Here is a 72089-nt window from a genome sequence, read left to right on the forward strand (position 1 = left end):
GTATTATCTTGTGTTTTGGAAAGTTCAAATAGGAATTTCTATTACACGCCCACATGGATTTTTTTTTCCATTTTCGGTTCAGGAGATCTCAAATATGTGGAAATTTGCAAATAACTCGGAAGATTAAATTTGACAACGTTCCAATACTTTACCTTCTTTTGTATACATGAAACATCAATGAAAATAAAACGCATTTTTAATCCACGAGTATTTTACATCATTAGAAAGGAAACAATATGGAAAAATTAAAAATATAATCGTAGATTTTGAAGGGAAGCCGATAATTTCACTATTTTAAAAGAAGTGGCCTCCGTAAGACACCACGTGACCCAACTCGTATATTTTTTAGAAGATATTTTTTAGTCTTTATAAGGAATATTTTTCTCCCAGCTTTCCTCAGTGAAGGAGTTTGTCATAGAGGTAAGGTGATTACCACATTTGACTTTCCAAAATTTTTGTAAGTAGTTAATGTATTTATCAATAGGCGGCTTGCAAGCTAGCATTAGCCGTGGTTCTGTATGCTTTGGTTATCATCAACAAAGCTGTACGTTGTGCCGAGATCAATTTGCGTTTTTATGTACCTTATCTGCGGCAGAGCCCCAAATGCCACAGCCATAAGTGAGAACAGGTAGAAAAATGCTATCATATATCGTTCCCATAGCCAGACCACTAAGGCCCCTTGACAAAAGCGTGCATAATATGCCGTGTGCTTAGTAATATAATGAATATGGTTATTCCAGGACAGCCGATGGTCTAATAATATGCCAAAATATTTAAGTTCTTTCACCACCTTTAGACTTTTACCGTTCATCCTAAGAGTTGGAACACGTGCATATAAGTTTCGTTGTCTTGGCTTATTAAAGACAACAGCTTCACTTTTATTTGCATTAAAGCAGAGTTTATTCGTTATGCCCCATTCATATAGCATGTTCAATGCACGATTCCCTTTGTATTGCAAATCAGCACGTGACTGCCCACCGAAAAGAACGAAAACATCCGCATAGGCAATCATAGCATCCTGACCAAAGTCCTGGCAAAGAAATCTATCGAAAAGTAAGATCCAAAGTAAAGGTCCGCAAACGGAGCCTTGTGGGCACCCTCTCAATACTTTACGTTGGAAAGTAAGATGGCCCACAGAAAAAGTTGCAATTCTGTTATCGAGATAGTCTTTAATAAGTTGATATATGTTGCTTGTAAGGTCCTAAGTTGATGAAGGACCAATAGCCACCAAGCAGAGTCGAACGCTTTACTAATGTCAAGACTCAGGCCTAAAACATGTGTTGTTTTCTGATAGGCTCCAAATTTTTCCAACAACCATTTCAATCGCATCAGTGGTAGACATCTGATGCCTAAAGCCATATTGAAAGTTATTGAGTTTACCTAAGAATTCTAGGTGCCAAGAGAGGCGGTTAGTTATCAGTTTTTCCAAGATTTTACCCAGTATTGGCAATAAAGAGATAGGTCTGACATGATTTAGAAAAATATGATTTAGGTATGGGAACAATGTGTGCAATCTTCCACGACTCTGGAAAAATACCAAATTGCAGGCACATGTTATAAAGCTGAAAGAGATGTGAAGGTATGACATTCCATAATATCTTTGCGATGTCAACCGTTAGACCATCAATACCAGATGCCCTTCTTTAATTCATGAAAGGCTGAATTCTCCTCGCTATAGATGAAGGGGGGAATCCTCAGAAATGAACGGAAGGGACCAATCAGCACGCAGTCTTATGCCAGTCAGAATCATCGTCAACAGAGGCATCAACAGTGTCAAATAGGGTAGTAGTGATGGCAGCTCCTGTATTAAAAGTCGTAAGGATAGAATTCTTTTTTAATTTACCAGTGCACATTTTTGTAATATAACCCCAAGGATTATCCGACATATCCGAACGGACCACCCCCGAAAAATTTCTGGGGATTTTTCGACCCGTTCGGATACGAGCCCGGGTCCCCCAGAGCGGTAGGCNACTGTATTTCTTAATTTACTCTTTTAATGTACTGTACTGTATTTCTTAATTTACTCTTTTAATGTACTGTACTGTATTTCTTAATTTACTCTTTTAATGTACTGTACTGTATTTCTTAATTTACTCTTTTAATGTACTGTACTGTATTTCTTAATTTACTCTTTTAATGTACTGTACTGTATTTCTTAATTTACTCTTTTAATGTACTGTACTGTATTTCTTAATTTACTCTTTTAATGTACTGTACTGTATTTCTTAATTTACTCTTTTAATGTACTGTACTGTATTTCTTAATTTACTCTTTTAATGTACTGTACTGTATTTCTTAATTTACTCTTTTAATGTACTGTACTGTATTTCTTAATTTACTCTTTTAATGTACTGTACTGTATTTCTTAATTTACTCTTTTAATGTACTGTACTGTATTTCTTAATTTACTCTTTTAATGTACTGTACTGTATTTCTTAATTTACTCTTTTAATGTACTGTACTGTATTTCTTAATTTACTCTTTTAATGTACTGTACTGTATTTCTTAATTTACTCTTTTAATGTACTGTACTGTATTTCTTAATTTACTCTTTTAATGTACTGTACTGTATTTCTTAATTTACTCTTTTAATGTACTGTACTGTATTTCTTAATTTACTCTTTTAATGTACTGTACTGTATTTCTTAATTTACTCTTTTAATGTACTGTACTGTATTTCTTAATTTACTCTTTTAATGTACTGTACTGTATTTCTTAATTTACTCTTTTAATGTACTGTACTGTATTTCTTAATTTACTCTTTTAATGTACTGTACTGTATTTCTTAATTTACTCTTTTAATGTACTGTACTGTATTTCTTAATTTACTCTTTTAATGTACTGTACTGTATTTCTTAATTTACTCTTTTAATGTACTGTACTGTATTTCTTAATTTACTCTTTTAATGTACTGTACTGTATTTCTTAATTTACTCTTTTAATGTACTGTACTGTATTTCTTAATTTACTCTTTTAATGTACTGTACTGTATTTCTTAATTTACTCTTTTAATGTACTGTACTGTATTTCTTAATTTACTCTTTTAATGTACTGTACTGTATTTCTTAATTTACTCTTTTAATGTACTGTACTGTATTTCTTAATTTACTCTTTTAATGTACTGTACTGTATTTCTTAATTTACTCTTTTAATGTACTGTACTGTATTTCTTAATTTACTCTTTTAATGTACTGTACTGTATTTCTTAATTTACTCTTTTAATGTACTGTACTGTATTTCTTAATTTACTCTTTTAATGTACTGTACTGTATTTCTTAATTTACTCTTTTAATGTACTGTACTGTATTTCTTAATTTACTCTTTTAATGTACTGTACTGTATTTCTTAATTTACTCTTTTAATGTACTGTACTGTATTTCTTAATTTACTCTTTTAATGTACTGTACTGTATTTCTTAATTTACTCTTTTAATGTACTGTACTGTATTTCTTAATTTACTCTTTTAATGTACTGTACTGTATTTCTTAATTTACTCTTTTAATGTACTGTACTGTATTTCTTAATTTACTCTTTTAATGTACTGTACTGTATTTCTTAATTTACTCTTTTAATGTACTGTACTGTATTTCTTAATTTACTCTTTTAATGTACTGTACTGTATTTCTTAATTTACTCTTTTAATGTACTGTACTGTATTTCTTAATTTACTCTTTTAATGTACTGTACTGTATTTCTTAATTTACTCTTTTAATGTACTGTACTGTATTTCTTAATTTACTCTTTTAATGTACTGTACTGTATTTCTTAATTTACTCTTTTAATGTACTGTACTGTATTTCTTAATTTACTCTTTTAATGTACTGTACTGTATTTCTTAATTTACTCTTTTAATGTACTGTACTGTATTTCTTAATTTACTCTTTTAATGTACTGTACTGTATTTCTTAATTTACTCTTTTAATGTACTGTACTGTATTTCTTAATTTACTCTTTTAATGTACTGTACTGTATTTCTTAATTTACTCTTTTAATGTACTGTACTGTATTTCTTAATTTACTCTTTTAATGTACTGTACTGTATTTCTTAATTTACTCTTTTAATGTACTGTACTGTATTTCTTAATTTACTCTTTTAATGTACTGTACTGTATTTCTTAATTTACTCTTTTAATGTACTGTACTGTATTTCTTAATTTACTCTTTTAATGTACTGTACTGTATTTCTTAATTTACTCTTTTAATGTACTGTACTGTATTTCTTAATTTACTCTTTTAATGTACTGTACTGTATTTCTTAATTTACTCTTTTAATGTACTGTACTGTATTTCTTAATTTACTCTTTTAATGTACTGTACTGTATTTCTTAATTTACTCTTTTAATGTACTGTACTGTATTTCTTAATTTACTCTTTTAATGTACTGTACTGTATTTCTTAATTTACTCTTTTAATGTACTGTACTGTATTTCTTAATTTACTCTTTTAATGTACTGTACTGTATTTCTTAATTTACTCTTTTAATGTACTGTACTGTATTTCTTAATTTACTCTTTTAATGTACTGTACTGTATTTCTTAATTTACTCTTTTAATGTACTGTACTGTATTTCTTAATTTACTCTTTTAATGTACTGTACTGTATTTCTTAATTTACTCTTTTAATGTACTGTACTGTATTTCTTAATTTACTCTTTTAATGTACTGTACTGTATTTCTTAATTTACTCTTTTAATGTACTGTACTGTATTTCTTAATTTACTCTTTTAATGTACTGTACTGTATTTCTTAATTTACTCTTTTAATGTACTGTACTGTATTTCTTAATTTACTCTTTTAATGTACTGTACTGTATTCTACATGATGTTACAAAAAGTTTCAGTTCAGAAGAAATGTTTTCATTATACAGTATATATAGTACACAGTACACTCAAAAGTTGTTTTATTGTTAACTGTATAAAATAATTGGAATGCAATTTGAAAAGATTGTAGACCTAGAAGTTCCTTCTTAATTTCAAGAACGGTATTAGATGAAAGTCAAGGCCAGATATGGAAAGCTTAGGGGCAGGATGCCCCGATTAACTATATACAAACTTCCGCTTTGGGCCGAAAGTCACGTTATTTCAAATAAAAAATTTCTCATGAATGGAGTTAGATACATGATCGGCATGACTTCATTGTTAACGAGAAAAATTGAGAGCAATGTGAAGAAAAATTGCAGCCCGCAATGTGATGACGACACAATAAATAATTGCTCGTTTACATTAATTAAATTATTTGTTTTTCTTCTCCAGAACCTATCAACACTTAACAGTAAGTCATTTAACAGCTTAGCTGATAAAAAGTTTTCTCCTTATAATTTTCGGTAAATATTTTGGATTAGTTATTTAATAAAATCTTACATTATATTTTTTGAGACACCATCAAGTGTTGACACTAAACACTGGACATTTTCACATTTACTTTATTTTCTTATATACTTTACAGTCTTTAAACTAATTGTTCCAATTGCCAATACGCATTTTAGGCTGGTGCCCCTAAATTAGTTTAAAGATTGTAAAGTACATAAGAAAATAAAGTGGATGTGAAAATGTGCAGTGTCTAGTGTCAACACTTGATGGGGTCTCAAAAAATATAACATGGTTCCTTATTGGTTTACTGGTTCCTTTATAAGTGTTGAAACCATGCCATCCTTTGGGCAAGCATGGTTTCAACACAGAATATCTTATATATCATTATAGATATATTTTTAAGATGTACAAAATATTCATGTGAACAAAAATTAAAGAAAACTCTTTATATATCATCCACTACGTTTTTAATAACTTTATTTAGCTTTTTTAAATCATAGATACCTATCCTAGTAGGCTTTATTTTCTGTTGTGTGAATTTTCTCAAAATTGTCGCAGTTTGAGGAAAAAATATTATGGTAAGCTTATATATAACGCGCCCATCTGTATGGATTAGAACAACTTTCCATGTTTGATACTTAAAAAAAATTCTTAGAAATGCTGGTAAATACAAAGGATTTCATGTTGGATTCTATTGCTTGTATAAGTAGCATTTTTACTTTCCCGGCTGTTACATATAGAGGGAAAGTAACCCTTCCCAAGATTTTTACATTTTTGGACTGAGGGACTTTGAAACATCAAGAAATGCAAAAAAAAAAAAAAAAAAAAGTCTCTCTCCCAGTATGTCCGGGGAGAGTACGATTTTGTTCACCCAGTTTGAAGCTTAATGCCTTTGTTGAAAATTTCTGAAACTTTGCAAGGAGGTTTGTATATTGCTTATTGAGGATTAATGCTATTAAATTTTAGTGATAATGGTCAAGGAGATAGAGGGGGAGGGTCATGTATAATATCTCGAATGGGTCGGACTTAATGAAGATTTTATTCTTTATTAGCATTTACAACTTCTTTTATATAACTCATCTCTACTCTGAAAATTAATCCTTTTGCCAAGTTATGGTAATTAATATAAAAAGTTTTGATTAAAATCTCGTAACAGATGGCGCCACACAACTCTTGCCAGGAAAGTTACGCGACTGGTCCCTGGATTTCTAAAATTTCCTAATGCTTTTAGTCGGTCATATTGTAATTCGATATCGGAGAAAGGATCGTGAAACCTCTCAATATGCTCGTTCTTATATTTTCCCGAACTTTGACCTAGATAGAAAAATAACAAAAAAGAGGTAAAGGTCTAAAACTTTTTTCACAGCAAGCCAGATAACTGAGAGAATGACGGAGGGCGGGTCGCATAACCATTTTGTTCAATACAGTACACTGAATACACAAAAAATAAACACAGTCGACATATTTATTTCCAATACACAAACTGCAGCAAGCTCGTAATATCTTTTCTTAAAAACTTCATTCCAGATACTTACACCAAAAGCGCTCCGATATCCAGTCGCAAAAGTTGCTGAATTTTTTATTTCACTGATTTATTAAAAATTATATTACTATCAGATGCAAAAATCAGATTTTAAGTAAAAATGCCAATACTGATCCAATTATTTTAAATTTTTCTACATAGTTTATCTACAGTATATGATATTTCCATACAAATAAATGTATTTTAGTTCATTTGCGGCACAGTGCGGCGGCGGGCCGGATAAACTTACCTCGCGGGGTTGTAGTTTGTGACCCCTGATCTAGGTTAATAGATTTTAAATACGGTAATTCAATGAGTTATGCATTTTGTATTATTTTTTAATTCTTCCAAAATGAGGGTTAAATTCCCAACTCGCGTAGTCGCGGGTCACTTGGCTTTTATAAAAAGGGGTCGCCACTCGAAAAAGGTTGGGAACCGTTGGTCTAGTAGGTACATTACTTTTCACAAGGTTCTTTTCACTATGCCCCTTTCATACTTCTTAAGCATTCCTACAATTATACTTTTTCTGTAACCCAGGGTCCGGGCCACCCGTAATACTCTATCAATCTCCTTCACCCTGTCACTGACTAGGTCACAATATAAATAAGCTCTCCTTATTAATGCTTGGAAGGCTGCCAGCTTATACCGGTATGGATCCATGGCTTGGGAGCGTATATACAAAACACACCCCATTGTATATACCCTCCCAACTTTTGTATATCCAGGCTTTTTGTATATCCAACTTTTGTATATCCAGGACTTTTCATTAATTACTAAAATAAGAATCAGATTAAGTGATCGGAGTATTGACCATCTTTGCTTTTTAAATCTTAATACAAAATATTATTGTAAATTTTTATATGTTTTATTTAAAAAACAAAAATTACTTAAGTTAGAAGTTTGATCTAAGTTCATTTTTTTTTTAATTTTCAACTCAATTCAAAGCATTTTTTTTATTTTGTTGTTGTTGTAAGCAGTTTCCAGCAAAATTTAATAAATTTTTTCTATTTGTGAAAATTTCTACATAATTCAAAGTTAATTTTTAATACTGTATATATGTTACACAGCAATATTAATAAGATTTTGAAGGTTGCAGAACGTATTAAATTATTTTAAAAATGAAAAAATTATATCATTTTATTTCAAAATATTTTGTATATCTTAAAAATAATTAATTTTGTCCCGGGATTTTCAGGGATCCCAGGAAACAGTTCACTTTTTTCCTGAAATCCTGGGACAAGCAAAAGACTGAAATGAGAAACCCTAGTTTCTATTATATCTGATTTAAATTTTTAAATATGCTTTTCTGTTCTTGCATATAGTAATAACAAAAACTCTATAAAAACAAAACAGAATGGAAACAAAGACATTTATTTGCCTGAAGGTATGTGGCCTTTTACAATAAATAATTATTTTATTATTATCTGCCATAATATTATTTTTGTGGCAGATAAATTACAGTTGGTAACAAATATATATATATATTTGTTTCCTTATCATCATAATTTTTTAGGAGGATTTATGATCTGTTTTCCTGTTTTGTATCCAAGTATTAAAGTTAATAAAATGCATTCTAATATAAAACCCATATATTGTTTGTAACTCTTCTTATTGGGTCTTTACCTAAGACTAAAAAAACTTTTTATTTAGGCTAACATTTTTGAGAAGAAATCACATCTTTGGAATCACCATGCTAAAAAGGTAAAGTAAAATAAAAACAAAGTTTCAGTTAAAGATCAAATGAAGAAGTGTTGAAAATAAAAATTACTGAAGAAATTCCTCAATGTTTCTTTTACTCAACTATTTTAGCATAATGAATTTTTGTTGAAAATGAATGTCTTCACAAAAGTGCTATTTTTTAAATTTTTTTTACTAGATGAAGATCCAGTCAATCTTATTTGTAGGAATATTTGTTAAAGTTATGATTAAAAGCAAAGAAAGAGATCGGCAAAGTCGAACAGAAGTATTATTGTGTGCAAAGTAAGGATTTTGCTATTTAAAGTACAGATTTTAACCAAAGGATAATTAAAATTACATATTTATTCACATTATTAACTATAATACATTGATAGTTTAATTTTAAGATATATCTATCAAGCAAATCATTCACAATACAAAGTTTAGCAAAAGAAGATGCAAAGTTAAAAAATATGTATATATATATATATCAGCATCTGATCATCTAATGAATATTAAATATTTGTTCAGAATTACTGGTTTTATGTTTTCTCTGGATGGAAGATAGTTTCATTCTGTTTTAATTTCATAAAACATTCTACTTGAAACTAAAACAGTATCTAATAGCTTTAATTTAAAAACAAAAAACATACTGGTAATTTAAAATAATTGATATAAAAAGAAATTATTAAAAACTTTGTGAAAACAGAAAGAAATTATTAATTTTATACAAACTACAATGCAGAGATAGTAAAGAATTACCATATGTACAGTACACAGGATAAGTCATATATCCATTTATCTTAATTCTTGATGTCAAACGTTTCTTACAGAAATTCAAATAAAAGAATAGTATTTTATTTAAAATAATTTGTGTAAAAACAATTTGTTATTAATATTATGAAATGTTTTCTTCATAATATGAAACAAAGTTAATTCTTGCATTTACATTCAATACTGGAACATACCAGCATCATATGTGATGACCTTTAAAGACAATATTATGAATGAATAAATGGAATTTGAATATAAATAAGAAATTAAATTTTCAGTAAATACTCAATATTATTTCATATAATTTTACATTTAATAAACTAGCAAGTAATGTCACATCATTGACAATGATATAATAAAAAGAAATATTAATCTGAAGATTTTGAATGTCAGTGACATGCTTAGTTTCTTCAGTTTGTAATATCTGTAACAATTTAAACTTCTATTATCTATATTGTATCACTGCTTGAAAATATCCAATAAATTTTGCACTCTGTTCTCTACAAGTTTTTTAAAATTTACAATTAAAGGTAACAGACAAAAATGCTAAATATAAATGAAAATGGAATGTATAAAACCAATGCAAATTGAAACAATATACTAAAAAATTGATAAGAACAATACTGAAAACTAGAAAGTCTTGAATATACTGTATTTCAAAAAACTGGATACTTAATTATATAACACTCACCAAATAAACCATTACCAGTTCATAACCAAACAGAAAAATTCTTTCTACAAACGTTTTCATCTATATGTAATAGACATCTTGGGTATTGACGATATCGAACTAACGGCTAGTAGAATAGAATGTTTTTGAAAGTTCCGTTTAACTACATATTGTCAATACCTGAGGATGTCTATTACATATAGATGAAAATGTTCGTAGAAAGAATTTTTTTGTTTGGTTATGAACTGGTAATGGTTTATTTGGTGAGTGTTATAGAAAGTCTTGTAACCTTTCTTCATAAATCTAAAAGCAAAATTTCAGTATAACTTAATCTTAGTATTACACTGCAAAATTTTATTAAATTATTGTAACCTTATCAGATATTGTATATCATAATGGTTTACTACATAGGCATACTGCTAATATTCTTGTATTTGAATTTCTTTAGAAGCTGTTTGATGTTTAAAAGTTTATTTATCCTATATATAATGTATATCTGAACAATATATATTATGGATTAAGACATCTTTGGATATCTTAATTTTCAACTTTAGAAAACTTATTAAAATTTCAGAATTTTCAACTTTATTTTTAAAAAATTTTAAATATTTGATTAAAAATTCTAAAATTAAATATTTGAGAACAAAGCAAGTATAATTAATAAAATATTATGATATTAAATTGCATAGTATTTAAATAAAATTAACAAAGGTAGATTAATTACTGTTTTAGTTCATAATTTAGACCATATATTACTACATTTCTATTCATCTTATATTCAAGTGTGTATTATAATAATAATAATCATTATTATTATATACACTTTTATATGTAATATATAAAAGTGATATGAATTATACATAAGCAATTTAGCCCAACATGCAGAAATTAAATAATGCACTCAAATCAAAATACATATTAAAATTTGCATAAGGGCCTTTCTTGCTGTGTTTAAATATAATGAGGTATTCAATATAGTGTTCCATTTTGACTCACATTAAAATATATATATATTTATTTATTTATTTATTTGAAAGATTATCAATATTTACATTAATACTGTAATTTTGTATGCAGTTATAGTTATTATTTGAATTTAATATAGATATGAACTTATTTAAGAACACAGAAATGTAGAAATATATTTCTCTTAAACAGTTGAGTGCATTGTATCAATGTAATATAAATCTTTTTATGTACCATAACTGATAAACTGCAATTAATCTCTCTTAATGAATGACATTTGGGAAGCTGAAAGACTGAGGTAATCATCAAATACAAAATTTAAAAAAAATTCAATATAAAACGAGTGATTTAGCAACATATATAAAACAAAGATATCATTTATGTATTTGGCAATTTGTTAAAGGCAATTTATGAGGCTTGAACATGCTATCAATCTCTCATTTTAACACAACACAAAACATTTTACATGGATCATCACAACATACAGTTTTAATTTAGTTTAAATTATTTCACATCTGGTCTTAAATATCAATTGTATCATTATTATATGACTATCCATTCATAGTTTTGTGTTCTTTATAAGTTCTTATCAGTGATATTTACATTATATTTTACACATTAGTCCCTTGTGCAGCAGTTGATGTAGTGATGTGAGTTGTATTTAGAGCTTCTCCTTCTTCAGATGCTTGCTTTTGTTTTTGTCTCCTATACAAATAAGATATTTTAAATAAAACAATATAAATTATTTTAAATGATAAGAATGTTGACTTAACTATGTATTTTAAACTTACCGTCGAATGTGAAGGATTATATACAATATAACAGCATTTCCTACTAATAGAGCTACTAATATAACTGTTGGAATTATGATATCTGAAATATTAAAAAAAATGTTTATATATAACAAAATACAACAGAAATAAAAATTTTGAAAGAAATCTATTCTGTGAAACAGATGTGCCATTCTGTCAATATTAAATCATGCATTAGAATAATAGCAGAAAATTAAAATAGAACTAAGCAATATATACAATGATATAATAATAAAATTTTAGCATCTAAAACTTTAAAAAAAATAAAAATAGTTATTGTTGTATTGTTATGGTATTTATGTATTTGTTTTGAAGTGTCAAATAATAAACTAAGTCATCTATACCACACAAATCAGAAAATGACAACAGGGTGATAAAATGGATGTTATTAAACAACTTTTCAAGATTTAAATCAACTTTAATTCTCACTGAAGTACTTTCAGTACTTGAATTAAAGTTATTTATATCTTAAAAAGTTGTTTAATAACACTTGTTTTTAACTCATCATTTTCTGATAAATATTAAAAATTTTTGAAATAAACTATCAATATTTCTGTTTTCTTTAAGATATTTGCTATATATGTATGTATGTAAAATGTTAAGAATTTGAAATTTATACATAGAAATTTTTTTAAATGATCTCTCTAAAAAATTCTTTTGAATCTGGCCTGTCACAACATATTCAAATCAAAGAAAAAATTTTCTATTTGCATTGTACTGTCATTTCTTTTGTCAAATCAAATATATTCATGTAATTATATTTTCTCTCCATCTCAGTTAAATGTAAATAAAATTACAATATACCATATTTCTGTGAAAGTATGTTCTTGTATGTTCTTATATGTACCAACTTGTTTTGGTTTGAACACTGTGCCACTGTGTCAATCAGTGGCACATTCAAGATTTAATCTTGGGGAAGTCAACTTGAATAGATAAAAAAAACTTTTAAAATGAATTCAATAAAATTTCCACCTTACATGACCACTAATTCATAAGTAATATAGAAATAGAACACACAACTCAATATAAAAAAAAAAAAAATGAATTTTAATAAGGAAAATATTTTTGGAAATTTACTACAATTTTTTTTCCGTTGGGCATTGCCAGGATCTCTTGGCCTACCCTCTGGATGCACCACTGGTGACAATGTAAAAAAAATGTAAATGTTCTGTTAAAGTAACTATTCGGTGACATTTTTGTGGTAACTATTATTAAGAATAAGAAATGGGGGGAAAAAACTTACTATTTTTAAAGAAAACATCCATAATAAGTATTTTAAGCACTTCATAGGATATATATAGTAACAATTTTTATCCATAAGAGCATGCTCTTGTATGCACAGAAATACAGTAATTATAAAAACAAAACAATGAAAATAATAATTATTAAATGTAAACATTAATAAAATTAATGTTACTATGTCAATAACTTTTGTTCATTTAGTGAAAACAGTTATGTGAAAAGTGAAAAACTTTTTGATGTATTTCATAATGAAAAAAAATATAAATTTTTTACAAATTTTGTTTTATTTAGTCTTTCATATATTTCAAAATTTTTAAAGTTTGTTTTGTTCATACAAAATCATTAAAATTTGCAAACTAAATTTAATATTCATTAGTTACATTAAATATGTAAAATTTATTCTCAACTGAAATCGAAATGTATGCCTATTCTTAATTATCTCATTAAGCATCATATACATGGCTATGTAGCCAGCCTCAATTTTGTGAATTTCAGACAGATATGTTGACACAGAAAGAGATAATTTCTCTTTATATATTATTCACATTAGTGTCATACCAATGTGAATAACATACAATAAATTATGAGTCCAGCACATAAATCAAACTTTGATTCCTTATAGTAATAGGCTGATGCTTTACCATGTGAATATCTAGTTGACTAAATATATTAAAACCACTTTTATTTTATTTTAAAATTTAATGTCTTAATGAATTGCCAAAATAATCTGCCTAATAATAAGTAAAGATTAGACATCATCTCTGCATTTCTCATCATTTGGAAATTGCATAATTTATTTTGATAGATTATTACTTTAGTTATTTCAATAGTATGTTACTACCACATAATGCCAAAATTTGTGTTCCTTTTCACTGTCACTCTTTTAATTTAATAAATGATCCTTTCATACATTTATTCTTAACTAAAAGATCTTTTAACAGAACTTAGAAAACTTTCAACTAGTCTTTGTTGAAAGTTTTCTGTCTAGATTTTTAATTTAGATTAAATATAGATGCTATATACTTAATAAAAAAATTAAAAACTCTTAAAACTTCATTATTTTTTATTGTTGTTATAAAGAAAAATCATTATAAATAAGTTATAACGTTTAATCTGAATTTCTGACAGGAACACATTGTCTGATAAAGCAGTTTTAATACAGGCAGATAAGCAAACCAATGACAGTTCATCTCATTTGAGACTGGTTATGTCATTGGTTTGCCTACAGATAATGCAACAAATTATTCTAATTTGTTTCATTATCTGTATGTATTTTGTAAGTAATTAAAGAAATGTTCCTGTCAACTTTTCATTCCAGCCAAAGTGTCTTATAAGATTATTTTGATATTCCATATTCATCAATTCATGTTGTTTATATTTCATAATTCTTTCTTATTTTATTTCATTAACTATTGTTAAATTTATATTTAAACTTATTATTTTATTAAAATGAATCCAATGTTCAAAAAATATCTTTACAAATTCAATTAATAAAATGAAATAAATAAAGTATAAAAAATCAAGTTCAATATGAAAGATACTATTAATCAATAAGAATCATATTCATATAAAATCCAAAAAAAATAAAGTACTACATTAAGTTATCAAGTAAACTGTTCAATAACAAACAATATTCTGTTTATATATTTTTTATTACAACTTTAATAAATTAACTTATTAAAATATTTATAATTTTTTTTATTTAATTAGAAAAAGTATTGATTTAAAGAAGAAGAATAAAATTAAACAAGTGGTAACAGAATTCAGTAGTTTACTTGATAATGTATAATTAAATATGAAAGAGACTAAACACAAAACTAACTCCATTTATTAAACTAAATATTTATTAAGTTAACTGCTTCTTTGATGTGATATAAACCCCAAAGAAGCAGTTAATAGATAATAACTACATTAGAATGATCTGGAAATATAAAATATTTTATTTAATACACTTCAGGTTATACATCCATCTAGTAGCAGTTTTCAATTTATAAAATCATCCTGGAAGTTATGTCAATTTTTGAGTGTTTTTGAAAAATTTGTTATGGAAAAAGAACATAAGAAAGATTCTCAAATATAAAATCCAATCAACAAGTACATTATAACTTAAAAATACATTCATAAAAACTTAAAATCTAGTTTTAGAATTTAATGACAAAAATTTGCTTTATTGGAGCTCTAGTAAAGCAGAAATTTTGTGGTTGTTTTTTTTTTTTAAGAAATTAGGGTGTGTTCATTATTTAAAAGTATAAATATTTTTTTTATAAGTTACAGGTTTATATGATTTCAATAGTTAAAACATTGGGAAGCTATTGAATATGAACAATCTGAAGGTGAATATTCTTATATGTAGGATAAGTTAAATTTTATATTTAATCTAGAATTTTTTATTTTTATTGAAATATTTATGAAATTATAATAACTGTAATGTTTCCATTTTATGGGGTGTTGCTTTTTGTAGTTGTTATGTATGTAAACCGCCAGGGGATGACCGCTACCGGGAATTGCCCCTTGACCTACTTAGGTCACCCCACACCTCCGACCTCGTGTATCTTCTTTGTCTCAACGAGTCGTCATTTAGCTGTTGTAACCCTTAGACCTGGACACGATGAAACGCTGTTTACTCATAGTTACATTTATGTTAATAAAGTTAGTTATATATGTTTACGAGTTATCGTTATTTTCACGAACATAACAGTAGTTAATCAATATTCTAGTTTGTAAACTTTAAATCTTATTATATATCAATATCAGAATTGTGATGTATTCGAAATATCAATAACTCTACACCTTCTATACTTTTCCAGCAATGTTTTAATCAAAACAAACATTTTTTACCCTGTTCAGAGTCTGCCTCAGATTAGAAAACATATACATTACAAAATTAAATAAAAGAACTGAGTTCTAATGGCAGAATTATAACAGCCTATTTTAAATCTACAACATTTGAAAATGAACGATTTACGTATTTCAAAATTTGACATATTAAAATGAAAATATAAAATAACATAAATTACACATGCTAATTGCTGAAAATTTGGGATATCCCACATACAACACAATTTCTGATATCACTCTAACACAGTTTGAGAATTTGAAAAATTCTCCATACAAAATTTCACAACTTTTAAATGCAAACTCCATTATTTTCTGGATTTTTTCAAGCACATAATGTGGGATGATTCAAAGCTTCTTTCTTATTGGCCAGGCTTAACTTAGGCCACTTTTCTGGCTATTGTTTTCCATTTGGCAGTATTGGAAAGATAATCAAGCTATATATTTGGAATTTTTTGGGGTGAAAAGAACATTTGTACTGTTGAAAAATGCCTTGTCATTACAAGAAGAAATCAAACAGATGTTCCTACAATCCAAAAACAATGATTGACATTGTATAATTTATTGTTGTATTTATCTTAATTTAGTAGTCTAGACTTAGATCAACATGCCCATGTCAAATGTGACAGCTTTGTTTCCTATGCTAACTTGTATTTTGAAGCACAAGCTTGTTACAGCAAACTTGCCAAAGATGGTTGTGGGCTGGACTAATTTAACTAAGCAATATATGTTGAGGTAAAATTATTTTCTTAGTGTTCCAATTGTACACAGAATTTAAGGAATAAAATTCATTATTGTACAATATCTTTGTAACCAATGAATGAATTCAATAAAATTTTCAGAGACAATTTTACATGTTAACTGTTGCTTGGAATTAATTGCTTCCAAAAGTGTATTAAAGTCAATGGCACTTTCAGGAACTATTGGAATTATTTGATTTGGGTTAAATCAAGCACCAAGGAGACTTGCAAAACAGATCCCAGTCCAAAAATCACCACCATAATCTCTTCTCAGCTATCTTCATTATGTAGGAAATCTTATTTTCTTTTAGAACAATATCTAAAATCATTGGTGACATCTATGCTGTTTATGTAATAAATGTGCAAAGACAATGGTTGTGTTTTGTGTCTGGAATTACTCCACCCTCTCCTATATTTATTTCAAAATCAACAAATTCATTATAAAATTAAAGATTGAATAAAATTATAAATCTTATCAAAAGTTGCTTCAAAATAATTTGTTACTTGTCAGTTAATATCTTTCATAGGAATGTCTTTTAATACTACTGTATTTATGTACCTGCTGACAAATGTAATAATACTGAAGATTGATGATGCAATAATCATACATACATAGATTTTTATACATTAACTAATAAAAATTATAGATTAAGAGTTAAATTTATATTTTAAATTTATATATTTAAAATGTAAAATTGATATACAGTTGACCCCCCATAACACTGTTGATAATTCCGTTTTATATGAATTCCTTGTTGTACAGTCACTTAGATTTTACAAATACGTGTGCCGGGCTGTGAATGGCTCACGTATTTGTAAAATCTAAGTGACTTGTACAACATGAAATTCATATAAAACGGAATAATCAACAGTGTTATAGGGGGGTCGACTGTATATATATCAATTTATATTTTCTGCATTACTTAAGAGAACAAAAAAAAAACATGCATTTAACAATAATTTCTCCTTTTTTTAATTACTTTTTCCACTCTGTAAACACTAAGCAGATTTATTTTTCAGGCCAATTGTAGGTTTGGTCCTGGATTTCCAGAGCAGTAGCTTAGTACCTTAACTGCCTTGGCCAATTGGCCATCCAAATATATGTTTTGTTTTATTCATGCCTCCTAGGTTACATGCTTCTTAATTACAGAGAATATTAAATGCTAACTATTTTTTAAGTCATAAAATTTTTTAGAATAAATGCTTTTCAATGAAAGTACTATAGTGCTACTAGAATATTTAATTGTTGATTTTATAAAAGTTAAAAGATAACCATAATAAAATATATGTAATGTTTTATTTTATAATAAAATATTTTCAAACACTTTTTCCAACATTCTACATAATAACAAATAATACAGGAACCAAACAGTGGCTTCAGTTTTTTAATCTTTCCCTTTAAAGTTGATGGAATGATGATGGAAAGTAACTAGGCATTCAGAATTCACAATAATTTCTACATTTCTAATGCAATGATGATGAAAATTATTTGACATGTACTTTATTAAGTGGAAATAAGGATGCATACCGTAAAATTCAATGTAGGCTAACTTCCTCAAACAACCAGGGATGGTATTTACAGCCTTCTACAGAAAGTTGTGTAGAACATTGGTGATAATGTCACAAATCTGTGCCTCCAATTCTTCCAGTGTTTGAGGTTTTGTTCAGCACATCTCTTCCTTTGCTTAGCTCTAGAGGAAAGTCACAGGATGTGAGGTCTGGATCATGATGTGGATGTGATGTATGGCCACTTCTCTGTGCATCCACAACTAAACCTGCAGTCATTAGCTTCGAGTGACAATTCTTGATTGTTTCTGGATGGATTGTGGACTGATGTCCCTTCACTATATGCCACAGTGAAGATCTACCAAGCTGTTTTGACTACAGCGTCCATGAAGATCCTTACAAATATCTGACTCAAGTTGATTCTTTGACTTAAGAAATGTTCTTAAGTTGGTTTGTAGAAAAGCACGCCTTCACACTCAAATTATACACTATTTACAGTTTATTTACAAACCAAAATGTACATTACACGAGTTAGAAACATTGTATATGCAAGATGATGAAATGTAGTACATTAAATCAACAGGTTGTCCTCTTCTGGAATTACTAAGTTCTGGGGCCTAGTCGCCTGATGGAGTCGGCTCAAGTGCGTGGTCTGTTCCCATCTCTACACTACCCATCCCAGAGGATTCTCTAAGAGGAGAGACACTCTAAGCTCTGCAGGCTATCTAAGTGTTGGAGACTACCACATCCAGTTTCTTGCCATGCTCTCCGCCTCTTTCCGTCGTCCCGTTATTTAAGGACTTGTTTGGTGGAAACTTCTGACCAATCATAATCCTTCCTTCCATCTGAAGCTTTCCAAGATGTCGACAGTCCTCTGCCAACATCTGCTTTTTTTTTTTATATTTTCTTTTTTTTTTTTCTTTAATAGTTTAGCATATGGTAAACGGTCTTTCACCCAACCGCCCATGAGACCAATAAACAGAGCGACACTCCCTTTGTTCTCCCTCCTGTTTACAAATAAACAATGCAGATGGGGGTAATTTACAAGGCCATGTGACTTTTGACCTTACTCTGTTAACAGACAACCTTTACAGCCACCATCTCTGCACAACACTCACTGATTTTCCACATCTCATAACATGCAGTAATCTGTGCTCACTCCTGAACAGATAAACAGTTGGCCATCTTTTTTTGCCACTGCACAAGTGGCTTCTCTTGGTCACTGCCTACATCACTAATACAGGAATTACAAAATTCCATTGATGTAGATGCATACACAAATTTTATTATGAAAACAATAGTGGGTTTCTCAATGCATAGTTTTTTCCACCCACTCTCTACAGTATATTTTGTAATCTAAATGATGTACATTAAACTTAAGTAATATATATATATATTAGTGTTGTAACGAATAGTATATTCGGCCTCAGGCCAAATACCGAATACTCGGCCAGGAGCATGGCCGAATAGCCGAATATTCGGCCAAACTATTCGGCTGGATTATCGCATGTACGAAAATTGGCGCACAAACCACATTATGGCAAGGACCCCGCTCTCTATTGGCCCGCTGTCACTATGTTTCGCTAATCGCGTTAATTCTTGACAGTTGAAGCGGACAGGCATGAGCATCATGGCAGTATGTGATAAGTGATGATATCAAATGTGGATAGCAATGAAATGTCCTACACGTGTAAATAACGGAGAAAGAACAGAGAAGGACCGCAAAGTGAAAATGTGAAAATAAATATGAAATTGAGTCGATAACATAATTGAACGAGTCGAAGCAGCTTATTGGCGCGAAATTCGCGGCCGTCAATGCCAAATAATTGTTGTCATAGACTTCGAAAAGCTAAATGCTTGTAATGAAAGTCACTTAGCGTGCACGGGCGAAAGCCTGGGGCCGTTCGGGCTATCAAGCTGTCTTGAATCTGTGAAATCATAACTGTGACTTATATCGACGTCCTATCTGTCTCTTTTCTCCGTTATCANCCTATTTCTATTTGTAAAACGAGGGGTACCTAGCGGGTTATCCGAGTCTCACAACTCACAACATACCAGGAAAAGAGTTAACTTCCTTTCTGCATGCTGTGTTGATTTATTTCTTTTTTCTCTCTTCTTTCTGCTTTTTCTTCTTCTCTCCTTTTCCTTCACTTCTCTCTCATTTGTTCTCCTTCACTTTCTCTCCCTTTCTTCTTCACCTTTTTGTCTTTCTCCTTCACTGTCTCCAATTTTGTCATTCCCTTTTATTTTATTCTTTGTTTTAACCAATCATACTTTGGTTCCAGAGGAAGTTGAGGTAATTTGTGTTAAGCACAATTGGTCATCCTTTAGTCCTTCTGTCTTATCTATTAAGAATTATATGCATCCACATGACATGGATAGAGTAGCATCTGTCATTATTAAAACTGGTATTATTAAAAACTTAGAAAAGGGATTCCTAAAATTGGAAAAATAGGCAAAATTCCTTTACAACGGTGTTGCATTCAAACACACATCTTTGAGATGTGGGTCTTGTCTGATAGCTAACAATTGTCTGATGAATTCAAACACAAAAAGGGGGGATATAAAATACATATATATCCCCCCTTTATATAATCAGTTAATTGTGTTTTAAGCTATATATATAGCTTAAAACACAATTAATGATTAAAATTAAAATTATAATGTTAACAATAATTCAAAGATTATATATATATATATATACAGGTCTACAATAATAATGAAAATTTTGGGGAAATGGTGGGTCTCACAATACCTCGGAAATCACAGAACAGTACATTGTGTCAATACTAATTGTATTAATGTTTGCTATAATATATAATATAAATTTAGTACCAGAAACTGTATTATCTAATCCATTTACTTTTCTAATTCTATGGCTTCCATTATATTTAATATTCTTTTGTTATTTTCAGAAGTCTTCATTTACTGATAAAATTTGTATTCAGTGAAAATATTTATCATTGAAATAATCAAAAATTTCAAACTAACATTGATTAACATATTTTGTAATAAATCTAATAAAATAAAAATTGGTTCTTTCAAATGTAAATAAATATACTTAATTCTCAAATTTGTATGAAATATGAAATCACTTTTGAAACTGATACTAATGTTTATTGTAATAATAATAAGAGAATTAGATCAAATTGCACTTAGTCTAGGATATACTAATGGCATGATTTTACTTTTTGCTGGTAACTTTTTAAGTTTGTTAAATATTTCACCATTTATCATCAAAGAATAGAATCAAGAATTCTGTAAATTTTAACTATGAAATTATGATATTGGAATAGAAACATATCATAGTATGTGTAAATTCATAATTATCAATTTTATATAAAATAAATTTATTATTTAAATAATTAAATGAATGTTTTTGTATTTCATATAGATATATACAGGTGTCCCCTGCATGTATATCAGTGCAATTTAATTAGTTTCAAGAAAGCATCATAAAAAATAAAATTTGATAAAAGTCAGTTTATTTCATGAAAAAGTAAAATAGATGTGTTCCCAAAATAAAAAATATCTTTACATATTTTTTATAAATTTTAGATATACTAATTGGAAAAATAAGTATATCTGTAACTAACAATTTAATTGAATTATAAATTGAGTCTAGATCATTAAATTCTTTAAAGGCTCTGGGTTGGCAGATTGACAATTTTCAATGCAAAGAAATGATCATAAAATTGAAAACTATTGTAATAAAAGACTAACTTGTAAGAAATAAAATATTATAGTGGTTGAATTATGATCTATCTGCATGTATAATGATTCTTTTATAGATGCAAGTGCATGGTGATTTAACTCAGTATTTTGATTCTTTTAAATTACTTTATGTATTTTCACTATAATGTGAGATTATATATAGATATATCCTTACTATAAACAAAATATTTGTTTACTTTTCATTTGTTATTTCATTTACTGTACTTTGTTTTCATTTACTTACACACACAAGATAAAACTGTTTTCTGGAATAGAGACTAGGAATAAGAAAATTAAAAGCAATTTATATTGGCTTGTTTCAATTTCTTTTTTATTTAATGTTTAGAGTATTTCATCATAAAATCTTTAATTTCAAAAATAAGTTTGAGTAAATAGAATAATTTTCTCATTGTGATATAATAACTAAATATTCTAAGCATGTTGATATCATTTAATCAAGTATGAATATGTTCTTTATCAATAATTTCTGTAGGATTATGGTACCATTATTATATCAAGGACATAGGAACAGGCCTGACCATGGCCAAACCACTTTTTGTTGATCTGAACACAATTATGAACACAATTCTAATTTCAAATCATTCAGTAGCATGCAAAACTGTAAGACCAAACAAATAGCCTTTTCCATAAAGGAAAGTCTATTGATTTGGTCAGACAAACAGAGAAAGTGTTAGCCCTAAGGTATTGCTTCCTCCTTCCCCTGCAACACATTTCTACCCAGAGAGATTTAGAAATTAGAAAATTTTTGAAATAATAGGTGATCATTGAAAGTGAAATCTTTGTAAAGAAACTAGTAGATCATGGCAGTGGACCATCACTTTCTATTATGGGGCTGAAGCATCTTTCCCTCCATCCAATGGCCTTGTATATATAAGTTAAATGCATGATAGCAACATAAAATTATTCATAACATTTCATATTTTAAAAAATTATATAAATATTACATATAATTCATGTTAAAATCTTTAATATAATTCATTTACCAAATGAAAAAGTAATTTTTTTCTTTTTTTGCTTACAACTTAAAGATGCAATAAAATGGCATCTTTCAGTTCTTATTAAATCCATACAATTAATTATATAAAATTAAAAAATATATATTATTCATGTAAGATGTAAATATCAATATAATTTTAAATTTCTGTAAGATTTCATATACAACTGGTATTGTGTTATATTGAATTTTTTAAATAATAATTCATAGTAACAAAATCTCTTATTATTATATTTTAAGGTTTAGTTTGTTCCAAACATAGATTAATCTTAAACAAAGTAAATAATACTTATAAATGCATAATTATTTTTTAACCTAAAGTAACATTAGAAAACAGTATTATAATAATTGACAACTGAATTTTCCATTTACATAGTAACAGAAATAAAAAATTTAACTTTTTGTAAATTATATACTTTAGTTTATTATAGAAAAATAATGTAATTAATTAGAAAATATAGATTGGTATCTCATATTTTATGCAACTAGCACATAGAAGAAATAAAATTGACTTATCAATGGTTAAAATTTATATTGATATATTTTGATTTTTGAATCATTTTGGCTTTATTTGTTATCCTAACTGAAAATATATAATTACAAATTAATAACAATAAATTTTAATTGTCTTAATTTTTATTGTTATTAAAATCATATTACAGAAGAGTTAATACTCTAAACAGAACAAAATGGAGAAATCAGATGTGATATGTAGATCTTCCTAAACAGGACAAATACTAAGAAAAATAAGAATGAATAAATATAATAAAAAAATTCTTTATGTTGGAAAAATATTTTATTAATTTAAATATTTGTGAATTTGGAAATAGCCCTTGTGTGTTGTATTGTTTTAGACTGTATTAACCAACCAATATTACTCTTTACAAAAGATATTGTATCTAAAACATTAATTTGTAAACTATGGCAAACATTCCAAAAAATATGAAAATGTGATTAAAAACCTATATATTGTTAGGTTATTTTATTAATTTGTAAAATTAATACTTTGTTTTTGTTTTCATTTACTGCACTTTGTTTTCATTTACTTAGTTTCATTATTTTTTGTTATTGTGAAAATAATGTAAAGAAATTCTTACTTTTCTTATCTTCTAGTAATTAAGATATATAAATAAATAGAAATGTTATGTACAAAGAAGCTAATGCTGCATTTCTATTTTCACAAAATTAATTAAACTTTCTTTTCATATTTTTGGTAAATTGTTTGTGTAACCTCCAAACCTCTTGGAAACTAACTTTGTCATTTTGTTGTTATTCTTTAATAGATTACACTTAATAGTGAAATATAATTTTATAAAACCATGAAGCATAGAGAATAACAATTAAAATTATCAAATGAACACAAAGCAATTAGTTTTCAGCCATAAAAGTTTACAAAACTTGGCATCACGTTTACATGGAGTTGCTTAGTTGTATTCACTCTTAACTGTTAAATGTCTTAAGCTAAAGGTAGATATTTGACCAAAAAATTTCTTATGTTTAATTAATTAACTCTTGGTTATCTGAAATAAGCTGCAGTTTGATTTAAATTTTAGTTATTAAAGGAATCAGCTGCATTAGACTTTTTAGACAGTGAACAAATGATATATAGTTTTAATGAAAATCAATTGATATTAGTAACCAAGAGAAAGATAATTTTCAGGTATTNAAATTAATATAATTACTACAGTATCATAAATTACCAAATATGCCATTTTCTATAGTATCGGGGTCGCGGGTCACTTGGCTTTTATAAAAAGGGGTTGCCACCCGAAAAAGGTTGGGAACCGTTGTTTTAGACAGTGAACAAATGATATATAGTTTTAATGAAAATCAATTGATATTAGTAACCAAGAGAAAGATAATTTTCAGGTATTCCTTTTAAGAACTGACTTCTCAAATTAAAATATATTCTACTGTAGAATAATGATTTAAAATTGTAAAATACTGTTAGTAATAAATTTACACATTTTGACAAAGATACCCAAAGCTATGGACACTATGCATTATAAGAAAAACTGCTTTGTATTTCCATAATTAAAAAACCGTTCCAAAATAAATTGTGTAAAAATTTTTAAATAAATAAAAAGATCACATTCCACACAAACTTAGCACACATTTTCTAGTTAAAAATGGATTAAAAGATACTGCAAAACTGGACAATTTATTATAAGAACATTTATTTTTATAATAACTTGGTTTCTCTTAACTGGATTACAGATATTAAAGGATTATGGATTAAAAGCACTTTTATTGTAATCACATCCNGCACACATTTTCTAGTTAAAAATGGATTAAAAGATACTGCAAAACTGGACAATTTATTATAAGAACATTTATTTTTATAATAACTTGGTTTCTCTTAACTGGATTACAGATATTAAAGGATTATGGATTAAAAGCACTTTTATTGTAATCACATCCAGTTTTGCAGTATCTTTTAAAACTGGATTTTTGTACTGTAAAAGTAAGCAAAATTTTACAATTCTGCAAATTTTTATAGAAAGAAAATTTATTTTTATTTAGGAAAAGTTTATAATTTTATACTGATACTAGCTTGTTACCCTCTTAATAATTCAAAATAAAAGATTAGCATTAGTCACAGGCACTTAGTATATTGTAAACAGAATATTAAATTTAATAAATTTACAAATAGTGAGTTAATCCTTTTACGAATAATGTTCTCATGATTCCATTAAACAGATTAGAAAATTTAGTTTCTGTTAGAAGGATATATTAGGTCTATATCACTAGCAAGAATCTCAAATAAATATATATAATTACATATATAGATTATGATTATATCATTATAATGAATGATATAAGTAATTACCTTCTAGAAATGTATCACTAGATACTACTGGTTCCACCAAAGCTTCATTCTCTGTTGTATTTGTAGGCAGTAAAAGATTTTCTGAAAAATCTGTAAGATTATGAGTTTCTCCCAATTCTTCTAAAGCTATAATTTTCAAAAATATTCCAATTTTAAATTATATATTTCTTAAAATACTTTAATAAATAAAATAAAATTTTTAAAATGTTCTTACACAGACAAGCTGGCAGGCTACTGTTCCAACGATTTTGTTCTGTGCATTGCAGAGTACGACTGGACTCTAATGTATCATTGAAGAGATAACCCCTACAACAATTATAGATAGCCACACTTCCGTTTCGATATACCAAGTGACCGTTAAGTGGGGCAGGTAAAGTAGCACATCCTTGTACTGTAAAATAAGGCAAAGTTTATACGTTATGGGTGCTCATTAAAAAAAAAAAAAATCAATAAACTTACATTTGAAGTAAAACAAAAATCCACTAGCGGGAGTAAACGAAGACGAAAATAGCTGCATGGAAATCTCGTTCGTTTCGGATTCGATAGCCTTCAACGTTTCAAGAGATTCTCCGCATCCAGTAAACAGTTTGTTGCTTCCTTCCATTATCGAAATAGAAGAATCGTGACAGACATAACGCCCGTAGTATTGACTGGGCAACGACATGGATAAGTGGAGAACCGAAACTAATACAGTTTGTCCCTCTCCACCTTCTACATTCCAATTGCAGGCGGACAACTGAGGGTAATATAAGGGATAACCGGGAGACATGATGTATCCCTCGGTGGCCGTTATATGCGTGTTGCAATACCTGTGTAACCACGATTCTGAAAAAAAAATATCTCGAAATACTTTTCACGATTTTTTTTTGCGTTTATATCTTATCAAATAGCTTTAAAAAGTTCGTAATTACTTAGAAAAATTTAAGCTATATTGTAATTTAATATAGATTATTTGTGTTTTCATAAATTATTAAATGATGCGACTATAGTGTAACTATTCGTCTTCAGTATTGAGTTTAATTAAAGGCATACGATTATGGATGCGTATAAAGCAGTCTCTAAATAATAATGAATATATTCTTATTAATGAGAAAGTTCGATTATTTACGTATAAAATAAATTTACGTTCCGGACAAGATTTGGATCATCCAAACTGAATAAATTAAGATAAAGGTTTAGATAACGAACCGAAATAATAAAATAAAATGTGAAGAAATCTGCAAAAATTGTATACTTTTTTACAACTATATTCCTAAACAATTTTGTAGAAGTTTGAAATAAAACGAAACATTTTTCATTTGTTTAAGGTTTTTTTAGAACTGATTAAAAACGTAATTTAATAACTTAATCGAATTCTAATCATTTCATATAAATTTGTTTTCCTTTAAATTATGTAATGGCAATCAATTACTTAATATGAAAAATATAGCAAAAAAATTCTTTAGTAACTTTATTACTTAATTGGAAGTTATTATTCAATTAAATAATAGAATAATTTTTCTTAAAATTAGATTACTGAAATTATGTTTGTTTGAAAAGAGTAATAACCTTCTTTAAATATTAAGAAATATATTTTTAAATGTCTTTTCAACTCGTTTTAGTATTGAAACTTTATTTATTAAAAATATATAATTAAAAAATTAGTTTTTTTCTCTTAACCTAAATAGCATTTAAGAAGCAAACTTTCATTAAAATCGATTTATAAAATGCTATTTTAAAAAAATAAGTAATTTATAAGTTATGAATAAAGAAAAAATAAATTATACAGATTTATTTTTTCTTTATTCATATCTTATTCATAACTTTTATAAATTACTTATTTTTATATTTTTATAATATATATATATGCTATATACTATATATAATTTATTTATTTACTTACTTATATTATTCTTCTTATTATATATTATTTCTTATTATATATACATCTTAAAGTATCTCCAATATAAAAAGAACAAACCACATTTTTTTAATTAATTTTTGCAAGTAGAAAGAATAAAATTTTTAATTACGCCTCAACAAATATTTAATTATGACCTAATAAGATATTCCAAGTATCTGCATTCAAAATTGAATAGAAAAATATCTCATGAATGACTCTTTAAACTAATGTGGTTTAACTTAAATTGAATAAAGAGAACAACCATTCAATACATTAAATCAACATAAATCAATCCAGACATTTACTATTTTTGGCATGTCTATTTTTGGACATCATTACTCAATTAGGCCTACTGTAATGATGTAATTGAAACTATGTAAAAATTTATATGTAATTTATTCCTCATTAATTTGTATTTATATAAAATTAGATGTATTTTTAATGGAAATTAAAGAAAATAAAATTAATATAATTACTACAGTATCATAAATTACCAAATTTTGAGGACAACATGTGATCATATTAAATGTCTTTACTTGTGCGATAAATGCTGATAAAGATGTAAAACGTTCATTTTGCACTGCTACCAATGACAATATCTCCCTTCGGCCTACACAAAAAAATTAATGTTCCACGAATTTATAAATAAAAAAAAGTATTTTTTATTACAAAAGAACAAACTTCAATCCGTTGTATTGGAAAAAAGGACAAGTGTACTCTTAAAGACAGCTGTCAAAGCGCCTCTCGAGAGGAGGAAATGAAAGTATTGGCAAAGTGACACATCGTACAATACAATAGAGCTGGAACTTACCCCCATCCACCGCATAACCTAAAAGGGACCAAACAATGGCAACCAACATAAAAAGAAGGACTGTGCCATCGAAATATGAGATTTTCAATTCATTGTATATCTCTGTGGTGAACCTGTTTACAGTTCCGTTTTGTAAAATGAACTAATTTGAAGTTTTATGACCACAAAAATCTGGTTGTTAATGTTAAGAATAAATACAAATTTATATTTAGGTCTAACACGCCAAATTTAAGCGATGTGACTGAGAGTAACATAGTAGTTTGATTGGACTGTGTCCTTGCACGTGCATCGAACGGATATGAAACGATGAATATGACCTTAACTGGGTTCCGCGTTCTCCTTAGCCCACAGTTACAATCGAACGATGCCATCCAATCATCGAGTTCCTTTATGTCAAGGACTGGAGCATAAGAATTCCTTTCCTTTTTGACAACGACTAGAGCAATTTTGTTTGACAACACAAACAAACCAGAAAAGCACTTACCTCTGACGCAATCATAAAGTATAACCATTGCCCCTTGAGCTTTGCATTTTCTATCTTTCATATCTTCGACGAAATTGTACGTGCACTCGTTCAATCCCGAACACCTGGGAAAACAAGGAAGAAAAGGAGAAAACCATTAGTTCGAGGATTCTGTAAAAACTTAGTTCTAGCTTGGATCGAATATAGTAACAACACAAGTCCAATTAGAAGGTAGTGTGCGGAAACAGATTGAAACTACCAACGTTCGATACTTTAACAGAGAGAAGAAATTCTTTTTTTAAAATTAATTCCACACTTTTTCTCTCGTGAATTTAATTTATTTGCAAAACCGTAGCTTCATCTATTCTACAAGTTGTCTTGTAAGTCTGATTATGCAAAAGCACCATAAAAAAAAACAAACAAAAAATCTCTGAATGGATTCCATACATTACTATTTGAATTTAAGATTATAAAAGAACGGCACTTTTAGAATAAAAATGAATGTGTTAAAAAAAATGAGCCGTATGCTTGGCTACAAAAAAAATAACACATAAGATAGAAAACATTAATATTTGGAGCCGCTCTTATATATATATTTATAGGAACCTCTTGTGTATCGACTGCCAACAATAAGTTATGGACGGACGAAGAGAGAAAACACTCCATATTGTAATTTTATCATTAACGAAATAAATTCGAGAGAACACATTCAGAAAGACGATTTATGAGATTTGTGCCGTGATTATTCCCCTGTTTAATTTTAATATGCGGGAGTGTCATTCGAGATAAACTCCAGCAATAACAAATGCAAATACGTGAAGCCGAGGGAGTGTGTCATTAATATCAAAAAATTTCATTTTCTCTTCTGTAAGGCGAAGGTTAAACTTCTCGACCTTCTCTCTCTACCCGACACCTTTTATTAAAAATGAACCCGGATCAGTATTTTTTTTTTCCTTTATGTTATCCATTATGCGACACGTTTTGGCATTCTGTCGTTAATTACGCAAACGTATTTACTTATTCTCTATCGGAAACTTTGATTAATTTTCTTAATTTCCTCAGGAAGGAAGTAGAAGTAAGTTTTAATTAAACTATCGCTTGTTTACTAGGTCATCTTAATCCCCGTGTGGCTCTTTGGCAATGACCTAATTCTGTCATCGCTCGTTACACTTCAAAACGTAACATTACGAGATTAGTTAACACCATATTTTAAACATTATTACATATATTTTTGAGATTGTTTCACACAAGTTAAATCATAAATGTCGTAGAATACGACTCAGTCATAGCGAACGTGGGCAATGGACGAGTCAGCCTATCTGGTGTCCTCCGAGCCAAGAACCGGATAATTGAGTGGTTTAGAAAATGCAATAAAGAAAAGCTACGGTATTATTTTTATAATGTCAGCGATGGACGAGTAGATACGGTAAATAGGATTCCCGTTAACGTATGTCGTGACACGGATAAGCGGATTAAAGGTGAAACGAGCGATAGGAAGAGAAACAAGCGAGTGGGTGATGTAATTTTTAGTAATTTTGTGTCCCATATTCGAATTAAACGGTCTTTTATCTAATCTTCCGATAAATTACCAGAGCGCCGTTATTTTACGTCATTTTATAACAGTATTGTTGTGGTCATGTGATTCCGCAGACCAATTACGAAGCATTTCCGATCAACCGTTAGATTTACGAGGGAACGATGACACATTCGCCATTCTGCTCGTCTTCTTTTACTGCACTTATGATCCGATAGATAAATAAACTGCCCATTTTTATTGATACCGACGCCAGCGTGACACTGGCTTTATTTTAAGATTCGATCATTTCTAGAAAAAGTATTCGATCGAGAAAACACTCCTTACATTTTTCCCTTTTTTTCCTTTCCCGAATATCCTTTAACTCGTTAAAATTTCATCGACTCCAGTCTAATAATAAATTTATTACAACATAAAAATTCGATCTACAAATAAAGTCTGACTCATAAAATTGGTAGAATCGCTTTTTTAAAATTTATTTATGCAAAATAAAGTTTAGAAAGGGGGAGAAAAATTATTCGGTTAACTAAAATTTGGAATTTTAAAGTATAACTAAAATTCAAAAATCATAGCTTACTATTGAATTATTCCATCTTCGCTGCGGTTTGATAGTATAAAAATAAAATATTTAAAACGAATTTGTGTGGGCAGTTTGTAGACATCAAAACATTACGGTTAAAGAAAATTGTTTAAGTATTATAACATAATTAAATAACCCATAAACTAGCAATTTACGTTAATTTAATTGAGAATTAATAATTAAAACTCATATAATTAAGATTGAAGACCATAAAATTTATGAAAAACGTTAAAATATAAACATACATAATATTTTATAAGAAAATATGTTATTTTTACTTTTTTAAAACCTGGAGCATAATTTACATTGATTCAAAGGTTACTTTTAAGTCTCTTAAGCATAATTTCGAATATATATAATCCAATAAATTTTTTTCTTAGTATTCGATCTGTACAACCTTTCTTCAAAACAACAAGTTTGAAACAAATGTATTGGTTAATTTAAATCACGTCATGTTGTTGCAGATGTTGAATAGCGCGCAGACTACTCAGCTTTAATTGAAGCATAAATAACAATTGCTAATTTGGTGCGTAACCAATATACAATGCCACAAAATGGCCATTTTGTATTCGATTTGCGTTTCTCTTCCGTTCACGGAACCTCATAATTTGTGTTAATTATACGTGTTAATGTCAGAATCGCAAGTTCGTAAGAATACAAAAGCGTAGAGAAAATCGTATCGAGGTGAAAGAAATCGGGACGAACCAGGTGCAATAGCAACCGAGGCGGGGCCGATCTAAACGTGACGCCAAATCACGATGTCTATACAATAACAGTAGCGTAACGCCCTAAAATGTTACGTTAAAAGCGAATGGAAATCGGCTTCTGGTAAATCGTGCGAAACAAACGTTTAACAAAATTTTTCCCACGTTCGGCTCGGTTACAACTAAAAATAATCTCTCAGCAGCCATCTTGAACAGAAATAAATGGTGAAATACATAGCTTACATAACTTCTATTAAAGAACAAATGTTTGTTATTCTGCTTGTAAGACACAAACGTTAGCCATTTTGTAAAAAGGCTGAAATATTAATTATTCTGTTATTAGGAACAAACAGTGAAATATTAACCATTCTGTTATTAAGAACAAACAGTGAAATATTAATCCATTCTGTTTACATACAATTATGTAAATATCAGAAATAATAGATTAAAGTAATTTAATACGAGTTCTAATCTTTAGACAAATTAATACAAAGATCTTTGACTAAACTGCATATTTAATTTTAAAAATAGCTTATTTGATTAGGTAAAAAAGTATTTTTAATTATAGAGTAGCTTATTATAGATATTAATTAGTGTAATCTTAGAAAAAATAGTTATTTATATTCTCAGGAGATTTTACTTAGAATAAAAATTAAATTCGATTATAACTTTAAAATTTCAAATAATCAGTCAATAACTAAAATTTTATGAATTAATTGTTCTTGCATATGTCAGTCTATTCGGCAAAAATAAAATAAGTAAATAAATATAAAATTAAAATATTCGAAAGCAAATGAAGCAATATGCACATAAATGAGATGATTCACAATATACATAAAAGCATGTGAAGTAAAGATAAAATAGCACGAAACAAAAATATAGTATAAACATATTGTTGTTGTGTGTACATCATTAAAAATATATAACAATAAATGTAATATGTATACTATAATACACAATATATTCACAACCTTGCGTCTATACAGCACAACACTCAGACACTGCAGTGTATCCGATAAACAACAAACACATAAATAATACAGCAAAACCAATATATAAATAAAGCAGGCGCATAATACGCAAGATTAAAGAGCAACAAATAAGTTACAAGTTAATTAATATTAGAACCAGATAATATACTATAATATTACATAATTTTATTATCGTAGATAAAAATCTGATAAAAATCGATACATTTGCTAGAAAATATAACACCATTTTTTCTGTAAGTGCTTCAATGACAAGTTTCTTGAATTGGATACGTGCAAAAATGCAACAATTTTTGATTCGAGAATCGTTTATCACATGCTTTTTCATCTGCATCGAAAAAGATCCCAATACATTTTTCGTTTTGTTTATAAGATATTTCCAAGTAAGATATATCGTGATAAAACTGGATTTATTCTTATGGAAGAATGAGTAGATGCCAGTTGACAACTGGATGACCGCCCAGAATGATTTAGCCATCATGTTAGTGACAAACAAAAATATATATTTATGAAAGAAAAGAATAACTCAAAGCTTAAAATATTTGGATGAAATTCGACTCCGATATTATGTGATCTAGTTGCAAAGAAGCAGTTTGTTTTATGACTACCAACATATAAATAAGAGTTGTTTATACGGGCGATAAATGCTTTTTCTCTTATATAATCTGATACAAAAAGTGAAATATTACTGTTGAAAATATAAGAAAATATATTTCACTGTCTATAAAACTTTAAAATATGTATTACTTTATTCTGTTTTGTTTTTTTACTAAATAAAAATAATCTTTTTGGTTTATGAACAAAAATTATCCAGAATATTTTGACAAAATAAATCGAAACATCATATTTAACAGATAACTCGTAAAGATGCAATTTACTCAATAGTCGAATTTTCTTACTACCATTTCAAATGGGTGTTAGTCTCGTCTGGGTATCTTCGGTCACGTACAGAATGTGCCCAGACGAGTATCTGTTTCCTAGGTCACGTACGAAACAGCTCAACCTTGCACTACTCTATAGTCTCGATATGCATACCTGCAATATGCAACGGTTTATTCACACTTAAACAGATTCAATTTTGCGACAGCAGATTCAACTATAAAATATCTTTCCACTATTAAATTTTAAGAGGTTTTACTTACATTCTTATAAATTGAAAGTTTTTCCTTGATTGAAATTCTTTCAAAAATGGTACAACATAAAAGCCGTGTATATCGATGTTCATATTTTATTGTGATTAAACTAAAAACATGGGGTTTTTTAAAAAAATTTAATATAATACTTTTTGTTTGATATGTGTTATGTATATTTATTTACGCTTATTAGAATAAAGACAATATAATACACATTTTACATTGTCTTTATTGTACAACATACAATATAAGCTATATTAATAATACTGTGTTTGGTGTGTTAATTATGTATATTGTTCGCTTGAAGTGTTGAATATATGTAAATTGCGTGCATCCTATTCGTATTTATTTCTACAGGTACAGTACTGTACATACTTTAATCTAAATAAAACTTAAACGTGCATTATTTCAATTAAATTTGGTTTACATTCATTTAAATTATAATTTTTTATTTTTCTGTATGAAAATTGTATGCCATAAAAGCACTGTATCTACGTTTCCATTTTATTAAGATTAAAAAAATGAAAATAGAATTTTGTAAAAATTGTAACTATATGTTTTGTTTGTATTTGTTGTGTGTCTAGTTTCTGTTTATTGTTTAATGTGTTGTTTCTATTGTAAATATTTATTGTTAATTACTTATGTTTATTTACCATGCTATACTTTTTAATCATAACGTGTTTATGTTTGTCATATATTGTATTTGTTTGATATTTTATTAATCAAAATTAAAACTGAAAAAAAATAAATGTGTTAAAGTGACTACAGTTATGTTAAATTTATATAAGCCGGGTCAATAGCCTACATCCCATAAGAATGCGTTTTATCTGTTAGTTGCAAAAATATTAAAGGTAATACAAAGCTCATGAATTTTTCAAGAAGTAAGTCTACTTAAGGTTAACTTTTCTTTTCTCATATTTCATTCCCTAAAGAAAACCGTTCGATATTGTTAGAACATTCAGTGCTTTTTTTTGTATATAACAGAGATTCATAAAAGCATTTAAAAAATAGATAAATAAAATCAAAATGCCAGACGACGACCTTAATCTGGGTTAAAGGTCAAAAGAGTGCAATTTATTAGAAAAGTACCGAGACAAAAATGACATATTCTAAGTGGGATCTTTAACACCTGTTTCGACACGACTGAGCTAAATCGAGTCGAACTTTGACCCTTCTCATCCATCAGAGAAGCCGCACCTCGAACAATTTTATCTTAGTAAAGCACGGAATATGAGATTTTACAAACGTGATCTCGAAAGTAAACGTTTTTTCCCGGAGAGGAAGTAGGTCTTTAGCACATCCGTCGAAGCTGCTTTCACGTTTTGATAAACAAATTAAGCTTTATCACGTTGATTCGACATCAAACTAAATTCTCTATAATTAAGGAAACAACACTAAATGACCGCCCCTACAAAAGGAAACAGCAATTATAATAAAATAAATACAATAGGATAAAGTAGAAACGCATTAATAAAGATGTAGTTTACTACTTCCTTCTCAGTTTCACGTTAAAAAAATAAACAAAAAAAAAAGAAAGTGGTGGAAAGCATAAATTTAACGCCGACACTTCAAACGAGCTGGCAAATTAGAACAGATGATGTTACATATGATTTATTAACACACACTACGTCAATTCTCTTCCCCTTTTTCTTCGTCCGACTCGCTTCTTTCCATTAGTGTTTTTTTGTCGTTACTTCCCACATCCTTTGAAATATTAAAGTAAAAAAATTTTGAAAAATAGACAACAAAAATCGAGATTGATAAAAATTTGTCTCGATTATCAAGTAAAGAAGACAAGAAATAATATATAATTATATAACGTATATATACACACACGTTATATAATATATAACGTGTGTGTATATATAACAATAACAAAAAATTCATGTTTAATGGAATAGTATGTATACTGTAGAGTAGGTGTTTAGAGCTATCTGTAGAAAGAACTACTGGGCAAATCTCAACCAAATTTGGGATACATACTGTCCAGAATATGCGGTTTCGATTTTCGAAAGTTTTATTTAAAAATTCTACTACTAGGGCAAAATTTGGCGTTGCTGGCCTCTAATTGTATATATCAAGTACGTTTTCTAACGAATTTCGGTAGTTTCGAAACAAAGTATAATAATTTTATTTTAATTACAGATGTGCAATGTGAATTGACGATAAGAAGAATGTAACAATACACCATCAGGCAGAATGAGCACCATGATGTTCACCTGCCAAACAATTATGAAGAACGTTCCGTACCTTCTACATCCGAAATCCATTAGAAAACATACCAGATATGTACAGTACAATCTGCCACTAGCGCAAAATTACGCCCTAATGGCAGAATTTTTAAATAAAACTTTCGAAAATCGAAACCGCATATTCTGGACAGTATGTATGCCAAATTTGGTTGAGATTTGCCTAGTAGTTCTTTCTACAGATAGCTCTAAACATCTACTCTACAGTATATATACTATTCCACTAAACATGAATTTTTTGTTTATAGGCTACATATTACATAACGTATATATATATAATATAGATATAAGCACACGAAGGAGACATCAGCGTCATATTCTTCCCTAGCGGTTGAATTGTAAAGTGATATTTTTTCTCGAAAATCGAAACAACACATTCATGACTGTGTGTATACGAAATATTGAGATTTACCCAATAGTTCTTTCTACACAGAGCTCTGAACGACCTACTTTTTAAAAAATGATTACCGTGTATATTGAGAACTGGCATAAAATTTACAAAAATGTAGAAAGTGAAAACTTAAATTTTGTCGTTTTTTGAATGTATAAAAACTTCAATGGTCTATAAACTGGCCAGATTGATGGCTGTCATGAATAAGACTTTTAATGAGTCACGCAAAACGAAAAACAGCAACACATTACTGAATCACGTGAATCATCATATTTTTATTCATATGTAACCACTGATAAATGAAGTCGATAACTTTAACGGTCGTTATGAAATTGACTCGCAAACGTCGGTTTCCATTTTGTAAAATGTGTCTTAATAATAAAAATTTGACAGCACAACCACAAATAAAGACAAAAATTAGAAATGACAGGAAAAAAGTTTATAAACTAATTTAATAACACGAATTTGTCGAAAAGACTTCGGTTTTAATATATTCTATTCGATATGACGTGAGGGATATCGCCATAGAAATCAACCATAATTGGAAAATTGGTATGCGTAGACGTTTAATTTGCTAATGGCAAGATGTCTGCCAGTTAATAAACTTCAAACAATCCCATTATAATAAGATATAATTTCGCACAGATTAAAATTTAAACGCTGATATTCCGTTCCTAAAGCAATTTAACAAGGACTATACTTTTCAAATAAATAGTCGAACTTCCAATAACGTCCACCTCTACACAGCGGCCATTTTTTTCAGGAGCATTTTTTTTTTAACTAAAAATGCATATAAATTTTTTGTTCCAATTAATGGTTGTTGTTCAGAGGTTTGATCGTATTTTTATTCTGAAATCATCTTTCTTACATCGTGAAAAATAACTTAATAATGTTTCTCTTAAATAGGAGGAGGTAATTTTCAACGCTATTTAATTAATAGAATAAATAAATGTAATGAATCTGATCTTATGTATAACATCAAAACAACTGATTCCATCAATGAAATAAGAGAAGGGACGTGGAAAAACTCACTGAAATATAGAAAACACGCCATGCAAGTTTAATGAAGATGAAAAATTGAACGGAAGTAGGCCACTTCCCCTCTAACCATTTGTACTGAATTGCAGTATTTCTGATTTGTTATATATATAGTATAACAGATATACTGAAAAATCGAAAATTATTTTATTTATTTTGATTATTTTAAGAAAACTTTAATTCATTTATCATATATAAAAGTTTTTACATGATAAACACAATTGTAATTAATAGTAAAATTAATTTTTAGTGAATTACATAATCAAAACTTTGAATTTATATTTTGAATGATTTTACTATAAAAAGTTTTATGATATATTCTAAAATGTCTGGGTTTAAATTTTTACAAAATTAATTGAAATAAAATAGGTCAAGTCCGGAAGAATGCCAACAAAAAAATATACCCCATTTTTTAAATTAACAGATTTTTTCCTTTCTGCACACAGGAAAATCCACTGCTTCAACTGATACAGATTATAAACTTTATAAACTCTAACTCAAAATCTAAATATGCTACAGAGTAAATTCTAAACAGTGTTTAGAGTTACACACCAGCATTCTCATCTGAACTTAGTTAAATGCTAACTCTAAATTCAAATGAGAACGTTGGTATACAAAGTACAAAATGTTAAAATGTTGATACAGTATGTAACTCTAAACAATGTTTTTAGAGTTACATAACATTTTAACATTTTGTAGTTTGTATAAAAATTAATTTAATAGCTTAATTCGAACAAAAATATCTATCCAAATATCTCTCAATAGATTACTTTTGGATTTTCTTTATAAAATTAACAATTCAAAATCTAAATATTCTAAGTAACAGCGAAGGAAAGGGATGTCGAATTTTTTAATAAAATAAATTTTAATTGAAGCAGCATATCTTCTGATCACATGTGGAAACAAACTTCTTATATATACTTTAAAAACTATTTCCAATTATCAATAAGCACATTTAATATGATAAGATATCATTTATAGAGTTTTAGTGGTTTTAAATAGGCTCGAGTTTATTCCATTCAATCAAAATCTTGAATTGGAAACATTTACTTCTTAAATTCAAATTTATTAGAATTTAAATTCATCCAAATATTATTGAACAACGTCCAAAGATCGCTCTCTGCAGAACGACGAAAGAAAGAAAATAAAAAAAAAAAAAGCAAGAGATAAAAAGGCATTCATGGCAAAATCCTATCAATACGAAATCTTTAAATGCCATCAATCAAATATATTTTTATTCAATCATAGAGATCGTCGACCAAAATTTATTGAATTATTAAATATAGTCGCTGAAGTAGTACATCAATGGATCAATAAACGTATATTTATATTCATCCATTTCTTAAATCGAATCTTAAATATACTAATTTTGTATTAATAAATAGTTAAAATTCCTGTTTTTCAGCTATCTTACGAAAGAGATAACAATTTTTTGCAACATAACAACTATTAGAAATCATTTCAATTTGAAATATGTTAGAAAACATAATAGCTTCTCTTTACCTAATCTATTTCTAGATACGTCATTATAGAAATATGTTCTAACATAAAACTTATTTTTTGAATTCGAAATAAGAAACTAAAATCTTCTCTCGAAGTAAGTGTTAATCAATTTACTATAAATTTAGTTGCGTATGCTACACACACAATTTATTTAAAATATTACAATATTAGCTTAATGTTATAGATCTTTACATTATTTAATCATAATCCTGGACTTGCCATAGTCATTTATAGAGTAGAGAAAATTGTTAGAAATAAAAACTACTCTAAAATCTGAAAAATGTAACTTCGTAGCTAATATAAGTCATTGATAAATACAATTGAACTGAATAACTAAGGTAAATAATTGTTTTAACAAGTTATTTATGATCCTTGTTTGTCTAAGAATTTAATATTAACTTAATGGATTAGATTGATGAGATAGGGCAACGCAACACATGAACTATCTGCCAAGGATGGATGCCTCTCGGGAGGGCTTTCTTTGGGAAAACTGGACCTTATTTACGAGGGCTGTTCGGAAAGTTCGCGGCCTCACATAGAAAAACAAAGAAAATAATGTTAAAACTTTTTTTATTTTTCATCGTAATCTCCTCTGTTAGCAATGCACTTATTCCAGCAATGTTCTAGCTTTTTTATGCCATCACAATAGGTCGATTTGTCAAGGTGTGCAATATACTCGTTCACTTCAGAGATGACTTCGTCATTTGAGTGGAATCTCTTTCCAGCCAAGAATTTTTTTAGGTTTGGAAAAAGGTGGAAGTCACTGGGGGCCAAATCAGGTGAGTACGGTGGATGTGGAACTAATTGGAAGCGAAGTTCGTTTATCTTTTGTTCAGTGATTCTGGCGGAATGTGCAGGTGCATTATCGTGGTGGAACAGAACTTTTTTCTTCTTCAAGTGTGGCCTCTTTTCTTCGATTTCTTTCTTCAGTTTTTCCAAAAGTTCACAGTAATAGACAGCATTAATGGTCTTTCCTCTTTCTAGGTAGTCAATAAAGATGATGCCTTTAGCATCCCAAAAAACCGAGGCCATCACTTTACCCGCTGATGGAACTGTCTTTGCCTTCTTTGGTGGTGGCGAACTGTGGTGTTTCCATTGCTTCGACTGTTCTTTTGTTTCAGGAGTGTAGTAATGGATCCACGTTTCGTCAGTAGTCACAAACCGACGCAAGAAATCCTGTGGGTTTTTCTGGTAGAAGTCCAAACACTCCTTTGACATCAAAGTGCGAACACGTTTTTGCTCGGCGGTCAGCAGATGCGGCACCCACCTTGCTGAGACCTTCGTCATACCCAAATCTTCGGTTAGGATGTGGTGCACTCGGTCGACAGAGATGCCTGTTGTCTCAGCTATCTCACGCGTTTTCAAACGGCGATCTGCTAATACCAAATCGTGAACTTTGTCGATGTTTTCTTCAGTGACAGCAGTTGACGGCCGTCCGCTGCGAGGGTCATCTTCCACACTTTCTCTGCCAGATTTAAAAAGGGCTGTCCATTTTTTCACAGTGGTGTACGAAGGAGCAGACTCTCCTAAAACTTCATCCATGTCAGCTTTGATTTGAGATGGGGTCAACCCTTTTTTCGTCAGGTATTTTATGACCGCACGAGTCTCCGTCTTCTCCATTTTTGACAAAGCATGTGCACACTGACTATCTGCTAAGCTGTCGTGGCAAAACTTTTTGACAAATCAAGCGGAAATTGGTATCGTATCTTTAGCAAAGATGGCTGAATTATTCCCGCCAAAAATTAAATTGATCGCAGCGCCGCATATAGGCAAGGCCGCGAACTTTCCGAACAGCCCTCGTAGACGTTAGACAAGTGGAAAATCCCAGGAAACTCCACCTTGTACGCAAATCCACCAGTGGTTTGAATGGTTTTATATACTCATCTACTAGTGGGCGTTAAACTTGAGTAATATATCTTATTCCATTTAATATATTTACAAAAATATTCGTAATAGCGTACACTTTCTACTAAGTTCGTAAAAAATTCAATATATTATATAGATTTATTATATTGTAAGTCATATTTTTCAACATCCAAAACAAATTTTAAACTTTCTTTATGTGTATCAAATTAATCTTTAGTTATCAATTCGCATTAAAATATCAACTTAAAAAATTTTGAACCGTGTTATTAAACGACATCCTAATTTAAATACATTATAATATCCTACTTTCAAATCTTATCAACACAACTCCAAAAAGAATAAAGTTTAGCAGTAATTAGCATTTCAGCAATAAAAGTTTAAAAAAGAAAATCCAACTTCAGAATATTTAATACTTCTTGATATTGTGTAAGTGCAGTTGATTTAGAAAGAAAAAAAATCTCTAATTTATTTAAACTGTGCTCTTACGTGTTGCGTTATCTTGAGTAAAAGTGGCAAAGCATGAATCTCGAGTGGCATCAACTCCATTAATTTATCTACCTGTAAAAATTCAATCATCGCTTTGGCTTATAGCTAATTATCTAAGATATGATAAACAACTCGATTTCCTTTTAACGAATAATTTTTCATAAAATTACTCAAGAAGAAAATTAGCATGCAGTGATTAAATTAGCTATCACGACAGGTATTAAAAATTTAAATGTATTGACTGATTGCCTAGTTTATCGCTAGAATTGAATTGAATTAAATAAACTGGGAATAAGATAATCAGGTGAAAAAACGCTTAAATCGACTTTTTTTTCGTCTTTTAAAGTGTGGCTATTTTGAGAAAGATATGGGAAAAGATATACTTAACCTAACCAGATTCTCAAAGAGAAAATAAAGATGAGAGCTTTGGGTATAAGTTGGAAGGTAGCCAATTCTTTGTACTCGAATTGTACGTCGTGAGTACCATTTTACTTTATAAAAATATCTAAATATAGTGTCGATGAAATCGGCAAAAGTGCAAACTTCGAAAATGGGATGGAAGCATTCATCGAAACAAAACTTGTCGTTTTTTACTTTCTGATTTTTCCAACTTCAGTTAGAATCTTTCGAAAGTGTTTTAAAGGATTTATCTAATGCTACTTCTGGGATCAGAGACGATCTCAAAATTCACTTAAAAGTAAAGATCAGATGACCCGGAAGGTACAGTACACGAGATACCTATGAAACTATGTAACAAAACAACAAAAACTTTTATTTTTAAAGCTTTATATGTTTTAAAGTGACTTATTTTTCTGCTTTCATAAAACGAATAAGGCTTAAATTTAACGATTTTATAAAATTGTTATTTAAAATATTTAAGTTAATTCCACGAAATTTTAATATTCATGAAACTTGGAAAAGTAATTACTGGATCTTTAATTAAAATGTTTATATTCTTTCCTATTTTAAATCATTAATATATCAATATTTTATTCTGATGTTCTGCAAAATTTAAAATATTATTTAACTTATTAATGTGTTTTTATTTTTTTAAGAATATATTTTTAACCGGTACAAATTTATTTCGTATTAATTCGAACGTAAATATGAAAGAAAGAGAAAATTTTCTCACAGTTAAAGCTCTTAATTAACAATATAAATCTAGCTTACCTTCTATTAATCTGGATTCTGATGTCTTCTGTACATATATTATCGGATAGATTAAAGTCCATGCAGGTAATATTTTCACTGAATACATCAGTAGTAAAGGAAGCGTTGTGTATAGCTAGGAAGCTTCTAGGAGCACATTCTAGATGTAAATCTTCATTTTCGCATACTATCCTCCTATATAACTCTATAAAATATTTTGGAATTAGTTTAATCGATAATAGCTTAGTTTTATTATTATAATCAACGTTTAATTTGAATGTTTAAATATAATCCCATATTAAAATCTTATAAAGATGGAGAAATCTAAGCAAACCAACGGTTGAAAGACATATAAAATTCTTTAATATTACGTAAAGCTGCCATTTTGTTACATAATAGTAAAACAAAATTTTGAAAGTTTCATATTTTTTGTGACTATCGAGTTATTAAGTTAAATTTGGTCTGGTTCTTTTCAAATCTGCACATAAGACAGGGCACAAAACAAGGAATTATTCATAATTTAATTGAGAAACATCGTACAAATTCGAAATTTATTATGTCTGTCCTTCTGTACGAACTATTTTAAAGAGAAAGACGGACAGACAAAAATGATTTTAAAAAACACTTGAGTGAGTTATTCAAAAATCGAAGTACAGTACATCATTAAAACACGATTATAACACTAGAAAATAAATCATTTGTGCAATCTTCCGCCCTTATTTTTGCTAATAATCTGCATCATTAACCGTTATTGAATAAATTCTCACAGAAATGAATTTCCAGTTCATATTTTTTATCTGCTTCACGTTTACTGTATATATAGAATATACAGGAAATCAACAGGAAATTTATTGTATACGTTTCGAAAACATCACTAATTTGTAAAAGAGATAATAAATTCATATCAACTCTATTATTTACACATGGATAAAAATATTCAAAGCATCCTTTCAAAGCAACAAAACATTTCCTTTACCACTTGACACGATTATAATGTATAGTCCATCCCAAGGGTACAAGATACAGGTTTAAAGTTATAAAATCGATTTACACTTTGACAATCCAATTCCTCCCATAGATTTATCCCTATTCAACTTATAAAATCACGATTTATTGTATATGATAAAAGCTCGCAATCGAAAAAATTCTATATATATATATATATATGTAAAAGAATTTTAAAAAATTTCCTTTTTACAATATCCTGTTTTATTTTTTATTTTAAAAACCAAAACAAAAATGCATTTTTTTTTATCGCATTTATTTCAAGAATTGATATCTTTGGGATTACTAATTTTGCTGGAATGAATTAGCAAAATCTAATCGTTTTATTGTTTTAAGTAAAAAAAAAAAACACGTAAAATTTTATTTTGGAATTTGCGTATAACTCATTTTTCCTATTTAAATTCCATTGAAATTATCTCAATAAGTTGGAATGAAACGTAACTTTCTGCACAATCAATAACAAAGGGTCAGCAACAAGCAGACCTCTGGAAGTCAGGCAGAATTGTATTAGAAATACAATTTGAGTCCTCTGATCACGTGTACGCCTGTCAAATCTTCATTAACTTATCTTTACCCCCTTTTTCCGACCCTTTCCCACCTTTCCAAGTTCTCTGCACCTCAATTTCCTCCACCCAAATGTGGATCTTCTGTAAAATTAGTTGTTACCCTTGATCTATAACATGCGTGCCTTTATTAACACAAAATTTAACTGAAAAATCTTCAAAAACATGTTAACATTAGTTATAGAGATTAGATTATATATAATTCTATATAATAAACGCCAAAAATCCAAATTATCTTGACAAATTCAGAGTTCAGTCACCTCGTGATATTGAAAACAATATCGCCTGAAAGCAATTTGAAACATTCATTTCGTATTTAAAATAATATAAATCAGTTAAATTTTAATTATAGAAACATAAAAGTTATGGCCTTATATAGAATATCCTGTTTAGCAAAAGGAAGAATGAGCTGTTATTTTATAAAGTTCTATAGTAATTCAGCTGAAAGTATACTTAAATAGTTAATCAAACAGAAGTAGCACTCGAAATCGAGTGATTATCTTGGGAACAATAGAAGAGAGTCACCGACGAACAGTTTTTTTCTAGTTGAAAATGGTTTATTGACTCATGACAGCTTAACCAGAACAAAACCCAATAAAGTCATAATAAAACATCACTTAAATGACGTTAAAACGTTTTAAAAGGAATGAAAAAACTAATGATTTTCTCCTCTTTTTTACTGTGATTGAAGTGGAAAATGTGTTTAGATGCGTTAAAATTTTAAAGCAATTTAACTAATTAATTGCTAACTAAATTACATTGTTTTCAGGAGTTTGTTTTACAGTTTTAATCTTTAAAAAAACCAAACAAAAAAATAAATATTTCGGGTGTTTTACACTATTTTTACTGTAAAAACTTAATATATAGCTTATTTATTATAAAAGATTAGCACAAAAAAACTTACGTTAATCACCATTAGGATAAAATAATAAATGAATTTTATATACATTTTTAAAATTAAAAAAAAAAAACAAACATTAACATAATTACACGCATAAGCTTTTTTAACTTTTTGAAGGTTATAATTAAAATAAATTCGTTAATGACTAAGTAATTAAAATAGATATTATCACAATTTTAAATTATTCATTGTCGCAATAAATCAAAATTAATTATTTTATAATATTTATAATTAAGAAAAAGTTGGGTGATGATGATATAACATTATAAACGCTAATTTTGAATTTTTAAATCGGGATGTTGCTATTTACAAAGCCGCATTTTTCGTTTACAAAGCATGATTTATAGAAGCATTTTCTTTATTTTTTTCCATAAAAATTGTATTATATTATCCCCATTAAATAAGATAACGTTATTAATGATAAAACTTCTTTAATTACCATTAATAATTTCGTAAATGTTAACACTAACATGTTAATGACATTACTTTTTTTGTTTTTTATTCTTTTGATAAGCGGAACAATTTACTATAAATTTCTTTTATGTCTAGCAATTAAGACATAAAAGAAATTTCGAAATATAAAAATTTTTCATAAAATTTATTATTTTGAAAGAATTTTTTAATATAAATTTTCATAAAATATAATCCAGAGTAAAGGTAATTTAAGAGGAATTTTGAACGTTGCGTATAAGGACGAATTGTTACGAACAAAGTTAATATAGAAAATAATAATTTTTTCGTTCTCTTGAGGAAAAACACGCGATATAACTCATTATAGATCGATAACACATATGAAAAGTGCTTTACAATAAAGCTAATTCTTGCATGAAACTTTTATAAATACAATTATTGCGTTTTTTTCTGATTTTTTCTCCTATTTTTAGCTAATTTTTAACTCGATCATCCATTAGTTAAAACGAATGACATTCCAATATCTTGGTAGAAAGAGATAGGAAGAGAAATGATCAATCGAAGACGAGATGAACAGGAGTACAGGATTGATTTTTTTTCGGATAGGTTCCTCTTCTAATCTTTTGATGAATGCTCGAAATCGCCGTAACAAAGATATCTAGTGTGACTGTCGAACGACTTTTTTTTTTGTAGTATATACTATATATACAGTATATATTAGAGAAGTCGAGTCGAGAGAACTTTTATCTTGTTACAAAAATCGATCTTATTGAGTGATAAAAAGCAGTTTTAATATAAAAAATAATTTTTTTTTCATTCAGTTATTTCGGATATATTAAAACGAATATTATAAATACACAAATTTAAACATATAAATAATAAACATAATGTAAAGAAGATATATAGAATATGGCTCGTACATTACTATCCCTGTTATAACATATAAATAATATCCATACAAGCACATAAGAAATATGTAAATTGGAATATATATATATAACAAATGCGCAATACATATACAACACTACAATCTGTTGTAGTGTTTTCCTACAACAGAACGCAACACAAGTCATAGCAAACACACCACGCCAAATGCAGAAAAACACTACACAGGTTATAAGATACATAACATAAATCGCAGCTAAAAACAAACAAAATTACAATTATAACATCACAATACCCGAATCATAGCATATACCACAGAACATGAGCGTGCTTAAGACAAAATTATAAACAGAATATAATAACTGAAGTATTTTAGGCTGCAACAAGAATTTGAAAATTAATATATAAAATATGTAAACAACAGCGTGAAAAATAATTAAATCTCGTCCAAGACACCTTCAAACGAGTACATAAAATGGAATTTCGCTATCGATTTTTTCACAAAAAACAATACTTTGTAACATAAACGAGAAAACGAAAAAACAAAAACACAAAAAAAAATTCTAATTATGCTTAAACATGTCATTAATAAAATGTAAAGACAATCATCAAGGTCGTTACACCTGCAAAGAAATAAAAAATAAAAGTTAACAAGATTAGTATCAGTTACAATATCCTGTCAGCGAGTGCATTACATAAAAAATAAATAGAAATGTTTAAGTTTTCTATTTTTAGAAAATTATATAATACGTTCTATTTTTATGACTTCGCATTTGTACTTAACGGTAAATATAGTAAAGTGCTATCGTACTCTTTCGAATTGTTCGGATTCTCAGAATTTAAGAATTAACGCAAGAAATGACGTGAAATATTGTCACGTGATCGAGACACCTGCCCCTCAGTCGACAGGTGAGACACGGTGTAGGCGTCCCTTACAATATAAATAAGTTGATGCAGGTGTAAACTATAGATCCGTTGTTTTTGGATGCGATTTTCGAAAGAAAATAAATACATTTTCGATGTTTTTAAACTGAAAAATCTTTAAATACAATCTCTAAATTCTAAAAAATTTGATATGTGATATTAATGAGATATTTTTACATTTTTATCGATTTGGCAAAAGAAAAAAAAAACGTCTTTCAAAGTAATTGGAATGATTTAAAAATTGCAAATACGCCGAAAAAAACTTGCTTACCTCACAGAGGAAAATTTAATAATGTGAATAACTGATGTAATATTGGATAACTCTGAATATATACGCGAAATTAGAAGTTTTTAGTATAAAAAGGGGGTGAAACTTTGAAATTCTCTTCGATCACAGTGTTGACAATCATAGTAAGGTGTGACTGATGACCTAGCAGGTGCACATATTATGTTAATGAACCTTACACAGATCATCGATGCATCACGTTAATAGGAGGAGTAGAATCCACCCCTCTCAAAGCTATATTTGTAGCTTCTACTTTTATATCTTTTCCTAGAAAGTTACTCGATGTAATGATAACACTTCACATGTCAGTAAAGTCTCCCGGATTTACAGAGCAACCTGTTACTTTATACCTCTATCATTAATGTGTTTCTTCCGAAACAAAAAGTGAAAAGCATCAAACTGTATGAAAAAATCTTAAAAATTCATCTTCAGTAATATATAAAATGTGAGTGGTATCGCGTCGCGACGCGTCACTGTTTGATTATATTACACGCAAATACGATTATTATTATTATTTCACTATTAGAAGTATCTATTTTCGCATAGTTTTATATTTAACACAACAGGAAAGTAGATTAATCGGTAATGATAATTATACGACACGAGCGAAGCGGGCTACGCGACGCGATTAAGCGCGAGTAACTGCGATTTAAAATAATTCAAAATTGTTAAAATTTTATAATAACTTTTTTTAAAAAATAGAAGAAATTTATATTTTTAACACAGGAACACTCAGTTTTAAAATTAAACATCCTTTTGTTTGTTCTTGACAAGAGCTTAAATAACAAATTGCCTAAATACATTCGTTATGTATAGTCTTATATTACTTAATATATCGATATTATCATTATATCCGCTGCACGTAAATTTAAAGCTAGTATTTTATACCTTCCGTTATATAATATTTTTTTCTGACCTAGAATGATTGAAGTTTAATTAAACTAATTAATTGTAGCGAGAGTATCGCCTACACTTTTTTCCCAAACGTCACGTACGAGGAAGTGTTACAAGTGACATTTTCGGACGTTATACTTTAAATATATACTTCCATTCGATATTAAATAGGGAAAATATTATCAATAAATTCTTCTATATCATAGTTTTTCATTAAAAACATTCCGGTATGCTTTTATTTTTCGTGTAGAGTACGTGTTTATCTCAAAGTTAAGAGGCTTGGTTTCCTCTTTAAACATTTTTTGATAAATTTACAACTAGTTTATATTTTTAAAACCTATATTTCCGTTATAAATGACTCGAATTTTACATATAAAACTAAAGATAGGGATTAATTTCCCTGGCTAAAAAAAAATCCACTATTAATAGTTAATATCGATCATTCTACATTATGGTCACTCCTATGTGTTTGCAGTTGAGTGGAGTGGGGTTGTAACTCGTGTCGACATAAAAATACCTCGAAAACAGATGATAAATGATACTTAAACGCATATTTTTAGCTTTATTCTTGGTATTTAAAGTGTCAATTTAATAGGTTTAAGTGCCGAATATTATCTTGAAGCATTTGAATTTTTTACTTATTTTTTTCTCTTTATAAATTAATAAAATTTTAAGAATTTTAATTAGAATTATTCAAATGTAAACAATACATGANGTGTATCAAATTAATCTTTAGTTATCAATTCGCATTAAAATATCAACTTAAAAAATTTTGAACCGTGTTATTAAACGACATCCTAATTTAAATACATTATAATATCCTACTTTCAAATCTTATCAACACAACTCCAAAAAGAATAAAGTTTAGCAGTAATTAGCATTTCAGCAATAAAAGTTTAAAAAAGAAAATCCAACTTCAGAATATTTAATACTTCTTGATATTGTGTAAGTGCAGTTGATTTAGAAAGAAAAAAAATCTCTAATTTATTTAAACTGTGCTCTTACGTGTTGCGTTATCTTGAGTAAAAGTGGCAAAGCATGAATCTCGAGTGGCATCAACTCCATTAATTTATCTACCTGTAAAAATTCAATCATCGCTTTGGCTTATAGCTAATTATCTAAGATATGATAAACAACTCGATTTCCTTTTAACGAATAATTTTTCATAAAATTACTCAAGAAGAAAATTAGCATGCAGTGATTAAATTAGCTATCACGACAGGTATTAAAAATTTAAATGTATTGACTGATTGCCTAGTTTATCGCTAGAATTGAATTGAATTAAATAAACTGGGAATAAGATAATCAGGTGAAAAAACGCTTAAATCGACTTTTTTTTCGTCTTTTAAAGTGTGGCTATTTTGAGAAAGATATGGGAAAAGATATACTTAACCTAACCAGATTCTCAAAGAGAAAATAAAGATGAGAGCTTTGGGTATAAGTTGGAAGGTAGCCAATTCTTTGTACTCGAATTGTACGTCGTGAGTACCATTTTACTTTATAAAAATATCTAAATATAGTGTCGATGAAATCGGCAAAAGTGCAAACTTCGAAAATGGGATGGAAGCATTCATCGAAACAAAACTTGTCGTTTTTTACTTTCTGATTTTTCCAACTTCAGTTAGAATCTTTCGAAAGTGTTTTAAAGGATTTATCTAATGCTACTTCTGGGATCAGAGACGATCTCAAAATTCACTTAAAAGTAAAGATCAGATGACCCGGAAGGTACAGTACACGAGATACCTATGAAACTATGTAACAAAACAACAAAAACTTTTATTTTTAAAGCTTTATATGTTTTAAAGTGACTTATTTTTCTGCTTTCATAAAACGAATAAGGCTTAAATTTAACGATTTTATAAAATTGTTATTTAAAATATTTTAAATTTTAAAACTAAAAAGTAATATCTCAAAACTAAACAATTTGTCAATTTAATAAATTTGACCTTTTAATAAAATGGATCGCTAAATCCGACCAAACAATGTTTTGATGTCCTTCTAACTTTATCGATTCGGTTAAAGCTGGCATTGCAAGTATAAATAACAATTTTCTATTCAGATTAAAATCAAAACAAGATGGCAAACGAGTTAATTCTAACCACTTTTAACCTTCAAAAACAAGAAGATTTTGTGTTAAATGTGAATAAAAGATCTCTCTCTATGTTTATAGCGCTCTTTATACCCAGGATATATGTAAATATAGTCTGTACTGTACATAAACTCATACTTATTTGTGTAAATGTAAACTATGACGTTCAAAAAAACATCAAAAAAATAAAAATTAAAGTTTAAATTCTTTAAAAAAAACTGAACGAATTAAATTTTAGAAAGAAGTTGTAAAGTCCACGCGTGGAATGTAAATCACAAGTCGAGCCCTTCTTAGAAGAATCGATTTTTTTTTATATTATATGAGATGCTTACCTTTAGTGCTTACTCCAAGAAAGAAAAAGAAGAGATAGCTATGCACGATGCTGTAATGACGACTTCTCCACCTCATGTTCTGTACGATCCACAACAAACCACAATCATATTTGGTCTCGACTAACGCTTGTCTCGCTACCTTATGCACTGGCTCACCCGGGAATGTATCTTCATACACGAACAGCGACATCTCGCGGACAAAGTTAGAACTAGTCGCATTTTTTTTTACTAATTTTTGTGGAATTTCAAATTAAATTTTCTTTTTTATATATAAAATTAATGAAATAATTCGGGAATAGAATATTAATTAAATCTTAAAAGATATACTTTTAACATTATAAAAATGTAACGTTTTTAATACAATAATGCGTTGATCGAAAGCGATGCGACGCGTTTCNGCTTTATATGTTTTAAAGTGACTTATTTTTCTGCTTTCATAAAACGAATAAGGCTTAAATTTAACGATTTTATAAAATTGTTATTTAAAATATTTAAGTTAATTCCACGAAATTTTAATATTCATGAAACTTGGAAAAGTAATTACTGGATCTTTAATTAAAATGTTTATATTCTTTCCTATTTTAAATCATTAATATATCAATATTTTATTCTGATGTTCTGCAAAATTTAAAATATTATTTAACTTATTCATGTGTTTTTATTTTTTTAAGAATATATTTTTAACCGGTACAAATTTATTTCGTATTAATTCGAACGTAAATATGAAAGAAAGAGAAAATTTTCTCACAGTTAAAGCTCTTAATTAACAATATAAATCTAGCTTACCTTCTATTAATCTGGATTCTGATGTCTTCTGTACATATATTATCGGATAGATTAAAGTCCATGCAGGTAATATTTTCACTGAATACATCAGTAGTAAAGGAAGCGTTGTGTATAGCTAGGAAGCTTCTAGGAGCACATTCTAGATGTAAATCTTCATTTTCGCATACTATCCTCCTATATAACTCTATAAAATATTTTGGAATTAGTTTAATCGATAATAGCTTAGTTTTATTATTATAATCAACGTTTAATTTGAATGTTTAAATATAATCCCATATTAAAATCTTATAAAGATGGAGAAATCTAAGCAAACCAACGGTTGAAAGACATATAAAATTCTTTAATATTACGTAAAGCTGCCATTTTGTTACATAATAGTAAAACAAAATTTTGAAAGTTTCATATTTTTTGTGACTATCGAGTTATTAAGTTAAATTTGGTCTGGTTCTTTTCAAATCTGCACATAAGACAGGGCACAAAACAAGGAATTATTCATAATTTAATTGAGAAACATCGTACAAATTCGAAATTTATTATGTCTGTCCTTCTGTACGAACTATTTTAAAGAGAAAGACGGACAGACAAAAATGATTTTAAAAAACACTTGAGTGAGTTATTCAAAAATCGAAGTACAGTACATCATTAAAACACGATTATAACACTAGAAAATAAATCATTTGTGCAATCTTCCGCCCTTATTTTTGCTAATAATCTGCATCATTAACCGTTATTGAATAAATTCTCACAGAAATGAATTTCCAGTTCATATTTTTTATCTGCTTCACGTTTACTGTATATATAGAATATACAGGAAATCAACAGGAAATTTATTGTATACGTTTCGAAAACATCACTAATTTGTAAAAGAGATAATAAATTCATATCAACTCTATTATTTACACATGGATAAAAATATTCAAAGCATCCTTTCAAAGCAACAAAACATTTCCTTTACCACTTGACACGATTATAATGTATAGTCCATCCCAAGGGTACAAGATACAGGTTTAAAGTTATAAAATCGATTTACACTTTGACAATCCAATTCCTCCCATAGATTTATCCCTATTCAACTTATAAAATCACGATTTATTGTATATGATAAAAGCTCGCAATCGAAAAAATTCTATATATATATATATATATGTAAAAGAATTTTAAAAAATTTCCTTTTTACAATATCCTGTTTTATTTTTTATTTTAAAAACCAAAACAAAAATGCATTTTTTTTTATCGCATTTATTTCAAGAATTGATATCTTTGGGATTACTAATTTTGCTGGAATGAATTAGCAAAATCTAATCGTTTTATTGTTTTAAGTAAAAAAAAAAAACACGTAAAATTTTATTTTGGAATTTGCGTATAACTCATTTTTCCTATTTAAATTCCATTGAAATTATCTCAATAAGTTGGAATGAAACGTAACTTTCTGCACAATCAATAACAAAGGGTCAGCAACAAGCAGACCTCTGGAAGTCAGGCAGAATTGTATTAGAAATACAATTTGAGTCCTCTGATACGTGTACGCCTGTCAAATCTTCATTAACTTATCTTTACCCCCTTTTTCCGACCCTTTCCCACCTTTCCAAGTTCTCTGCACCTCAATTTCCTCCACCCAAATGTGGATCTTCTGTAAAATTAGTTGTTACCCTTGATCTATAACATGCGTGCCTTTATTAACACAAAATTTAACTGAAAAATCTTCAAAAACATGTTAACATTAGTTATAGAGATTAGATTATATATAATTCTATATAATAAACGCCAAAAATCCAAATTATCTTGACAAATTCAGAGTTCAGTCACCTCGTGATATTGAAAACAATATCGCCTGAAAGCAATTTGAAACATTCATTTCGTATTTAAAATAATATAAATCAGTTAAATTTTAATTATAGAAACATAAAAGTTATGGCCTTATATAGAATATCCTGTTTAGCAAAAGGAAGAATGAGCTGTTATTTTATAAAGTTCTATAGTAATTCAGCTGAAAGTATACTTAAATAGTTAATCAAACAGAAGTAGCACTCGAAATCGAGTGATTATCTTGGGAACAATAGAAGAGTCACCGACGAACAGTTTTTTTCTAGTTGAAAATGGTTTATTGACTCATGACAGCTTAACCAGAACAAAACCCAATAAAGTCATAATAAAACATCACTTAAATGACGTTAAAACGTTTTAAAAGGAATGAAAAAACTAATGATTTTCTCCTCTTTTTTACTGTGATTGAAGTGGAAAATGTGTTTAGATGCGTTAAAATTTTAAAGCAATTTAACTAATTAATTGCTAACTAAATTACATTGTTTTCAGGAGTTTGTTTTACAGTTTTAATCTTTAAAAAAACCAAACAAAAAAATAAATATTTCGGGTGTTTTACACTATTTTTACTGTAAAAACTTAATATATAGCTTATTTATTATAAAAGATTAGCACAAAAAAACTTACGTTAATCACCATTAGGATAAAATAATAAATGAATTTTATATACATTTTTAAAATTAAAAAAAAAAAACAAACATTAACATAATTACACGCATAAGCTTTTTTAACTTTTTGAAGGTTATAATTAAAATAAATTCGTTAATGACTAAGTAATTAAAATAGATATTATCACAATTTTAAATTATTCATTGTCGCAATAAATCAAAATTAATTATTTTATAATATTTATAATTAAGAAAAAGTTGGGTGATGATGATATAACATTATAAACGCTAATTTTGAATTTTTAAATCGGGATGTTGCTATTTATAAAGCCGCATTTTTCGTTTACAAAGCATGATTTATAGAAGCATTTTCTTTATTTTTTTCCATAAAAATTGTATTATATTATCCCCATTAAATAAGATAACGTTATTAATGATAAAACTTCTTTAATTACCATTAATAATTTCGTAAATGTTAACACTAACATGTTAATGACATTACTTTTTTTGTTTTTTATTCTTTTGATAAGCGGAACAATTTACTATAAATTTCTTTTATGTCTAGCAATTAAGACATAAAAGAAATTTCGAAATATAAAAATTTTTCATAAAATTTATTATTTTGAAAGAATTTTTTAATATAAATTTTCATAAAATATAATCCAGAGTAAAGGTAATTTAAGAGGAATTTTGAACGTTGCGTATAAGGACGAATTGTTACGAACAAAGTTAATATAGAAAATAATAATTTTTTCGTTCTCTTGAGGAAAAACACGCGATATAACTCATTATAGATCGATAACACATATGAAAAGTGCTTTACAATAAAGCTAATTCTTGCATGAAACTTTTATAAATACAATTATTGCGTTTTTTTCTGATTTTTTCTCCTATTTTTAGCTAATTTTTAACTCGATCATCCATTAGTTAAAACGAATGACATTCCAATATCTTGGTAGAAAGAGATAGGAAGAGAAATGATCAATCGAAGACGAGATGAACAGGAGTACAGGATTGATTTTTTTTCGGATAGGTTCCTCTTCTAATCTTTTGATGAATGCTCGAAATCGCCGTAACAAAGATATCTAGTGTGACTGTCGAACGACTTTTTTTTTTGTAGTATATACTATATATACAGTATATATTAGAGAAGTCGAGTCGAGAGAACTTTTATCTTGTTACAAAAATCGATCTTATTGAGTGATAAAAAGCAGTTTTAATATAAAAAATAATTTTTTTTTCATTCAGTTATTTCGGATATATTAAAACGAATATTATAAATACACAAATTTAAACATATAAATAATAAACATAATGTAAAGAAGATATATAGAATATGGCTCGTACATTACTATCCCTGTTATAACATATAAATAATATCCATACAAGCACATAAGAAATATGTAAATTGGAATATATATATATAACAAATGCGCAATACATATACAACACTACAATCTGTTGTAGTGTTTTCCTACAACAGAACGCAACACAAGTCATAGCAAAAACACCACGCCAAATGCAGAAAAACACTACACAGGTTATAAGATACATAACATAAATCGCAGCTAAAAACAAACAAAATTACAATTATAACATCACAATACCCGAATCATAGCATATACCACAGAACATGAGCGTGCTTAAGACAAAATTATAAACAGAATATAATAACTGAAGTATTTTAGGCTGCAACAAGAATTTGAAAATTAATATATAAAATATGTAAACAACAGCGTGAAAAATAATTAAATCTCGTCCAAGACACCTTCAAACGAGTACATAAAATGGAATTTCGCTATCGATTTTTTCACAAAAAACAATACTTTGTAACATAAACGAGAAAACGAAAAAACAAAAATACAAAAAAAATTCTAATTATGCTTAAACATGTCATTAATAAAATGTAAAGACAATCATCAAGGTCGTTACACCTGCAAAGAAATAAAAAATAAAAGTTAACAAGATTAGTATCAGTTACAATATCCTGTCAGCGAGTGCATTACATAAAAAATAAATAGAAATGTTTAAGTTTTCTATTTTTAGAAAATTATATAATACGTTCTATTTTTATGACTTCGCATTTGTACTTAACGGTAAATATAGTAAAGTGCTATCGTACTCTTTCGAATTGTTCGGATTCTCAGAATTTAAGAATTAACGCAAGAAATGACGTGAAATATTGTCACGTGATCGAGACACCTGCCCCTCAGTCGACAGGTGAGACACGGTGTAGGCGTCCCTTACAATATAAATAAGTTGATGCAGGTGTAAACTATAGATCCGTTGTTTTTGGATGCGATTTTCGAAAGAAAATAAATACATTTTCGATGTTTTTAAACTGAAAAATCTTTAAATACAATCTCTAAATTCTAAAAAATTTGATATGTGATATTAATGAGATATTTTTACATTTTTATCGATTTGGCAAAAGAAAAAAAAAACGTCTTTCAAAGTAATTGGAATGATTTAAAAATTGCAAATACGCCGAAAAAAACTTGCTTACCTCACAGAGGAAAATTTAATAATGTGAATAACTGATGTAATATTGGATAACTCTGAATATATACGCGAAATTAGAAGTTTTTAGTATAAAAAGGGGGTGAAACTTTGAAATTCTCTTCGATCACAGTGTTGACAATCATAGTAAGGTGTGACTGATGACCTAGCAGGTGCACATATTATGTTAATGAACCTTACACAGATCATCGATGCATCACGTTAATAGGAGGAGTAGAATCCACCCCTCTCAAAGCTATATTTGTAGCTTCTACTTTTATATCTTTTCCTAGAAAGTTACTCGATGTAATGATAACACTTCACATGTCAGTAAAGTCTCCCGGATTTACAGAGCAACCTGTTACTTTATACCTCTATCATTAATGTGTTTCTTCCGAAACAAAAAGTGAAAAGCATCAAACTGTATGAAAAAATCTTAAAAATTCATCTTCAGTAATATATAAAATGTGAGTGGTATCGCGTCGCGACGCGTCACTGTTTGATTATATTACACGCAAATACGATTATTATTATTATTTCACTATTAGAAGTATCTATTTTCGCATAGTTTTATATTTAACACAACAGGAAAGTAGATTAATCGGTAATGATAATTATACGACACGAGCGAAGCGGGCTACGCGACGCGATTAAGCGCGAGTAACTGCGATTTAAAATAATTCAAAATTGTTAAAATTTTATAATAACTTTTTTTAAAAAATAGAAGAAATTTATATTTTTAACACAGGAACACTCAGTTTTAAAATTAAACATCCTTTTGTTTGTTCTTGACAAGAGCTTAAATAACAAATTGCCTAAATACATTCGTTATGTATAGTCTTATATTACTTAATATATCGATATTATCATTATATCCGCTGCACGTAAATTTAAAGCTAGTATTTTATACCTTCCGTTATATAATATTTTTTTCTGACCTAGAATGATTGAAGTTTAATTAAACTAATTAATTGTAGCGAGAGTATCGCCTACACTTTTTTCCCAAACATCACGTACGAGGAAGTGTTACAAGTGACATTTTCGGACGTTATACTTTAAATATATACTTCCATTCGATATTAAATAGGGAAAATATTATCAATAAATTCTTCTATATCATAGTTTTTCATTAAAAACATTCCAGTATGCTTTTATTTTTCGTGTAGAGTACGTGTTTATCTCAAAGTTAAGAGGCTTGGTTTCCTCTTTAAACATTTTTTGATAAATTTACAACTAGTTTATATTTTTAAAACCTATATTTCCGTTATAAATGACTCGAATTTTACATATAAAACTAAAGATAGGGATTAATTTCCCTGGCTAAAAAAAAATCCACTATTAATAGTTAATATCGATCATTCTACATTATGGTCACTCCTATGTGTTTGCAGTTGAGTGGAGTGGGGTTGTAACTCGTGTCGACATAAAAATACCTCGAAAACAGATGATAAATGATACTTAAACGCATATTTTTAGCTTTATTCTTGGTATTTAAAGTGTCAATTTAATAGGTTTAAGTGCCGAATATTATCTTGAAGCATTTGAATTTTTTACTTATTTTTTTCTCTTTATAAATTAATAAAATTTTAAGAATTTTAATTAGAATTATTCAAATGTAAACAATACATGATGCAACAATGAATCATAAAGGCGTCGGAGATCACGGATTATTTACAATCCTGTCAATGTTAATGATGTTGATCTTTCATGATTTTGAAAACATTGCCGCTTTTTACTAGCATCAACATTCTCTCTTGTTTTTAATATTAAAAAAAAAATTAAAAATTATTTAAAATATTTTAAATTTTAAAACTAAAAAGTAATATCTCAAAACTAAACAATTTGTCAATTTAATAAATTTGACCTTTTAATAAAATGGATCGCTAAATCCGACCAAACAATGTTTTGATGTCCTTCTAACTTTATCGATTCGGTTAAAGCTGGCATTGCAAGTATAAATAACAATTTTCTATTCAGATTAAAATCAAAACAAGATGGCAAACGAGTTAATTCTAACCACTTTTAACCTTCAAAAACAAGAAGATTTTGTGTTAAATGTGAATAAAAGATCTCTCTCTATGTTTATAGCGCTCTTTATACCCAGGATATATGTAAATATAGTCTGTACTGTACATAAACTCATACTTATTTGTGTAAATGTAAACTATGACGTTCAAAAAAACATCAAAAAAATAAAAATTAAAGTTTAAATTCTTTAAAAAAAACTGAACGAATTAAATTTTAGAAAGAAGTTGTAAAGTCCACGCGTGGAATGTAAATCACAAGTCGAGCCCTTCTTAGAAGAATCGATTTTTTTTTATATTATATGAGATGCTTACCTTTAGTGCTTACTCCAAGAAAGAAAAAGAAGAGATAGCTATGCACGATGCTGTAATGACGACTTCTCCACCTCATGTTCTGTACGATCCACAACAAACCACAATCATATTTGGTCTCGACTAACGCTTGTCTCGCTACCTTATGCACTGGCTCACCCGGGAATGTATCTTCATACACGAACAGCGACATCTCGCGGACAAAGTTAGAACTAGTCGCATTTTTTTTTACTAATTTTTGTGGAATTTCAAATTAAATTTTCTTTTTTATATATAAAATTAATGAAATAATTCGGGAATAGAATATTAATTAAATCTTAAAAGATATACTTTTAACATTATAAAAATGTAACGTTTTTAATACAATAATGCGTTGATCGAAAGCGATGCGACGCGTTTCTCTCGAAATTACGAAACGAATGCGTCACAAAGCGTGCAACTGTAGAACACACCGCTCAAATAATCCATTTATTTTCTTGTTTTTATTATGTTTTTTGACGAACAATCTTTAATTTTTGATGATTAAAAAATCGTTTTTGATATTAAAGAAAAGTACTGTAATTGAAATTTAATATTTTGTATTTAATAAAAATAAAAATCCATTTCCCCCATGCTAGGCGACTCGACTGTTAATTTTAAAAGCTGTAAAATTATAATTTGTGTAGAGTAGAATATATTTTCGTCAATATTAAAACATTTTATGCTTATATGTAAAAAAAAGTTTAGGTAATTTAATGATAAACTATCAGTATCGTCTATTCGCATCGCTTGACGCATCGAAGCGAAGCGACAACGCGCGACGCAAAACATGAGATATGTACTGTTCGGTTAATAGGCCTATATATATAGGCTATATATATATATAATTTTTATCGATTTCTTAAATTTTTTAATGCTTTAAACTAAAAAGAATTTAATTTAATTTTGATCTACTTCAAAATGGAAGTTAAAATGGCGCTGTATCGACCGTTAAACAAACGCAGTTGTTGTCATAGTTTCTTCATCGATTTTGAAATTTTAATTTGATGTCGGCCGTTGTTTTTATTTTATAACAAATTAATTTACTTATCCAACTCCATTTACAAACTATTATTTTACTTATCGCTTCAGCAGTTTAAATAGAATCATGGTAATTTCATAATCTAATTTATGAGGCTTATTTAAAATCTTAACTAGTACATTATCCGGTGAAGTATTTATACTGGATACTTTAATAAAAATTGAAAAAAATTTAGTAATAATTTTACATAATTAAATTTATTTACATAATATTCTTAATGAACTTAAATGCGCTATTAAAGTAAATTAGTTTATAACAGTTCAACTGCTTATTTGTACAGAATTAAATGCTTGTTTGTAATAAGAATTTATAAAAAAATACTTAAAATTATTCTGTAAGTATATAGATATTAATAGCTTCTATCGGTTTTCGATGTGGAATAAATTTATTACTTTTTATTTTTTCAAAAAAAAGCAATTTTCGATCGATAAAATAATATTTTCTTTATATAATTCTCAGTTTTTAAATGCATAATTTAAATTAATTATTTTTTAAATAATTAAGCAAGTAAAATCCTAGAAATGAATACATTATTTTACTATTTAAAAACTTTTGAAACATTTTAATTGCTTTGAAAANACGATCACGTACCTTGTTTTAAATTACATGATTTTCTATATCTTAGAAAAGAACCTAATTATGTAAGATGCTAAAGGTTGAATAAATCTTCTTAGTACATAAATTAAATCAAATAATTATTCAGATTAAATAACATTAACAATAACAAAAAGTTTAATTGATTATCTTTTTCTAGTTTTTTGTTTCGCTCTAATGATAGAAGTTTACAGTTTTAGCACAAGATGCGTGATGTGTAGCGGGCGATACTAATCATTATTTAAATTTATTTTCTGCCAAAACCATTTTATTCTTACTATCATTAATTAATTCTAAAATGCATTTAAGATGAAAATAATTGCATTGATTTGGAATTATAATTTTTAGATTTTTTTTCATTTTTGTACTTTTTGTTATAGGTTAATGAACTCTAACGATCTTATTCAGAACTTCAAGAGTTATAAGTTAACCAATTATCATTCACTTTATTTTTAATATGTGAGCGCTTTAGTTAACTTCTAAAGAAAAGGGGGGAAAGCTTTCGCTTTGCGCGTATCGTGTCGCGTTGCTTCGCGCGTATCACAAATATAAAAATTCTTTATATTATTCTATACTTCTATCAAAATTACTTTAACTATAAAATTTTATCATCATTTATGAACTCTTTATTCACGAATATATATTATTACAGATGATATTACAATTTTCTCAAGCTTTCTCTGATGTTTTCATGGCGGTTGTCTATAACATGTAAAAAAATCGAATAAAAAGTGATTGTTAAAGCTATAGTTATTTATATTTATAATTAGAAAATATTTTGGCACAGACTTAGCTATTTTGGACAATAGAAAAGTACATTAATTCAAAATGCAGTAGACGACAAAACCAAATCGATTAATAGATCGCGACAAATCGGCGCCAGTAGGTTCCACTATTTGAAATTATATTATAAGTTGCTTACACCTACAGAAACCGAAAATAAAATATCAAATAAATTACTTAAATTACCATTAAATTTGCCAAGAAATTAATGAAATTTTTTCCTAGTTTCTTCATACATTAAAGCATCGCAACTTATGGGAACTGATTTAGTTTTTAATTAATATTATGATATAGAAAGTGGATTTTATCATACGAATTATTTTTAATTATTCGAGTAATAGATATGTCAAAATATGCCTAGTGGTTAAAACTAGATTTGATTAATTGCGTTAAATGTTTACATAAGTTATCCTAGAACGGAATGAGCTATGTTTGAAGGTAAATAGACCACACCTTAATCATTTAGTGGCATACATTTAGGCGTTTCTTTATTAAAAGTTTCATCAAAAACTTGTTGCTATGTAAAGTACTGTACGTCAAACATTATTTGAACAGTTTTAATAATGTATAGTTACAAGAAATTTACTTCTGTATCAATCACAGATAAAAATGACAGATAATTTAAATTTTTTAGCAATCTCCTATCGAGTTTCATCACTGTTCTATTTTATACGAAAAGAATTTGCACGCAATTTGTTAATTTTATTCTACGCAATTTCGTGTTTTTTTCTTCTTCTTTGTAAGTAACGAAATAAATAAACTTAAAAAATATGGTTAAAATGTTAAACTTCCCTTTAAATTTAATTGAAAATTGAAAAAATAATATTTATTTAGTCGTTTTTGATTAATTTTTATACAGTTTTCCTTATTGGTTTTTATATGTGGTTATATAACTTTCAGACTTTGTTTCAGTTAGCGAGTTTGATGTAGCAAAGTTTACAAGATGAAAGTGTTTGTCACCAAAAAATCAACAAGCATTGTTAGCAAAGAATGCCTATTGTGCCAGATGTGACACCACCCACTCCATTGTGGATTTCCACTTGATGTTCTAAATAGATAAGTTAGTGTACATAAAAAACTTCATAAAACAAACCAAAGAAGTCTGATAAAATGAACCCTTCTCTAAAAAATAATAAAACATCTAAATTGCCGCAGTAAACATAAAATTCATTACTTACGAATTTTTTTTATTAAAACAAATAACTAACTCATCAGATATTAATGTCATAAATTGTTTAAAATTCAGATTTTAATTAAAAATAAAATTTAGCAATTTTTAAAATATTTTACACTGTTTAAAGTACAGTAATTTATTAAAGAAACAAAATTTATTTTTCTAGTAAGTCACTGTAAATTTTTTTGTTAACTTAAAGTTTGTTTTAGCGTATAATATAGAACGAAAAGACAAATCGCTTTTCGAAAAAAAAACTTGGAGAAGATTATCAGCAACCACCCTATAATTACATAATAAAAGGTTTTCAGGAGAGGAAAAAAGCACAGTTATTTTGCTGTCAACAAAACTAGGAAAATGAACCCGCTGATAATAAAATAATTGGTTAAGAAAAATCTTTTTTTGAGATGTTATTTGGTAAAACTCAGAACAATAGCCGAGTAGAAAGAAAAATTCATCACGATTACTTAAAGATCACCTAAAAAGAAAAATTACATGTTTCAAGTTTACAAGATAATTAATCAATGCTTTTAACTTCCTCTTAAAATTTTAATATTGCGTTCGGTTTTATTTACAAAATCGTTTTTTTTTAATAAAATAATAAAATTATATTGATTTATCTAACGATCACGTACCTTGTTTTAAATTACATGATTNTAAATTTTCATAAAATATAATCCAGAGTAAAGGTAATTTAAGAGGAATTTTGAACGTTGCGTATAAGGACGAATTGTTACGAACAAAGTTAATATAGAAAATAATAATTTTTTCGTTCTCTTGAGGAAAAACACGCGATATAACTCATTATAGATCGATAACACATATGAAAAGTGCTTTACAATAAAGCTAATTCTTGCATGAAACTTTTATAAATACAATTATTGCGTTTTTTTCTGATTTTTTCTCCTATTTTTAGCTAATTTTTAACTCGATCATCCATTAGTTAAAACGAATGACATTCCAATATCTTGGTAGAAAGAGATAGGAAGAGAAATGATCAATCGAAGACGAGATGAACAGGAGTACAGGATTGATTTTTTTTCGGATAGGTTCCTCTTCTAATCTTTTGATGAATGCTCGAAATCGCCGTAACAAAGATATCTAGTGTGACTGTCGAACGACTTTTTTTTTTTTTGTAGTATATACTATATATACAGTATATATTAGAGAAGTCGAGTCGAGAGAACTTTTAGCTTGTTACAAAAATCGATCTTATTGAGTGATAAAAAGCAGTTTTAATATAAAAAATAATTTTTTTTCATTCAGTTATTTCGGATATATTAAAACGAATATTATAAATACACAAATTTAAACATATAAATAATAAACATAATGTAAAGAAGATATATAGAATATGGCTCGTACATTACTATCCCTGTTATAACATATAAATAATATCCATACAAGCACATAAGAAATATGTAAATTGGAATATATATATATAACAAATGCGCAATACATATACAACACTACAATCTGTTGTAGTGTTTTCCTACAACAGAACGCAACACAAGTCATAGCAAACACACCACGCCAAATGCAGAAAAACACTACACAGGTTATAAGATACATAACATAAATCGCAGCTAAAAACAAACAAAATTACAATTATAACATCACAATACCCGAATCATAGCATATACCACAGAACATGAGCGTGCTTAAGACAAAATTATAAACAGAATATAATAACTGAAGTATTTTAGGCTGCAACAAGAATTTGAAAATTAATATATAAAATATGTAAACAACAGCGTGAAAAATAATTAAATCTCGTCCAAGACACCTTCAAACGAGTACATAAAATGGAATTTCGCTATCGATTTTTTCACAAAAAACAATACTTTGTAACATAAACGAGAAAACGAAAAAACAAAAATACAAAAAAAATTCTAATTATGCTTAAACATGTCATTAATAAAATGTAAAGACAATCATCAAGGTCGTTACACCTGCAAAGAAATAAAAAATAAAAGTTAACAAGATTAGTATCAGTTACAATATCCTGTCAGCGAGTGCATTACATAAAAAATAAATAGAAATGTTTAAGTTTTCTATTTTTAGAAAATTATATAATACGTTCTATTTTTATGACTTCGCATTTGTACTTAACGGTAAATATAGTAAAGTGCTATCGTACTCTTTCGAATTGTTCGGATTCTCAGAATTTAAGAATTAACGCAAGAAATGACGTGAAATATTGTCACGTGATCGAGACACCTGCCCCTCAGTCGACAGGTGAGACACGGTGTAGGCGTCCCTTACAATATAAATAAGTTGATGCAGGTGTAAACTATAGATCCGTTGTTTTTGGATGCGATTTTCGAAAGAAAATAAATACATTTTCGATGTTTTTAAACTGAAAAATCTTTAAATACAATCTCTAAATTCTAAAAAATTTGATATGTGATATTAATGAGATATTTTTACATTTTTATCGATTTGGCAAAAGAAAAAAAAAACGTCTTTCAAAGTAATTGGAATGATTTAAAAATTGCAAATACGCCGAAAAAAACTTGCTTACCTCACAGAGGAAAATTTAATAATGTGAATAACTGATGTAATATTGGATAACTCTGAATATATACGCGAAATTAGAAGTTTTTAGTATAAAAAGGGGGTGAAACTTTGAAATTCTCTTCGATCACAGTGTTGACAATCATAGTAAGGTGTGACTGATGACCTAGCAGGTGCACATATTATGTTAATGAACCTTACACAGATCATCGATGCATCACGTTAATAGGAGGAGTAGAATCCACCCCTCTCAAAGCTATATTTGTAGCTTCTACTTTTATATCTTTTCCTAGAAAGTTACTCGATGTAATGATAACACTTCACATGTCAGTAAAGTCTCCCGGATTTACAGAGCAACCTGTTACTTTATACCTCTATCATTAATGTGTTTCTTCCGAAACAAAAAGTGAAAAGCATCAAACTGTATGAAAAAATCTTAAAAATTCATCTTCAGTAATATATAAAATGTGAGTGGTATCGCGTCGCGACGCGTCACTGTTTGATTATATTACACGCAAATACGATTATTATTATTATTTCACTATTAGAAGTATCTATTTTCGCATAGTTTTATATTTAACACAACAGGAAAGTAGATTAATCGGTAATGATAATTATACGACACGAGCGAAGCGGGCTACGCGACGCGATTAAGCGCGAGTAACTGCGATTTAAAATAATTCAAAATTGTTAAAATTTTATAATAACTTTTTTTAAAAAATAGAAGAAATTTATATTTTTAACACAGGAACACTCAGTTTTAAAATTAAACATCCTTTTGTTTGTTCTTGACAAGAGCTTAAATAACAAATTGCCTAAATACATTCGTTATGTATAGTCTTATATTACTTAATATATCGATATTATCATTATATCCGCTGCACGTAAATTTAAAGCTAGTATTTTATACCTTCCGTTATATAATATTTTTTTCTGACCTAGAATGATTGAAGTTTAATTAAACTAATTAATTGTAGCGAGAGTATCGCCTACACTTTTTTCCCAAACATCACGTACGAGGAAGTGTTACAAGTGACATTTTCGGACGTTATACTTTAAATATATACTTCCATTCGATATTAAATAGGGAAAATATTATCAATAAATTCTTCTATATCATAGTTTTTCATTAAAAACATTCCAGTATGCTTTTATTTTTCGTGTAGAGTACGTGTTTATCTCAAAGTTAAGAGGCTTGGTTTCCTCTTTAAACATTTTTTGATAAATTTACAACTAGTTTATATTTTTAAAACCTATATTTCCGTTATAAATGACTCGAATTTTACATATAAAACTAAAGATAGGGATTAATTTCCCTGGCTAAAAAAAAATCCACTATTAATAGTTAATATCGATCATTCTACATTATGGTCACTCCTATGTGTTTGCAGTTGAGTGGAGTGGGGTTGTAACTCGTGTCGACATAAAAATACCTCGAAAACAGATGATAAATGATACTTAAACGCATATTTTTAGCTTTATTCTTGGTATTTAAAGTGTCAATTTAATAGGTTTAAGTGCCGAATATTATCTTGAAGCATTTGAATTTTTTACTTATTTTTTTCTCTTTATAAATTAATAAAATTTTAAGAATTTTAATTAGAATTATTCAAATGTAAACAATACATGATGCAACAATGAATCATAAAGGCGTCGGAGATCACGGATTATTTACAATCCTGTCAATGTTAATGATGTTGATCTTTCATGATTTTGAAAACATTGCCGCTTTTTACTAGCATCAACATTCTCTCTTGTTTTTAATATTAAAAAAAAAATTAAAAATTATTTAAAATATTTTAAATTTTAAAACTAAAAAGTAATATCTCAAAACTAAACAATTTGTCAATTTAATAAATTTGACCTTTTAATAAAATGGATCGCTAAATCCGACCAAACAATGTTTTGATGTCCTTCTAACTTTATCGATTCGGTTAAAGCTGGCATTGCAAGTATAAATAACAATTTTCTATTCAGATTAAAATCAAAACAAGATGGCAAACGAGTTAATTCTAACCACTTTTAACCTTCAAAAACAAGAAGATTTTGTGTTAAATGTGAATAAAAGATCTCTCTCTATGTTTATAGCGCTCTTTATACCCAGGATATATGTAAATATAGTCTGTACTGTACATAAACTCATACTTATTTGTGTAAATGTAAACTATGACGTTCAAAAAAACATCAAAAAAATAAAAATTAAAGTTTAAATTCTTTAAAAAAAACTGAACGAATTAAATTTTAGAAAGAAGTTGTAAAGTCCACGCGTGGAATGTAAATCACAAGTCGAGCCCTTCTTAGAAGAATCGATTTTTTTTTATATTATATGAGATGCTTACCTTTAGTGCTTACTCCAAGAAAGAAAAAGAAGAGATAGCTATGCACGATGCTGTAATGACGACTTCTCCACCTCATGTTCTGTACGATCCACAACAAACCACAATCATATTTGGTCTCGACTAACGCTTGTCTCGCTACCTTATGCACTGGCTCACCCGGGAATGTATCTTCATACACGAACAGCGACATCTCGCGGACAAAGTTAGAACTAGTCGCATTTTTTTTTACTAATTTTTGTGGAATTTCAAATTAAATTTTCTTTTTTATATATAAAATTAATGAAATAATTCGGGAATAGAATATTAATTAAATCTTAAAAGATATACTTTTAACATTATAAAAATGTAACGTTTTTAATACAATAATGCGTTGATCGAAAGCGATGCGACGCGTTTCTCTCGAAATTACGAAACGAATGCGTCACAAAGCGTGCAACTGTAGAACACACCGCTCAAATAATCCATTTATTTTCTTGTTTTTATTATGTTTTTTGACGAACAATCTTTAATTTTTGATGATTAAAAAATCGTTTTTGATATTAAAGAAAAGTACTGTAATTGAAATTTAATATTTTGTATTTAATAAAAATAAAAATCCATTTCCCCCATGCTAGGCGACTCGACTGTTAATTTTAAAAGCTGTAAAATTATAATTTGTGTAGAGTAGAATATATTTTCGTCAATATTAAAACATTTTATGCTTATATGTAAAAAAAAGTTTAGGTAATTTAATGATAAACTATCAGTATCGTCTATTCGCATCGCTTGACGCATCGAAGCGAAGCGACAACGCGCGACGCAAAACATGAGATATGTACTGTTCGGTTAATAGGCCTATATATATAGGCTATATATATATATAATTTTTATCGATTTCTTAAATTTTTTAATGCTTTAAACTAAAAAGAATTTAATTTAATTTTGATCTACTTCAAAATGGAAGTTAAAATGGCGCTGTATCGACCGTTAAACAAACGCAGTTGTTGTCATAGTTTCTTCATCGATTTTGAAATTTTAATTTGATGTCGGCCGTTGTTTTTATTTTATAACAAATTAATTTACTTATCCAATTCCATTTACAAACTATTATTTTACTTATCGCTTCAGCAGTTTAAATAGAATCATGGTAATTTCATAATCTAATTTATGAGGCTTATTTAAAATCTTAACTAGTACATTATCCGGTGAAGTATTTATACTGGATACTTTAATAAAAATTGAAAAAAATTTAGTAATAATTTTACATAATTAAATTTATTTACATAATACTCTTAATGAACTTAAATGCGCTATTAAAGTAAATTAGTTTATAACAGTTCAACTGCTTATTTGTACAGAATTAAATGCTTGTTTGTAATAAGAATTTATAAAAAAATACTTAAAATTATTCTGTAAGTATATAGATATTAATAGCTTCTATCGGTTTTCGATGTGGAATAAATTTATTACTTTTTATTTTTTCAAAAAAAAGCAATTTTCGATCGATAAAATAATATTTTCTTTATATAATTCTCAGTTTTTAAATGCATAATTTAAATTAATTATTTTTTAAATAATTAAGCAAGTAAAATCCTAGAAATGAATACATTATTTTACTATTTAAAAACTTTTGAAACATTTTAATTGCTTTGAAAAAAACTTTTGTAAACTGATTGTGTAGCGCACTTTGCGTCGCGTTGCTTCGACGCGTAGACGTTGTAAGCGCAATACATTAACGAGGTTTCGTTTTCTTATTGTATTTATTTCATCTGAATAATAATTAATTAATGAATTAAAAAATTATTCAGATTAAATAACATTAACAATAACAAAAAGTTTAATTGATTATCTTTTTCTAGTTTTTTGTTTCGCTCTAATGATAGAAGTTTACAGTTTTAGCACAAGATGCGTGATGTGTAGCGGGCGATACTAATCATTATTTAAATTTATTTTCTGCCAAAACCATTTTATTCTTACTATCATTAATTAATTCTAAAATGCATTTAAGATGAAAATAATTGCATTGATTTGGAATTATAATTTTTAGATTTTTTTTCATTTTTGTACTTTTTGTTATAGGTTAATGAACTCTAACGATCTTATTCAGAACTTCAAGAGTTATAAGTTAACCAATTATCATTCACTTTATTTTTAATATGTGAGCGCTTTAGTTAACTTCTAAAGAAAAGGGGGGAAAGCTTTCGCTTTGCGCGTATCGTGTCGCGTTGCTTCGCGCGTATCACAAATATAAAAATTCTTTATATTATTCTATACTTCTATCAAAATTACTTTAACTATAAAATTTTATCATCATTTATGAACTCTTTATTCACGAATATATATTATTACAGATGATATTACAATTTTCTCAAGCTTTCTCTGATGTTTTCATGGCGGTTGTCTATAACATGTAAAAAAATCGAATAAAAAGTGATTGTTAAAGCTATAGTTATTTATATTTATAATTAGAAAATATTTTGGCACAGACTTAGCTATTTTGGACAATAGAAAAGTACATTAATTCAAAATGCAGTAGACGACAAAACCAAATCGATTAATAGATCGCGACAAATCGGCGCCAGTAGGTTCCACTATTTGAAATTATATTATAAGTTGCTTACACCTACAGAAACCGAAAATAAAATATCAAATAAATTACTTAAATTACCATTAAATTTGCCAAGAAATTAATGAAATTTTTTCCTAGTTTCTTCATACATTAAAGCATCGCAACTTATGGGAACTGATTTAGTTTTTAATTAATATTATGATATAGAAAGTGGATTTTATCATACGAATTATTTTTAATTATTCGAGTAATAGATATGTCAAAATATGCCTAGTGGTTAAAACTAGATTTGATTAATTGCGTTAAATGTTTACATAAGTTATCCTAGAACGGAATGAGCTATGTTTGAAGGTAAATAGACCACACCTTAATCATTTAGTGGCATACATTTAGGCGTTTCTTTATTAAAAGTTTCATCAAAAACTTGTTGCTATGTAAAGTACTGTACGTCAAACATTATTTGAACAGTTTTAATAATGTATAGTTACAAGAAATTTACTTCTGTATCAATCACAGATAAAAATGACAGATAATTTAAATTTTTTAGCAATCTCCTATCGAGTTTCATCACTGTTCTATTTTATACGAAAAGAATTTGCACGCAATTTGTTAATTTTATTCTACGCAATTTCGTGTTTTTTTCTTCTTCTTTGTAAGTAACGAAATAAATAAACTTAAAAAATATGGTTAAAATGTTAAACTTCCCTTTAAATTTAATTGAAAATTGAAAAAATAATATTTATTTAGTCGTTTTTGATTAATTTTTATACAGTTTTCCTTATTGGTTTTTATATGTGGTTATATAACTTTCAGACTTTGTTTCAGTTAGCGAGTTTGATGTAGCAAAGTTTACAAGATGAAAGTGTTTGTCACCAAAAAATCAACAAGCATTGTTAGCAAAGAATGCCTATTGTGCCAGATGTGACACCACCCACTCCATTGTGGATTTCCACTTGATGTTCTAAATAGATAAGTTAGTGTACATAAAAAACTTCATAAAACAAACCAAAGAAGTCTGATAAAATGAACCCTTCTCTAAAAAATAATAAAACATCTAAATTGCCGCAGTAAACATAAAATTCATTACTTACGAATTTTTTTTATTAAAACAAATAACTAACTCATCAGATATTAATGTCATAAATTGTTTAAAATTCAGATTTTAATTAAAAATAAAATTTAGCAATTTTTAAAATATTTTACACTGTTTAAAGTACAGTAATTTATTAAAGAAACAAAATTTATTTTTCTAGTAAGTCACTGTAAATTTTTTTGTTAACTTAAAGTTTGTTTTAGCGTATAATATAGAACGAAAAGACAAATCGCTTTTCGAAAAAAAAACTTGGAGAAGATTATCAGCAACCACCCTATAATTACATAATAAAAGGTTTTCAGGAGAGGAAAAAAGCACAGTTATTTTGCTGTCAACAAAACTAGGAAAATGAACCCGCTGATAATAAAATAATTGGTTAAGAAAAATCTTTTTTTGAGATGTTATTTGGTAAAACTCAGAACAATAGCCGAGTAGAAAGAAAAATTCATCACGATTACTTAAAGATCACCTAAAAAGAAAAATTACATGTTTCAAGTTTACAAGATAATTAATCAATGCTTTTAACTTCCTCTTAAAATTTTAATATTGCGTTCGGTTTTATTTACAAAATCGTTTTTTTTTTAATAAAATAATAAAATTATATTGATTTATCTAACGATCACGTACCTTGTTTTAAATTACATGATTTTCTATATCTTAGAAAAGAACCTAATTATGTAAGATGCTAAAGGTTGAATAAATCTTCTTAGTTCGCATTTTTTTTTACTAATTTTTGTGTGGAATTTCAAATTAAATTTTCTTTTTTATATATAAAATTAATGAAATAATTCGGGAATAGAATATTAATTAAATCTTAAAAGATATACTTTTAACATTATAAAAATGTAACGTTTTTAATACAATAATGCGTTGATCGAAAGCGATGCGACGCGTTTCTCTCGAAATTACGAAACGAATGCGTCACAAAGCGTGCAACTGTAGAACACACCGCTCAAATAATCCATTTATTTTCTTGTTTTTATTATGTTTTTTGACGAACAATCTTTAATTTTTGATGATTAAAAAATCGTTTTTGATATTAAAGAAAAGTACTGTAATTGAAATTTAATATTTTGTATTTAATAAAAATAAAAATCCATTTCCCCCATGCTAGGCGACTCGACTGTTAATTTTAAAAGCTGTAAAATTACAATTTGNGTTTCTTCATACATTAAAGCATCGCAACTTATGGGAACTGATTTAGTTTTTAATTAATATTATGATATAGAAAGTGGATTTTATCATACGAATTATT

The 72089-nt window shown here is 28.0% G+C and overlaps 1 protein-coding gene across 1 annotated transcript; it reads right to left on the reverse strand.

The window, feature by feature from the left end:
- Positions 1-10166: 10166 nt before the first annotated feature.
- On the reverse strand, positions 10167-50825 carry LOC111638391. The gene is made up of 8 exons (XM_023384091.1): positions 50680-50825; positions 42411-42594; positions 28789-28892; positions 26071-26436; positions 25826-26002; positions 25612-25737; positions 11709-11790; positions 10167-11622 (listed from the first exon to the last, which is right to left on the reverse strand). Exons 1-8 carry the CDS (start codon positions 50753-50755, stop codon positions 11529-11531), a joined length of 1209 nt encoding a protein of 402 aa, XP_023239859.1. The 5' UTR covers positions 50756-50825; the 3' UTR covers positions 10167-11528.
- Positions 50826-72089: the final 21264 nt, after the last annotated feature.

Source organism: Centruroides sculpturatus, unplaced genomic scaffold (genome assembly GCF_000671375.1).
Source record: "Centruroides sculpturatus isolate CEXI.00-Female unplaced genomic scaffold, Cexi_2.0 scaffold1255, whole genome shotgun sequence".
Lineage (NCBI taxonomy): Eukaryota > Metazoa > Arthropoda > Arachnida > Scorpiones > Buthidae > Centruroides > Centruroides sculpturatus.

What these genes read in the sequence shown, in the direction of transcription:
- LOC111638391 (XM_023384091.1), bottom strand. Translation starts at nt 50,755, where the DNA reads ATGAGGTGGAGAAGTCGTCATTACAGCATCGTGCATAGCTATCTCTTC. An exon ending in ATTTTTGTTTTACTTCAAAT is followed by an intron (nt 26,003 to 26,070) that starts GTAAGTTTATTG and finishes CTTATTTTACAG; the next exon opens with TACAAGGATGTGCTACTTTA. An exon ending in ATAATCCTTCACATTCGACG is followed by an intron (nt 11,623 to 11,708) that starts GTAAGTTTAAAA and finishes TTATTTGTATAG; the next exon opens with GAGACAAAAACAAAAGCAAG.